The sequence below is a fragment of the Lepidothrix coronata genome, unplaced genomic scaffold, assembly GCF_001604755.1.
Source record: "Lepidothrix coronata isolate B3197 unplaced genomic scaffold, Lepidothrix_coronata-1.0 Scaffold5, whole genome shotgun sequence".
Lineage (NCBI taxonomy): Eukaryota > Metazoa > Chordata > Aves > Passeriformes > Pipridae > Lepidothrix > Lepidothrix coronata.
In genome coordinates, this window is record NW_016690185.1 from 11084717 (window position 1) to 11155842 (window position 71126).

General features: G+C 38.4%; 1 protein-coding gene across 1 annotated transcript; it reads right to left on the reverse strand.

Annotated features, from left to right (window-relative positions):
• Positions 1–306: 306 nt before the first annotated feature.
• Positions 307–38228, reverse strand: SAMD3 (sterile alpha motif domain containing 3). Its single transcript, XM_017829772.1, has 11 exons — positions 38089–38228; positions 37311–37416; positions 36397–36586; positions 33490–33600; positions 24184–24369; positions 23798–23882; positions 16639–16806; positions 3209–3412; positions 2656–2827; positions 877–959; positions 307–624 (listed from the first exon to the last, which is right to left on the reverse strand). Exons 1-11 carry the CDS (start codon positions 38140–38142, stop codon positions 307–309), a joined length of 1677 nt encoding a protein of 558 aa, XP_017685261.1. The 5' UTR covers positions 38143–38228.
• Between the last annotated feature and the right edge of the window lie 32898 nt (positions 38229–71126).

Below are 71126 nucleotides of genomic sequence, written 5' to 3' on the forward strand. Positions count from 1 at the left end.
TGTGCTCACATAGGCTCACAATATGTTTTTTTTAATTCTGACAGTCAAAATATTATCTGAATTTGCCAAATGCTCCGTATAGAAAAATAATACATGACACATGAAGTAATCTAGAAAATTTTATTATCTCTAGACTTCTCTAAAATCTGCATTTTAAATAAAACTGCTGAAGTGTTTTGTTTTTTTAAAGTAACCAGTACAATAAAAAAAAGGGCATTGTTAACATATTTAAATATACATACACTTCCACTAGAAATAATGGCACTGATTTACCTTCACAGCAAGGGGATTTTTTTTGACAAAATATCAAATGCTCCCAAGAGGAGTGCTGTGTGCACCATCAGATATTGGATACTTGGGTGCCTCCAGCCCTGTCTTTACCTGGATGGGCAGGGATGCTGGGTTCCTCACCTCAAAGACCAGGGACTCCAGGAATTTTAGTGTCCTGTGGATCCTCTTTGGGCACGGGATGTCGAATACATGAAATGCAGCTACCAGTGCTGCCAGGGCCATAGTGCAGTCATCGAGCTGGGCCAGCTCTTCCCTTTCCACATACAGTGCAAACTCGCATGAATTCACATTGAAGGGATTCTTTACTTCCAACACTGGTGTCACTGCCTTTACCTAAATTAAAAGAAGGGCATTTCAAGTGAATCCACAGCATTGCTAAAATGAACAGTTCAGAGAATTAAGTAAGCTTGATAACACTGCTTTGAATTTAGCTAGTATTTCTATGAGTATTTGCCTTCTACTCAGAAAACAGGCTAATGTCACCTTTTTCCGGGAACTAAGCTGAGCCACCAAAAGGCCAGGTGATGTGCCCAGGGAGCTGATAGAAGGAAAAGAGACCAAGACTGCTGGTGCTCTGTCTCCTACCTCCTCGTTTACTGCAACAAACAGACTGGAATCATCTCCAAAGACATCTGGCAGGAGTAAACATGCAGCAGTCATTTTCATATCTGTCAAAAGGCAAGGATTTCTACTAAATTACAAATGAAAACATTCTGGCACTGCAGCATCATCCTGGTAAAACAGAACGCAGCCTATGTAATAATTAACAGCTGAGCAGTGGAGCTGTTGTTCAGTCCATTTGGAAGAGTAGTTTGTACCAAAGTGAATATTTGGGTGCCTCAGCTGGTAATGGACATTAGTGTTCAAATAATTCATGGAATTCTGCTACTCAGGATTACAATTCAGTTTCTCTCACAATAAGTTGACCTTTGGTTTGCTTTTAGTGGAGTTTGTGAGCTGAGTAGTCCTCCTGTCCCCACCACGTGTCCCCAGACGCCCCTTTCCCCAGTAAACTGGATGTCTTTGGGGAGTCCTGTTGCCAAAGGACTCTGCTTTGAAGGCTGCAGTACAAGCTGGTGCTGCAGAACCTCCCGAGACCTGGTACCTGCTACCCCTCTGGTTCAGCTATTATTGACTATAACATCTTTTTTGCAGCTCAAGCTTCTAGTGTTGTGTGTTTCACTGAACTGACTTCGTCCAGCATTTATTATCTAGGTGCCATGTCAAGTTGGTTGTGAGAGTAAAACAGAAGAGTGAAGGCCTTGGGACTTTAATAAGGTATGAGTTAAAATCTCTGTGGACATACTGTATAAGAAAAGGGGAAATTACTTACAATATCCATAGTTTTCTAAGGCCAAAGCTATGAGTAAAAAGTCCATGAAGGCTTTCTGGATTAGTCTATACCTTGATACTTTTTAATCTATCATGAGCTATCGAGTACTTGTGTTTTTAAGCTTAACGAAAGAAACTCCCAGTGTTTCAACCAATGCTGCTTGCTTCTTTAAGAAATGACCTGGCAATAAATGGAGTGAAACCGCTATAGGAAATATGTCGTATCGTATGACCTTTGATTTGACATCGTGGCATTAGGCCTGTTTGATAGAAAATGAGTCTAAGGAGCACTTCTTAAAAGAGCTAAGTTTGTGCATAGGCAGCAACAGCTGGGGAAAAATAACCATTTTAAGTAACTGCTTCAAAGGTTTTGTCTTTGCAGCTTCCAGACTTCCCAGACTGAAAGAAGTTGAGTGACAGCAGGTACTTGCTCCCCTGCAGCCAGGGAGCCAAACACTTTGAGGTACATAAACCTCCATGGATGATTCTGGTACCTGCTCACCAGAGGTACCAGTCTGTGCCCTTTTTTCCTGCAATGTGTCTCTGCAGAGGTGAGGTACGTGAAATTGTTAGTGAGAACTACTGCTTTAATTTCACTAGGATAAAGGTTTTAACCACAGAAACAGTACCTTGCTTTCTAAAGGAAATTGTGCCTTTTTTTATGGGACTGTTTCTAGAGCAGAAAATAAGTTTTCTGTGGGTATTTTTAGAAAATAATAAGCACTCTTATGTATCTAGAAATACGTATCTGCTCATCTAGCAATACTTAGTTTAAGAGAGTTACTAACTTTATCAAGCCTACAGTCTTTTATTCAATAGAAAAAAAAAGTTTCAATACTTGACTGACTTAATTTTTCTACTAATTTACTAGTTTTTATTCTTAATGCTTCCCCATCACTATATATTTTCAAAGAAACTGTAACATTTTTAAAATATTTTTGCAGTAAAATTGAAACTAGTTTAGGTACATGAATGAGAACAATTAGCTACAAAAAACCTCTGGTATTCAGAGCATAGGAGATTAGTACTGACATTTCAGAACATCTTCCTCTGTGTGCTGCTTCAGATTTTCTTGTAGCATAATGTTAATTGGATTATTCCTCACGACATACAAAGATAATATATTTTCTGAATAAATCTCCAAAATCCCAACTGTTTTCTTATAAATGTCCATGTGTGTGAGAAGCTGGAACTCCCTAAAAAGCTAAAAGAAAAACAAATATGTGGTATTTCAAAACTCAAAACCAAAACTGTAAACAATGCATGCACTTTGAAGACAGGATAAAACCAGCTCATTTAAAAAAGATTATAAACTAGAGAGGATGGTTTTCATTTCTTTTCAAAGCAGGGAAGAAATACATCAAGTAACACCAAAATACTTCAAATAACCCACTGGTAGTGTGTGTGGCACATTTAACACAGAGTTGGTGAATCTTTCAAAGAGGGATTAGCTGCAAAAATTTGAGTTAAAGAGAACAATGCCAATGGATACTTCACTGGAAACATCCAGTAAAATAACATGCCTACAGTTCTGTCACATCTATAACACAGAATTCAATGTCATTAATAAAAATAGCTCTGTTACCTGATAAGGGCATCTTAAGAAAGGAAATAGCCTAAGAATATCTTTTAAAGGTGCCTTATTGCTGATCATCTTTCTCCGTATTTCTATTGTCACATTCATTTTGTTATCCACTTCTTTCCAGTTCCTCTGAGTTTTCATATATTCTTGCTTAAGCCATTTAATATGTAAATCCATTGTACTGCCTTTAAGATAAGCAGGTTCTTCCTATGAAGAAATGAAGGACAGAATTGTAACAAATCAGCTTTTTTATCTGTTGGGGCTTGTGTCATTTGATGTGACCTCTGTGATTTGAGTGTAGTCAAGCTCAGAAGAAAGTATGTGTAGTGTGGTCTCAGTACCAGCTCTGTGAGCTCATCCTCATATTTTTATAGTTAGATAAAGGTCTGTTTTCATATAAAAGTATGTATCAGCCAAGTTTCCCAAGCTCAAATTAGATATTTGAGGCTACCAGTGAAATTCCTTTGCCTGTGTCTGGTTTGCCTCATTATGGTTTATTAGAAATGAATAGTCAGTTCTAATGATGACCTTGTGTTTAGCAATATTAATTCTGTATTACTAGAATAGATAGTATTTTTCTCATACTCATACAGGTCTCAAAAGCAGGACAACTAACTTTTACATTTATACAACTGAATCATTTACCCCCAGGGAGACCAGCTGAACTAAGAAAACTTATTGGAAATCATTATTTGAGCAATTTGACTGTTAGTGTTTTCAAAAAGTGTTTTTGTACTTGGAGATAGTTAACAATTTTCCTCAAAGTTATTATTAGTGTCCCTGATGTAATTCCAAAGCTAGTAATTACTAAGAAGAAGAGTGGCTATTGACAGCAGTACACCAATGGCAGTAGCCTGGGTCTGTTTAGTTTATCTGTCAGAGGATGCAATGAATTTGCTCATTGAAACAAGCCAAGAACATGTTACCATTCTCAGGCGGCATTGACACTGGCTTTTCCCATCTGTACTGTCACTGTTGCAGCTGTGACAATACATATGGGTGGCCTGTAGGTCAATACCAGAGGGAGTTGAGACACTTCATCCTGTTCCCCAGAACAATTAAGACACGGAACTGTGAAACATACAACATCTCAAACCGCTTCACAGTTCTCTGCAGGTGCAATTAAACTTTCCAGTTTAATTAACATAGTTTTTAAAATTGTGCATGTGGTATTCCAAGAATGGTTGCACAAGGTATACAGTGAAGAAACTGTCTCCCTCCTAGTATATATCCATAGATTTCCATAGCCATTGGCATCACAGAAGAAAATAAGCCCTGCATGCAGTTCAGCTACCTAATGTGACCCCAGCAGGTCACCCTGGCCCTTGCTAAGATGCTGTATTAGCACAGTCTGCATTCTTTCTAATAGAGCATTTTAGTCTTCATTGTATTACAATAGAATCATAGAATCATAGAATCATAGAATCAGCTGGGTTGGAAGGGACCTCCAAGATCATCAAGTCCAACCCTTGATCCACTACCACCATGGTTGCTAGACCATGTCACTAAGGGCCACATCCAGTCTCATCTTAAAAACCTCCAGGGACAGAGAATCCACCACTTCCCTGGGCAGCCCATTCCAATGCCTGATTACCCCTTCTGTAAAGAATTTCTTCCTAATATCTAACCTAAACCTCTCCTGGCACAACTTAAGACCATGCCCTCTTGTCTTGCTGATAGTTGCCTGGGAGAAGAGACCAACCCCCCCCCGGCTACAACCTCCTTTCAGGTAATTGTAGAGTGATGAGGTCTCCCCTGAGCCTCCTCTTCTCCAGGCTGAACAACCCCAGCTCCCTCAGCCTCTCCTCATAGGACTTGTGCTCGAGTCCCTTCACCAGCCTTGTTGCTCTTCTCTGGACCTGCTCCAGCACCTCAATATCCTTCCTGAACTNGTCCCTTCACCAGCCTTGTTGCTCTTCTCTGGACCTGCTCCAGCACCTCAATATCCTTCCTGAACTGAGGGGCCCAGAACTGGACACAGTACTCCAGGTGTGGCCTCACCAGTGCTGAGTACAGGGGAAGAATCACTTCCCTGGACCTGGTGACCACACTGTTCCTGATACAGGCCAGGATGCCACTGGCCCTCTTGGCCACCTGGGCACACTGCTGGCTCATGTTCAGCTTCATGTCAATCCAAACTCTCAGGTCGCTCTCTGCCTGGCTGCTCTCCAGCCACTCTGTCCCCAGCCTGTAGCACTGCAGGGGGTTGTTGTGGCCAAAGTGCAGGACCCGGCGTTTGGCCCTGTTGAACTTCATCCTGTTGGAATCAGCCCAACTCTCCAGCCTGTCCAGGTCCCTCTGCAGAGCCCTCCTGCCTTTCAGCTGATCGACACTCCCCCCCCAGCTTAGTGTCATCTGCAAATTTGCTGATGGTGGACTCAATCCCCCCTCATCTAAATCATCAGTAAAGATATTAAATAGAACTGGGCCCGACACTGATCCCTGGGGGACACCACTAGTAACCAGCTGCTGAATAGTAATGTTTGTTTATGACCGGCTTGAGTAGGCCTTTCTGTCCTCTTCCTCAGTGCACAGAACAGAGGTGGGAAGTCAGACAATTTAGTGTGCTAGGAAGAAGTATAAAGAAGGATTGGTGTGTAGTGGTCCTGATCCCCTGAGTTCTGTCAAGACTCCACTACACCGGGGTTTGTGGACTCCCAAGGGTTATGTCTTTATATTTAATAGCCTTCAGTAGATTTTTCTCTTTCAATTACTTCTCCCAGTCACTTTTCAAACTGTCATAAAATCATACCTGCCACAAAATGCTGCATTAAATTTGGCGGTTTAGCTATGCACTGTCAGAGGAAATGCGTTCTTTTGTTTGTTTTCTCCTGCTGCTTCTGCTGTCTAATTATCATACTGGATTCAAAACCTATTCACCCTCTCCTAGCCACTGTAGTTTTATAGATATGTCATATTCTGTCCTTAGCCATTCCTTTTCTGCCCAAGACTGTCCTAAGCTGTTTAATTATTCCATGTATGAAAGCTGGTCTATACTTTCAATTATCCTTGTTAATATCTTTGCATATTTTCTAATTTCAGTGTAACCTTTATGAAATGGGCATAGGATAACACAGTGTAACGTAAAGTATTTGTTGAGATACTGGGATACCACAGGGGCATACAGTGGAATAATGCATTCCCTTTTCTTTCTTTCTTAAATAATTCTAAGTATTCAACATGCTTTTTTAGACTGATGCTTAGCATTGTGCCAAATATTCTTTGGCCTAGTATAAAAATATCATTTGTGAATGGTACTAATAAGCTGAGAGCCCATCATTATAAATGGTGTTAGGACTGGGTTTTCTCCTTGTGCCTTATTTTTCATTTATCACTGTTGAATTTTATCTGCTGGGGTTTTTTTTGTCCTGAAACTCAGTAGTATGGGGTCCTTCTGGAAGTCTTCAATCTTTGTCTTTAGTATCCTTGGTAGCATCACAAAATGTGGCCTGCCAACTGTTCTCCTTTTTCCATGTCATCTAGAAATATATTGAACTGCTTAAACTAAGCATTAATAATCTTTTCTGCTGTAAAAGCAACTATTTCTGGCTAGCCTTGTTTGGTCTGTCTTTAAACTGCTTATCCATGCAAGGACCTTCCCTTTAGATTACATCCTCTAAGAGCCTTTGAAAGGCATGTGGTAAAATCTCTTCTAAAGTTAAAGTATTATATCAGCTGGATTTCCTGTGTCCTCAGGGTTGTTGAGTACTTCAAAGAACTAATGAATTTATGAAGAATTACTTCTGTTTACTGAAACTGTTGATTCCTTCCTAATGTGTTCATCTCTTGGGTCTCCATTACAGTTCTTGCCAATTTGACCATTAAAGACAGCAAGTTTCTTGGTCACTATGTTCCCTAGCTCTCTCCTGAAACTGTAGAAACTGATATGAAACTAGCTACCTCCAATTGTATAGTGTCATGTTTCGTAAGAGAAATTGCACATCACAATAAAAAATGACCTATTTTATCCTTGGACACAGCTGAAAATTGTGCATGAATACTTGTTCCTGGAAATGTGTTACTGCTCATTTTAGTGTAATATTCTCTAACCCGTTTACTGACATGCTGGTATGAAACAGATGCCCTGATGCTACCTGTGAGGAATGATCCTAGTAATGTGTTCATCTGAACTCCTGAGAATTCTTGCAAAATCTGTCTAGGTCTTCTGGTATGGGTTTGTATTCTGTCAGTCCTCCTGTGCCTATAGAGTGGAGTGCACCTTGAGTGCTCCTGCCCCTTAGCTGCATCAGGCTTCTTGTTTCTCATGTGGTTGAAAAAGCCTTTATAACCAGTGCAGAAAAGGCAGAAAACCACAATGAGAATTTTGTGTAAATCTCCATCGAATCACTCACAGTCATCAGTCTTGTTCTGCTGCTGATGTGTCATCTCTGCAAGCTCCCTGCATCGGCATTTGGTTGTTTCTGGTATGTGACTTGTATCGATTACTGACCTTGAATACCATCCTAGTATTCACACATCCCCAACTGGGCCGTTCAGCTGTTCCTTAACTTCCTAACTTGCCCTAAGTCAGACAGACTGTCTTTTGCTTCAGTATGACCACTGCACAGAACCAAGGGTTGGTCCATTCTTGTCAGTCTCAAGAGGCTCACTCTTTCTCACATGTGCCTAAATGCAAACTTGAACAGTTGTTGGGGTTTTTTTAATTACATTTATGGTTTTTACTCTGCAAGAACTAGCTTGAAGTCTCTGACTCCAAACAGCTCTTTTATTACTGGTTTCTTCTATTGGTCTACTTCCAAGCCTCCTGCCCATAAAGCAGGAGCTTCCTCAGCCAGCCGATGCAGAGCATGGTGGCTCATTCCCAGAGGGCCTGTCACCTTCAGTGCCTTACTTGCGGAGACAAGAAAGCAAAACAAAGTCGACCCAGTGTGCTGTAAGCACAGACTGACTGACTGGGTTGCTTAGAAACGAACACTGAGGAGAAAAAGTTGTGACCTTTACTCTGCCTTATCTCCATCCCTCTTGTCAAGGGAAATGCTGCTTGAGTTGATGGACTTTCTGTGTAGTCATCTCAGTCCTTGAGAGCTAGTTTAGCTAATGACATTATTAATTAGCTAAAAGAGACCATTTGACATTTTCATAAACATCAATAGCAAGTTCCCAATAGAAATACGGCAGTAGCATAAGGAAGAATTGCTGTCATACCTATCTACTAGGGGAAAAAAAAGGGATGGTAGGCCAGATTTTGTAGTGTAAATCATCTATTACCTCTGAGTAACACAAGCAGAAGTCAGTGTTAGAATTGGTTTTCTTGCAGAGTTCATCCTGCTTAGAGCAATCACCATCTGTAATCTTTCCAACTTCTTAGTTTGTGAACAAGTTGGTTTTTAAGGTAAGTGGAAAGGTGAGAGGTGACTTCCTTTTGGGGGAAATAAGTTATCTCAGTGGGACACCATTTTATAAGTATTTGAAATTTGATTGGAGATGATTCCAAGTGTGATTTAAAATCTTTTATAGTTAACATTGCAGTATGAACAGGAAGAATCTGGGTTTGGAGAGCTGGTTACTGAGCTGATCTATCAGCCTATCACATGCGTATTTAGGGAGGACTCTAGATCCTCCCCACTTTAACCATCAAATTGAGAAAGCCAGTTACAGCTCAGCTGTTTGACCTTATCTGATAATAAGGTTAAAGCTCAGTTATTTTGATACTGTGGAAAAGCAATCCTAGCAAACCAAAGCTGAGATCTCTTGTCCCAGTGTCTGAAGAAGCCACAGCTAACTGTTCAGCGTATACGCAGGACAGAACTAAAAAAAAAATAGCCTCATTAAATGAGGAATTCTTAATTTTTGAGGTCACTCAGTGTCCTCTGGTCAGATTTTCAGTTGTGTCACCAGTAACATCCATTTCACTTGCAACGACAAGAATGTTAATTGGTGATGTTTAATTTTTCTTTTGTACAAAATTTTATTTAGTGATGTACATAGTTTATAATATAAAGAATTTCCTTTCCTTTTGAACAATAAAATAAAATTTTGATTTATTAAAAAAATCTTTCCAGAACAAATGAGAATTTACCTCAATCTCTTTAAATAAGAAGCTGCCTTTTTGTCACAAGCTCATGAGAAATACAGCAAAACAGAGAAAAAGGTCAAAAGGATGCAGAAAGGAAGTTAATGAGGTAAGCAGAGGATATCCAGTACTTGTATGTCATTGTGACCTAGCCCTTGCCTGCGGGATGGTCCTGCCAAAGCTCCTGGTCATTCTGTTGGAATCACGTGCAAAGGGTGACAGCAATAGGTAGCCCATCCACAACCACCCTTGACTTCTTGGCATCTGAGGCAGCTTCGACTAAAGACACTAGATCTGGGAGCCACACAGGTTGTTAGGCTCTTTGCCTATGCTCTAGATGACTTTTTCAGTGACCCCCACTCAATAGTCATAGTTCTACTTGGAACCATACACAAGAGGATTGTGTTAGGATGCTCACATTAAAGCAAGGAAACGTACATGCATAAAACAACTAGACTCTAAATTCCTCATTTCTCCCATCTACTGAAGCAAGAGAATAGTTAATCATTTGGTTGGAGATATATTTCTAACTAAAGACCTGATTCCTTAATGTCCTTGTGATGGATCTAGATTCTTCCCACGATACAAGATTGTATTACCACATTACTGTAAAAAAGCCCCAGCTAGCAGGGCACTTCATGAGTCAGTGCCACAGCCAAGGAAGTGAAACTGTTACATCACTTTGTGGGGAGCAAGGGAGCAATTCTTATGCATGATGTGATCTCCAAGGTCTAAGCTTCCAGTTACTGTTGAAAGACAGCATCATAAATCGTAAAAGTCATTAATGTCAACACATAAGTAACATGACTGCCTAATCACAAAGTGATGAAAGCTCCTTTGGTGAGGACAACAGGCACCTCTTGCTCTTTTACAAGGGTGTACACCAGTTCCTGAATGGTAAAAGCAGCCTAACTGTTGCTAACGACAAAGATCAAGATCTCTTTTTTGAAGAATGCCAGCAGGACCTACTGGCTCCTCAGTTTGAGAGAGTGGATTCAAACAGGAGCAATGGAGTTAAAGCAGTGGATATGAGGACACGGTACCACACACTGTTGGTCTGTTCACTGCCAATCATGGATCTAGGTTCCTCGCCTGGCATGCTCTGGGAATATTTTTTTGAGGGAACTCTTTTGAATGGAAACTAACCTGCTTGCTGAAAACAATGTGGTAAAAACAATGTGATGGTAATGAGAACCATCTCCTGGAACAGCAGTGCCATGCAGACAGGTTCGCTGGTGTCAGTACTGAATGGAAGCTCCTTTTACACCATACTTTGAGACTGGGATGAGTAGTAGTGTTGGTACAGCTGTTGTCTTTCATTACTACTGCTCTTGTTAGCTCCCTGCAGCTGCTAATAATGTTCCCTTTGAAAAAACATTTCAAATTTTCCTTGTTAGATGCCAGTGCATATTCCAAGTCATGTTATTGCTAAGAGCATTGATGCTGCTGACACTTCTTGATTGCTGAGTCTACCTGCATCAGAGTTAGCATCAACGCTAACTTAAGGTACTTACACAAGAAAGCCTGACAGTAGCAGTTTCAGTGTCTTCTCTATACCTAAACAAAGGATACGATGCTTGTATGCTCACACTGCAAGTTAGGACCCTTGTTTGGAATGATCTTTTCCATTAATTGGCTTTTATAACTTCTTCAGGGTGAGAAACAGCTTTCATGGTTAGTTAAGTGAGCATAATCTGAATCTCGTGTCTTGATTTTTGAATACTGAAAAGTGGGTCTTGCTATTTTGGAACACATACACAAGGCATCATAAAAACACAGTGTGTTGAACAGTTTTTTATACTGCTGTTGGAAAGGACAGCCCTTTTTCTGTGGTGACATTCAGGTTCATCAGAATGACATTACTATGCTGAACATTGGGGTGTTTTATGTCAGGAGGAATGCTCAAAACAAGTTATGACAATTAGAAAGTGAAGAATTGCTCAAATAAAACCCCCAAAACACCCCAGCCTGATCTGGAACAAATATGAATCTGAAAGGCAGGCAGTAAGCTGGACACTGTGCAAGGCCCAACTTCTTGCCCCAGATGGTGGGAGAGAATTGAGAAGGCATCACAACTGTACCCCACCTCTCATGTTGAAATGCTGAACACAAAGACAAGTGAAACTGTATGGACAGGCTGCTTTTATGCAAAATGAGCATGTAACCTACTGCAGGATCCACACTGACTTGTACTCAAATGAGATGTTTAATTAAAGCAGGCTTTGCTTTAATTACACATAATTGCCCTTTTGAGCCAGGCAGGCAATTTAATAACTAGACTTACATGCTAACCAAAAACTTTCAAAGCCACGTAAGTCAGTCTATTTCTGATCACAACTGCTTTCTGATTTGTAAGCTGCATAAACAAAATGAGTAAAATCTGTTTTCTTCTTCCAAGGGACAACCAGCATTTGACAATTTAACTCACAGAACAATGAAGATACTGAATTACATAAATAAGAAGGTGAAGTGCAAGATGTATACCAGGAATTTGTGTTTAAACCTTTTGCTTTGACTTAAAAGCATTTTAAAATATTAACTAAGTAACACTACACACTCTGTATGCACATCAAAGTTTTAGTGGAAAAATCACATTACAACAGTACAGTACAGCCACTGGATGATCATTATATATGCATCCTCCTATTCTAGCTGTGCAAACATTCAAACACTTAGAGACTTTTAATGTTAAAGGAAAAGGTGCTATCACCCTGTGTCATCTGTGTATGGCATTCACAGTATACATGGCACCTAATGCTGTACCTGCCAATAGTGTCTCAGTCACAAGACTGAGCCAAGAGAGTTTCTGCATCTTGTGCACAAGCTGTTCATATTTTGAGAGTTTGTTCCAGACATTTGGGTTCCTTTTCCCCCTGCTGTTGCCTTGTTTTCTCCTCAGTCTTCCCTTTTTCTCCAGCCATCCCTTTCCAAGTCCTATTCTCTCCGGACTCCTTGAAATCTTGTTTCAAGTTTCTAACTCCTGTGGTGGCATAAGATCGTTGACAATCATGATGTTATTTATCACCTCAAAGAAAGGCATATTCCTAGGAAACGTCTAACTTGCCTAATTTACCTAATCCAAGGTAAAAAAACCTCCAGCTCACAGTGTAGATATCACTTAATCCTGATTCCTTCTTTCATCAGAAAAGACAATTTCCAGATCATGATAAGCATAAAGCCAAGAGGGTAAATTTCACCACTCTTGGACTGCACGATACCACCAAAGCAAGCACATATGGTACTCAGCTTCTACCTGGTTGCTTTATGGGCCAGAGGTCTTCTCTGCTTCTCATCTGGTCCTCTTGGCAGAGGATTTGCACATTCACCATTTTCAACATTCCTGCTTATCTTCCCTGTACACAAATAATATCAGCAGCTGCCCAACTTCATGAGTTTAAGTTTCAGCAGAATCCTTCCACCTGTCCCAGTCTAAGAGAGTCATCAAAACATTTCTTATCTCTGTCCCATAGACACAGAAAGAAGATGGCCTGCTGGTGCCCCCTTTATAGATTGTTTTCATTATGTTATTCTCAGCTCTGCTGAGTGTGGCAAATACGCCCAGTTATCTGCATACATCTACCACTATCTTAACTGAAGTCTTCTCAGAGCCTATTTTTCCTTTTCACACCTAACTCCAAATTTATTTTTGTGAAAGCTGCAGAGAAACCCTGATGACCTCACAAACAGGCTGTCATAGGATGTGAGAAATTGGAGACATTAGAAGAGGGACTGTACTCTCTCCATTTCTGTTTAAGATCATGGACTACTAACAGTCTTCTAGCCTGTTATATTCCCTTACAATTCAGGTAACTTCAGTACCCTTCAGTAGTCCCTTTACTGAGGTATTTTCCCATTTAATGTCTGGGATGGATTGAAGTAGCTTAATCCAGCTGCATAGATGTAGGTATTTAATGATATTTGAGATATCAAACCCCTAGAAGTAGCAGAATATGACACAGGACCTATTGGAAACACATGCCTTTGAGTTGGCAGGTGGAGCCATGCAGGATATCTGCGGCCTTTTTCATGTCTGCATTTAGCTAACTGAATTGGTTGTGTAGTCACACTTTCCATGAACAGCACTGTTCAAGACTGACAAGATTTCCAAGCTTAAAATTCTGAAAGGAACAATTTGCTCTTTGGTCACTGCTGGTGTGATGACTAAGATAGTGTTTGAACTACAAGCTTTCATCATATAGAAGCCAATCATCAGCTCTAACTGTATTTCTCTCTCCATCGCCTCTTGTATTTTGACAATACGCTGGACAAAGATGCACACCAAGAAAGTCCTATCTTTCTACCCCTCTTGGGCTCCCCCAAGTCTAGGGCCCCTCCTATTTCAACTGGCAGGAGGTGGTTTCCCTCATAGCCTGAAGGACCATAAACCAAATAATGCCTTAGGGCAGAGGAAGGGGGATTTGATGCTAAAAAGAGATCAATCAGAACAAGCCACTGGAGGACTGGTTTAGCAGTAATCCCACCCTGGCTACAGCAGGGAGACTGGCTTGCTTTTCTTAGGTATTTTCACGGTGTGATCACCCTTGTCATGCAAAGTACCTTCCATTTGCAGCAGATGAGGGATTACTGCAGCTGCTATGGAAAATGACTGAGGAGGATTCTCACACCATAGTCATAAAATTTGTTACGTATGGAGGCTTTCCTGATAAAATTCTGAATATCCCTCAGACACAGAGGCTCCTATTAATATCTGTCAGGCACAGTCTAAGCTTCTTTCCATGGTGGTGCAACCTGATGAACATTTGTAGGGAGCATAATTTAAATCAAAATCTTCTTCAGTGACAGGCACCGCCAACATGGGTTTATGTGTTTACTTACCATCATCTCATTGCCCTGCACTTGCTCAAGACCTTTCATGTGATGCTAGTCACTCTAAAAAGAGTAGCTACACTTCAGTCTTGTTTGAATATAATGCTCTGTAATGAGGAATACGTCAGCAGATGTTTTAAAGAAACTGAAGGAGAAAGGCAGATGCTGCACCTGGAAGCAATGCCCTGCCATGGGAGGATGAGTAACACTTGAGCTGCTTTTAAAGGAAGAATGCCTTCTGGAAGGTAATGGGCTTGCACAGACTGAGGGGCAGTCAAAAATCACAGGAAGCTTGTCCTGGCAAGCAACTGGATTTTCAAATTATGAAATAGAAAGATTGATTAAGGCTTTTATTAATAATAATAACTTTATTTTTCTTTTTATATAAAAACAAATGCCAGATATAACAGTGAGACATTTCCCATTAGCAATCCAAGATTATACTGACACAAAGTACACTTGACAGAGTTACAACATATGACTGTTCAAAACCTAAAGCTCAATATAGAAGTCAGCTGGGTGATTGGTAAGTAGGTCATCTGTTGGGAACAGATGTGCTCTCTCATCTGCATTGCTTTGCCAGCTTTGATCTATAATGCCCTAAATGTCCTACTCTGCCTATCTAAAGCGAGTGGAGTGACCCAAAGGGATTATTGTCCAGAGGTCTCCTTAACCCGGAATTCATTTCCCACTCTTTTTCCTAATGTGTTGGCTTCTAGTTCACACAAGACTGATTCATTTTTCCAGACTTGGAAAAGGGATGAAGGCAAGGGCATCTAGCTAATTATAATTTGGATATCATTTGGCTTTGCTGGTGGTATTGGCTTCTAGATCAAATATTTATTTTTTGAGGCTAAGACACTTTGTTTAACAGTTTATATTTTTCATAGAGTAATTAGTGCCAAGGATTGGCAGAAAGGTGCCTTTATGTGTATTCTTAAATATACAAAATGAAAAAACCCATGCTGCATTTGTTTAAAATACTAAACATTTGTTCAGTTTTGCACATACGTAGTGACATAATTTAGGATCTCAGAGCCAAACATAGCTAAAAATGTTATGATTCCCTCCGCTTTGTGGGACTCATTCTTTAGCCTTAATAGGCTTCACAAGTGTTGTTCTTGCATTTATATTTGTATTTTATTTATATATATGTGTGTTCAGGAGACATGGAAAATGCGAGAAAGAAAGGAAAATTTGTTTAGGGACACTCAGCATCCTCTTACCTCCTTTCATTTTAACCTTAATTTGCTTACAACATTAAAGGTAGCAAAAAAATGCCTAGGCCTTTAAAAGAGATGTAACATTCTCCTTCCATATCTAAAACAAGCAAGGGATGACCAGTGGTGGCCTCGGGCAGTGCAGTTAAAAAGAGTGGTTATTTCTAGTCTACAGACATACAGCACAGGCAGTTACACCTTCTCTGTAGAAAAATGAAGCTGAGCATGCAGTCCCTACAGGAACTCCTCAAAGCCCTTCTCAACTAGCTCGTAAGACAGGAAAGGTCCGCATTTGCCCTTTCCAAGCTTTAGCAGATAAAGGATGACTCTTAATGTGCACACAAAACCAGGAGCCTATAATTTCTTCTTTACTGCAAGCAAGACTGTTTATTGTTTTGCACCCAAGTTACAGATTTCTTACTTCACACATTCTGCCAACCCTTCAACTGAAGCAGGCAAGGAGGGAAATATTTATTCCTACACACATTAACCCAAAGAGGACAACCAGAAATTAGTAAAACTTCTAAAAAACCCCAAACCAAACATGTATCTGCATCTTGAGTAGGAAACTACAGCTACCTTCAAACATAATGTATTCAGAAATGCATCCAATAAACCACTCTTGCTCCCCTAAATACAGGGTGTGATAAACAGCAAGATAGACGTGGGTAAATTAAAGTCAAATATCTCCTTACAAATCTTCTTTATTGCATTCCTATAATTGTTTAAATTGTAGGAATGTAAGTTAAATGTTTTAATTGCAGCACAAGGAAGTGTGTGGAGCATTGACAAAGCATAGCTGGAACCTTAATGTATTTATGAAAGTGTATAATCTCTAAAGGAATACAAAGCAACTGCATGCATAGATTTGTAAGCATCCTTACATATACCACACATCAACACAAACAGGTTTTATATACCAAAGTGCGATGTGACAGTAGAATATGGCCATTTGCTATCAGCTCAAATACCTCTTTGCATTCTTGTTAGTACAGATGTTTCAGCTCTTAGATATGTCTCTACTGGTTTTCACTCTAATTGGAGGTGTATAAACTAAAGCATAATAGGAATATTGCATTTGAAAAAACCCCAGGACTTTTTGTCCAATTGGCAATAACTTTAAGTGACAACAAATGTTCAAGGCATCTAGTATGAGGTTTGGCTGTGCTGTTGATACTTAGTTTTCCAGAAATGGGAAAAAAAGTCAAGGGTCTGATTCAGGACAAGCTTTATACAAAATGAGTTTAAATAGGATGAGATCACTTCAGCCCTCCCCTTTATTGGCTGGTGGCCTTACTGTCAACAGAGGAGCTGAAAGATGCAGAACTCACTCACACACCAAGAAATCTTACCTCTATCTGCACCTGGACATCATCAAGTTTGTTTTCAGCAAATGCAGATTTTCTGGTCTGCCCTCTCCTGTGCCCAAACTTGCATTTGTTCCTCAGGACTTGCTCATCGTCTTCAATGGGTCTCCGCACATATTTGAAACGATCTTTAAGTGCCCGTTTCCATAGTAACTGCATGGGGGAGAAATATCTGTCATTACCTAAAGCAGGTCACTTTTTTGTATCTAACTCTTCAAAAAAGTGTTTGCCATTAAGCAGAAAAAGACTCATAGGGTGGCATCACCACATTGGTGGCTTCAGGACAGAAGGAAACACAAACACTTGTGGTATATGACTGTGGGAACTAACAGCTGGGGCAATGGCACTGCTGTGACTTGCTATGGATAACAGTTATTGAACCTTAGGGTTTAGATCTCTCCTATATAACAAGGGCTGTCAGTGAAACTGCAGTTTGCTTTCCTTTTCTCAGGTCTTACTTTGGGATCCTCCATTCAAGACATTGGGTCATAAAACTACGTAGGGAAGCAGATCAGCTCATGGACGCCAAAGAAATTGTGCAGTGGGTTTTTTGGGTTTGGGGTTTTTGGTGTTTGGGTTTTTTTTAATTTAGTGCATTATTTTTCCCCTGCCTCTGGCAGCATCTAACTGGTTGCACAGTTGTATGATGATTGTATCTAATAGAAGGGAAAGACAGAGTGGGGCACTGACAGGCTGGGAGCCTACAGGTATACTGGATCAGCTATATTTTTAAACTGAACTCAAAATCACTGAATTAAGAGGATCATTTGAGTAGGTCCTAGTGTTTGTACAAGGTATGTAAATTCAAGATTCCTTGGCAACCAAAGGCAGAGTTTATGTGGTCCCACAGCTTCTGTCACAATTTTGTCTTTCTTTACTCGGGTATTGAAAAGTCACTTCTGAAAATTAGATGGACAGCAACTTCCTTGTGCATCCTTATGGACTGATGGCTGTTTCCATGCAGCCCCCAGCTGGATGTCCCATGGCAGGACCTAGACATGCCAGCTACTGACATGTGGGGAACAAATTACTAAGCAAAGGCTGTTAAACACATCTGCAGGCAAAACCTGCAGTTTTGAATAGTTTTGTCAATCCTCAAAAGCAATTGCTTATTCAAGTTATTGAAGGGTATTCAACAGTCAGAGGGACCAAAAATTGGTCAGAAAAGTGACTGTAAATGCCAGAATGTGGCAAGAGAGATTCAAATAGCTCTTACCTCATTTTCTAAAATTTACTCCAATACTATACTCACATAAGACTATATTTAAGCCTGTACTCACTGACGTGCTAAAACAAAATATAAACAGAAGTATGATTACCCTAAATTTCTTACCAAAATTGTGTCATTTATTAGTCAAGGTCACATGATTTGAAAGGTTGACTTTGATGTAAACCTGAATTCAGTAGAGGTAGATCAAGTAGTACAGTATCTTTCTTTGCAGTGAGTCTGACATGCCTGCCCTTCTCACTCACAGGATACAGCTGACAGGGTCTCTTAAGAGGTGGCGGTGAAGGCAGCGTGACCTTGCATTTCTCCTGCTGAAATTACTGTTCCCACCTCCCTAGGGTACTAGCTGACTTACAGGTCCTCAATCCTAAAAGCAAGACCTCTATTAATGGTGGAAGAGCTATGAGAATATAATCCCCGTGGTGTCTACTTCAGCTGTTCTTGAGCAGACCTGGGCCAGCCAGGGCAGGTATGCCCTTCCTAGGGGCACATGAGCCCTTACTGAAGTATCCTCTCACTGCCAGTCACACTTAAACAACCAAGAACCAGAAAAAAAGACCAAACCCATCTGCATTTCTAGTATGTAGACTTCAGACCTAGGATTCTGCCAGGAGTCATGTCATGACCAACCTAAATATAATGATTAGAAATAGAGTACAACTGCTCACCCAGTGAAGACTGGGCACAAGGCATATTCACAGCCTCCATATCTGCAGGCTTACATATCAGCACCATTTTCAAAAGCAGTAGGGTGACTACATGCCTTGAAAATCCCCCTTATTTTCCAGCTGAATCTTTAAGGTTCCTAAATATACTTACAGTTCTTGCCCTATGCATTTTGATGCAAATACCCCATCATTATAAGCCTAGCAAAATTTATTTGGAAGCTTGCTATTTTAAAGCTGTTAAGAAAGAAGCAAACAAAAACTTTAGCCTAATGCTTCTCTGAAGTGTTGAACAGATGTTATAATATTTTAAAACATGATCATCATGGAATATATTAGCAGCTGACAATTTAAACATCCCCATAGTTGAGCTCTGCACAGTTTCTTTCTTTTGAAAATTTTATTTGGCTAGAAGACTTTTTTTCTTATTATTTCACATGAAAGAATATGCTGACACCTATACAAGGCTTTAAATATCCCTCAAAGTTCAAAACATTCAGCTGTTTCATCCTCCAGTTCCCCAATAAATTAAAAGTTTTAACTAAATCTATTTCTGTAATAGAATTCTCATAAACTTAGCCAAGTCCCTTCTTACATACCTATTTTAAGAATGAGACTGGAAGCACATACATTTATGTGGTTTCCCTAGTGGGTAATGCATCTTCTAAAAACGATGCTTTCCTTACCATTTTCAAACCGATAACTTTTTTTCTATTTATTTCCCTGCCTTCACACCCCTCCAAAAAAAAAAAACATCCCAAGAAGGCTTACCATGCTTGTAAGGGAGTAGAAGGATTAGTCTATCTGACATTGGAGGGAAAGGATTACATGCAGATTAAAAGCAGTAATTTCCTAGCAAATAATCATTTTGTGTGCAGCAGTTACATAAATCAGGCATGTCAGCACTGAGATGCTGGTTTGCACCAGCACTGCTCGACAGCCACGAGCTCAAGGGAACCACTGATGCAAAGCCCCCTGGCAAGTGTTGTGAATGAGAGAGCCCTCTCTTTTCCTTTCTCATGTCATGGTTTTCTTGAAACCATATAATTTTCGACATGCTGAAATTAAATAAGGGAAGTAATTCTTTCCAAATTGTTGGGTTTAAGCCTTGTAAAAGTGACCAATACAGATGGAATAGAAGACAAAGAGAATATCTTGCAAGTTGTCAAGATTGTCATTCCAATTTGCTTTTGGCTGCTGTGTCTATGATGTTGGCTTTTTCTATACAAACTATTTGTAACTTACAAATGTTGCATTGGTTACAATATACATTAGAAATCTAGTAAGCTATTTCATGATTAAATTAAGATTTTTATTTTTTAAATGCTGTATGTTAGATTAGGATAGCATTGTTCTGTAAGTAGAAGGAAACATCACGGGAAAAGTTCCTTAGGTAATCACTTGAAAACTCTTTTCACCAAATGCTAATCTTGGAATTAATTTCATTCCAAGTACTCTATAGACCTCTTAAGTGAGTTTTGTCATTAATATAAAATGATTATTTTTAATATTATTTAGAATTTCAGATAATTCTTTCTTAATCCCTGCTTCTATGGTGATCTCATAAATAAAATTCTTTTTAAATTCATGGTACATGAGCAGTTTATTTGTGACTTTACTTGTAAATTAATTCATTTAGGATCATATTCATTGTCCTGACTATATTGCATTGGATAGCCTTCAAAAAAGGGTGGATGGCACAGAAGCATATTTTTTTTAATACTGCAAAATTAAATGGGAAACCTTTTAACCAAGAAAATAGAATTATGGATAATCTGCTAATAAGTCCTGAAACAACAAATCTTTAATGGCCTCTCATTGCAACAGTATGAGATTGAAAATATCAGACTACGTTTCTACATAACACACGCATTGTTTAAATGATTTGTTTAAAACAATTTGAAATTGTAAATAGGAATTCTCCAGTATTTTAGGAACAAAAACACAACAAAATAAACCTCACAAACAAACTGAAAAAATGGAATGTTCAAAGTTTTGCAAGTAATTCTTTTTCGTGTCATGAAAATACTCGTGCGAATTTCGGTGCTCTTAAGTTTGGTTGTTTTGGTTTTGTTCCTCTATGTTTTCCAGCAGATCTTTCCCCTTCTCAGTTGTTCAAGTCATTTCATTTTAACAAAAATGTTGCAACAAAAGTGCTGACATTTACAGTTCAAAGGTTCTCCACCCATGTACATCAAGAACATCAAGTTCTTTGCCTACTGATTTTCTGCTCTTGGTCAGAAGATTCTGGAATATCAAGACCTTTCATATGATGAGCTTTCCCTTTTCTCATCCAGGAAGCCCAACCGCTTGCCCTGGCCCACCCACACCACGCACAGGCATGCACACTGGCCAGGGAAGATCCCAGAACAGTTTCTGCTGCATCCTTCCAGCAGCCAAGACACATCCATTTCTGGTGAAGGGCTCAAAACTGCAAGACTCACAAGTTAAAATTAAAGTCACACCACTACAGACCTTCTCAGGACATCTCCTTAAGAACTACTGCAGCCTTCTGCAGAGCCCAGCAGATGCTGTGGCTGCTCTTCCACCCCAAAGGGTAAGAAAACCTTTTAAGCATAAATTTAAACTGAAGCTAGGAACTGAGACATGGCACAGCAATAAATGGAGAGCAGTAAATGTCATTAACAGTACATTGGGATAGAGCATTTTGCACAGCAGAAAGGAAAATACTCAACTGCAGAAGTGAGCTCCAGCACACCAGAGTGAATGCAAAACTTGATATGCCAAACTGTGCTGAGCCCTTTTGGTTTTTAAAATACATGCAACAATTAATTTTTCCTGCAACTTTGTCAAGAAATTAAAAGTCCAAATAACGTAAACGGGCTTGTTGGTATTCTAAAAAAACCTGAATAACTTTCTTAATTTACCAGTGCTGAAAATCATTGTTTTCAGAGGCTGGCCCAGCTAAATTGCCGTGTTTGGTGTGTCCCATCCTCCAGCCTTACAAAACAATGAAAGGAGGGTGTTACCTGTCAGACACAGACAGCTGTGCACAGCTGGTCACCCAAGGCTCTCTGGAGTCCACAGAGAAATAAGAACTTACGTAGTGCTATTCCTCTCTTCCCAAGGTAAAAAACAAAACCATATTACATGAGCTGCATCTCCAGAAGTTTATATATAAATGTTATTTAATAAGGAATTTAACTAGGATTTTTGCTTAAAATACTGCTCTATGTCAGTTTTCCTTTTCTCCATTTACCTATCAGTCCCCAAACAAAGACCTTTCTGCTTTACCTCTGAATTTTATTGATGATAGACTTCTTAAATACTTTCAATGTACTATTCAAAAAATTGTAATAATGACAACAAGTTTAAGGTATACAAAGCCTCTCAATAATTAATATTTTACATCTTACATTTTAATACTATTATCAGGAACAGCAAGCAGCAATTATTGTCCCTTGATAGCTGGAGGCAATTTTAAAAGAAGAGCCTACAAAAATTTTGCTTTCTTGAGCTGCTGAAGATCCTTTCTGAGAAAAAAAAAAGAAAGAATGGCAGTTGCCAAATTTTTTTGTTCATTTGTTTCTTAAAGGTATATGAATTCAATTTTACTGCAAGCCTTGTGATAAGTATCTGTACATATGTTGCAGGGTTTGTTTTAAGCCATTGCTGTTGTAACACACAGCTATCTCAGATCAAGAAAAAAATAAGTATTTATAGCCTTTATGATATACATAAGAACATAATGTCTAACACTAAGGCCAATAAAAATAGTAGTTCATTCTCACGTCCTCCTCCAAACTTAAGTATACAGGCATACACCTGCAGTGCATTTTTTCCTGTCTCAACCCAGGCAGTGGAGAGGGGCTGGCCCAGAAAGTGTTAGACTAGCAATATTGCAAACTGCTAATTCCAACTTCCTTGCTTATTTGCGGTGGTTATTGCCAGACATGCTTTCTAGTAAGCGTGATGGAAAGATCAAAAAATAAAGAACAACTTCTCTGAAGTTTCTGCGCCATCACATAATTTCTGCCAGCACCAATTCTGCGATCAACCTGGTAAGTAATACCATTTCCTAAAGAACAGAGTTAAAAGTAGTTTCACCCAGTCTATGGCCCTGCTGCAATTAAAGGCCTTTGAAAACCTAGCTTAAGAACCTCTGTTTAAAAACAATTTTTAAAAGTTAAAGGCTGTAAAATGGTTTTCAGACCTGACTTGAATATCATTCCAGCTCCCCCACATAAAGGGAGCCAGATAAGCCATAACATTACTCAGAACCCCTCCCGAGGACCAACACTGGGGTATTCAGAGAGGTACTCTAATTAAAAAAGGATAGACTGTTGCCATCTGATCCTTTTGCTCCCTCTCTCCTCTTTGAGATGTGCTTTTTTCCTTTAGTCCCTTCCCTTCTACAATGCCTGGGCTCAGGGGAGAATTAGAATAGCCACCACGTAAACCTGAGCTTTTCTGTTTTGTTTTGTTTTCAAAATTATTTTGCTTTCTACAGTAATGGCACATGAGATATATATTTATACATTTTAAAGCTAACAGTCCCCACTGAGGCTCACAAGCCTCACAAGGTACTATAAAAGTATCACATGGCAAAGCAACGATGTGAAGTCAAAAGGTGACCACTGTCCTCAGAGACCACAGAGATATGTGTATGTGTGTATATATATATATACACACACACACACATATATATATTCTGGGTCACAAGAGTGAAAAAAATGCAGTTCAAATTTAAGTCATCTCCTTCCACTGCTTTCAGTTATGTCCCCACTGAGATTACAAAAAGTGGGTTTAAATAATTTTTTTTTTAAATTAGGCCTAGATTCCAGACATACTTAAACCACTGGTATTACTGAATTTTGTAGTTTGATATCTAACACATAAATGATCATAATGCATTGCAAGACCATCAGTCAGATGTTAGTCCTCATACAGACAATTTTCTAAAGAGTTGGGTTTTTTGTTTTAAAAAAAAAAAAAAAGTCACATTTAAATTTATCTTTTGGCATAATAACTCCAGAAAGAAAGCATACCCAACAACCAACCAGGGACTTCATGTACAGGTCTGTGTGATCTCACAGTGGCTTTGAGGTATGGCGATAACTGGACTAATCTTTAATTAATATAATGAAATAAGAATGTGATTTGCCAAATGCAGCCAAGTGAAGCTTACAGCTCCGAATAAAGCCAGTATATAAGAAATTGTTATTGATTTCTTCTGAACTAGGTTATTTTCTTGTGATTGATTATGTGGAAAAAAAGCCACAATACTTACAAAGCCATTCCCATCTTCATCAAGGAATGGGTATGCCTGCAGCAGAGCACTGACAACAACGTTATATTGCTGACTGTTTGGATATCTGTGCAAACAAGATGGAGACGTAAAAGAAATAGTTGTTATTCTGGATAATAATAAACACTAGGGTCTATACTGATCTATATTAAACTGACTATTTCTCAGGCAATCAATTCCTCTTCAAAGAACAAAGGGCACAGCTTTAATGCTTGCATGAAATCTTCCTCTTGTCTTCAACAGATTTCAGACTCAGCCTCCTCTACTTAAACAAGTGTATTAAAGAGAACGGCTTTACATCCTTTTGAAAATTTACTTCTGCACCCAATAGGTAATGGCCCCATATAAATCTACTGATCTTTACTCACAGTGATCCTTCTAGGTATTTTGTCATGTCTGCTTGTAAAAATTCAATAATCCTTATTCTCATACTGTGATCAGGGCATTTTTTTTCTGCTAATACACACTTGACATCATAAGGAAAGTCTGGCAAAGCATAAGAACTTGTCCACTGCAACATCTTGTGTCTTGCAAAAAATGATTTCACATTTTTTCTGTAAAAGAAAAGATTATATCATCACAATCACATCCTTCTTCCATGGAAATGCAGACAAGATGAGAAGAAAAACATAATGAAAAACTCAACATGCAGGAAAGGTACAGCTATAGAAATTCATGGCTTGCTGTCCTTGTTTTTGCATAAAGAATACCTACAAAAGCAGCAATCAATACACACAGAGTTAAACCAGATGTCAAATGTGAAATGTTATAACCAGCAGACACTAGAAGGTGGTTTCTAACTAAAAGTGGAAGGCAGAGCAGAGGTCTGCGGACTTGTACTGTTGCAAAATAACTTTATCTGTCTTCATTTCTAATGTGTTTCCTACCAGTTCTGCTAACTAGAACTAAAGTAAGACAAACAGCTTAATTGAATAAAATACTATACATGACATTACCTAAGACTGTCCTCCCCAGGGGAAGGCAGTGAAGGGATGAGAGCAGTTATCATCAGCACATGTCTGGAAACAAAGCAGACACAGCCCATAAAGTTCTGGTCAAGAACACCCTGACCACTATTTACAGATGTAACACCCCAGCTGGGGTGAAATTGAGGCAGGTTATCACCTCTGGCTACTCAAACCCTAATTCTGAAGGAACACAGGGAAAAGTAGAGATAAATTTGGCTTGAAGTCAGTCAAAAGCCACCTAAAAGATGGAGTGGTTCTGGCAGCCCCGGACAGCTTCCCAGTCATAGTAGTGCAGATTCAATAAAGAAATTTCAAATGAGAGGTGCCAAAGACAACTAGAGAGTCCTGTTATAGATGTGCTATCACTGCAGTTTATGTTTGCTTTAATTTAAATTACAGAGAGCAATTTGAAAACAACTAGCAGACTTTAAAAAAAAATTTCTAAAATAAAATGCTATAATTATAAATGACATATGTAGATGCTCAAATGGTATAAACATACAGATATAGATATCTGAATTAATCATTTTCAGTCTCTTTATTTTCTCCAAGGAGACATAAGCACCACTGAAGTATGACAGAACAACCAGAATACATCTAAATCAGATTGGATGATCCCCCTCATCTATTTCTTTCCACTACTTATGAAGAAAATTAAGATAGCTACTGCAGCTGTTGAGACATATACAGTATAGATTTCAAGTTAAGGATTCCCCACTTGAGGGATGAAGATAAAAGTTTCCACAAAAAGAATTGTGGCTGGATGAGGCATGCTCCATTGTCCCTCCCAAACTTCACTACATTTTGAGTCTATGAAAGTTACAGAAGGAAATACTGTTAGACTTCAGTCCAGTCTCTATGGTAGCCTATAACAAGAGCTAGGTATATAAACAAGACTTGTGAAGAGTTCTAGCAAGGTCTTAATGGGGAGGTTTTTCTATCTAGTCTTTTTCAGACAGGGATGTAAAAAAATAAATAACTGACTCAATGTGAGCCAATATCTTTAGGAGAGCAAAATCAAGTGCAATACCAATGGATGAGCATTTGAAATACCTTAGTTTACACTGCTTTTAAAGACTATTATATACCTGCACAGCAGCTCATTTGGGTCCCTGTAGCCTCAATACCCTCTTGAGTAGATTAGCCTGTAAGTCTCAACCTTGCTGACCTGTTTATGCTGTGACACCATCTTGGCATCTTTTAACGTAGCTTGTAGGCTATCAAAAACTCTACAGCCATGATATAACTGCACCAACCCCAACATTACCACATATGGCAATATAGTGCTGAGAAAAAAAATGTATCATTTGGGTACTGTCATCTGATCTTAGCAGTAGTAGCAGTACTCACAGCACTACCATTTCCCTATGCAAAAGAGGTACAAAATGATCTGAGCTCATCAGATTTCATTAGACACAAATGGTTAACAGCAGATGCAAAGGGCAGTGAACTTCTGTTAGTACTTTGCAGTCTCAAAAGAAGGAAAAGTTGTTCAAGAAGTGACAACATATCCACATAGACACATTCGTGTCCTTTTTTGGTGATAAATTAATACACAAATGGGAAAATAAAATTGAACTCAGATTCTGAAATCACTTGGAAACCCCTCCTGTGAAAATAAAGTGCAGATGTTCAATGTAGCATCAGTGAGCCACTCTGCAGCCTGTAAGTCTGCATCCTGTATTTTGCCAATTTTACTGACAAAAGTGACATAGCAAACAGGCTATTTTCAACATGCTATCATTTAAACTAGCTCAAAAAATGGACAGAAGTTTAAAACTTACAGTCCTTTGTATCTTAGCAGCACTGAAATTCCTTTTGATGGTAACACCAGTGAAGCTGAAAAGCCGCTTCAAAAAGTGGCAAGGTTTAGCTGTTTCAATTCAGGTAAACTGAATTATATTCAGCTACTTGAGAAAATAAAATTTTCTTGCAGTTGGGATGGCTAATAGCCAGAGAGGCATGGTAAGTTTCCCTTCCACCAGTCCCTTCACTCTTGCCACCACAACAACAATACTCCAAATTTCATTTATCTTCAGCCTCATTCAACACAAAATACTTCCTTGTTCAAGATTAAATATTTTACTAGCTCTTGCTGGATTCATCACTGTTGGGCAGTCACACTGAAGATGTGCAGTAATATTTTACGATGAAATACAAGCTTGTTTGAAACAAGACACAACTCCACATAAACTTTATCCTCAGAAATGGTCACATGCAAACATGTTTAATTAAAAGAACAGTTCAGTTCAGCTGTAAAGCTGTTCTCCACAGTCAAGGAAGGCCTTAGCTATATGCATAAATCCCAGTGCATGTACAGGTTGAGATGTAGGTACAAACACATATAGCCCATTTCTAGCCATCCCTCTCTGACCTTCTAGCTAAGCTGAGACAGAAATTAGATCAAAATCTCAAAACTCAAGCTACTATATCTTTTCTTGTCTGTCAGTTCTCGAGACTTTTGATTCTACAGCTAAATCAATCCAATGGCTAGCTCTGGCAAAAGTTCAGTCCCCCTCTTTCTCTGCTGTCACACATCTGACTTACAACTCTTTCTTACTGGTACTGGGAAGCCTCTGGTCCTGCAACAAGTTACAAGGAGCTACGGTGATAAAATTTTTTATTTTTCTTTTTGGTTTAGTTTTTTCACAGTCTAGGTCCCCAAAATGGCTTCCCATGAGGTGAAAAAGGTTGAGCAGAAATTTGCTGACATCAATGGGTTCACATTTTCAGTACATTCACATAAAACTCAGCACATGGGTGGAGTCTCAACAGATTCCCATTTTTCACAGACAAAGGTCTACCCTTTCAAATGTCTACATCACACATTGGCAAGACTCCAGTCTAAAGATTTGTAGGCTGGAAAAAAGTCCACGTCTACAAAGTCAAAGAAGAAACAGAGGAGAAAACATGGAACTGGCAGATGTGAAGGAAAGGAAAAGTCTGCAGCTGTAGAAAATACTCCATTTCCCTAACATATGTATAATATGCTTTCAACTTTATGACATTTAAGATTGTAAAGGCTATTTCCATCAAAAGGAAGAAATTATCACAGAAGATGAAATATCAAAAGAAATTTTTTTCCCTTTCAATAGTTGATAAAAAAGGGCTCTCCTATTCACAGTTATGAGATCTGTGCCTGAAACATCCTCATGCCATTATCTTCAGGCGCTTCACTGTCATTTCCAACTTTTGAACTCAAATGTAGATTTTCCCAGTTATTCCCTAAAGCCTGGGATTTGCAGTCTGCCCAGTGCTTGATGATTGCTTTTATTTTTCAGTTCCCACTATACATAAGGGCAGGCATCCTTTAAACTGAACAAGAAGTTACCTGCAGCAGTGTTAGCCAACAGACTAACACTGGGAGCCGACAGACATCAAAGCTGCCCATTTCCCAGAGCAGCTCCCACTTCAGCTTTTCCTGCAGTAACCTTGCTATAGAAATCATCACATTCAGTATGAGCAACAAGTTACAGACAAAATGAATCCGCTTCCAAAAAAGTTTGAGAGATGCAGACACAACCTTCTTCTAGAAGGAGTCCAGATTTTTTGACAGTTCCCATTTTGAGGAGCTGCATCACATAAGGGAAGGCTCTGCACTTCCACCTCATGTGAGGGCAGCAGCTGTGGCATACAGACAGGGGAAGTAAAAATGCTCCTTGGGGAATCTGACTGACAGAATTGCCAGCTAAGTTGGGCCATTTAAAAAAACCCAGAGTTTATTCATATTCACCTGCGTAAAATGTGCTGTACTCCATCCAAAGAATTTTAAGGGTCTGGGGGTTTTTTGTTGCTGTTGCTTTTATGACTTTGCTAGATCTTAACAAGGCAATATAGTTTGTGTCTCTCACAAGTCACTTGTAAGATTTGGCTCATTTCTGGTTTGGAATAAAGGAGATTTAGCAATTTTTTTTTTCCCTGCGAACTTCTGTGGAAGGCTCACAGTACCATATCAATAAATTCAGCTCTGCTGACCTGAAGTGCTCTAAAATCATGAGTCCAGTTGTCTGGACTTCCAAAACACTGAGGCAACAAGCACAGAGAATTTATTATTATGACTCTTCTTGGTCTTTTAAATTTTAAGTTAGCATTCTTAAACATCCTGCTGCAATGACAGAGACATGAAATGCTGACTTAAAGAAAAAGTGCAGAAATTCTTGCATCCACATAAAATAAAAATGTAAATTTAAAGAATGTCTCCCAAACCCTACACAAATCAAACCCACATATAGAACAGTTTTGTGAAGATAGAATAACAATTGAATTGAAATAATCAGAAATCATAAAAATGGAATTATTTTTCTGTTATGATACGTCATTCGCCAGGAGAATCTACTATTGAAACAATAAATAGCTTCAGAAGTATTGAGACAAATTCATAGCAGAAAGATTCAACCAATCTATCACTGTTAAAATTAATGGACTAGATGCAATTTATGATTTTGGAATCCCTAGGGTATAATCAAATGAAGCATCTGATGACTGTACTTCTGAAAATAGACAGGCAGTACTTCTTTTCTTCTATTATTGACCATTATCAAAGGCTTAACATGTTGGGGGTTTTTATGTTTGCTTCTCATGTCCTTGTGAGTTAACTGAAAAAAGGATCATCACATGTAATTCTGATGATATCCAGAATGAGGTCTTTGCATGGAAACTAAGAAACTCTTAAGCTATACATAAAAAAGCACAGTCCTGCTGAGTCTTCATTGTAGGACTATAGTGTGTATATGTATACGTATAAAAGTAATATTTGTTCTCTTGTATAAATGGAGGAAAATCCAAAGTAGTTGACTAAGTGACAATTTTTCAGGCTACCTGCTCTTTCTCTCTTTTCCTTTTAAAATTTTCTTTTCTTCTTAAAGCACAAGTGTATTTCTGATAAAACATCAAATAGACCAACAATACTTATATATTGGTAATGGGGAAGCAAAGGAAAAAGCTCTATAAAGATCATTAGCAGAATGACATATCAAAACTAAAAGACACTTCAGATGCAGCTACCCAGCAGTGAGGGCACATGCCTGTAGCCTGACTGAAAAAGATGAGACTGCCCTAGTTAAGGAGAATTCCTCCACTGGGGAAATGGATGACCCATGCAGGTCTATCATGGACATGAAGATGGATGCCAAATTTGTTTTCAGATGAATCTTCCAATTCATTGTCCTTGCTACCAGCTCAAATATACGTAGGCACCAGCACCAATATTCTGTCACTGCTGGCAATAGCTTTATTGGTATATGAGTACTTAGCAGGCTGAGGTTCAGTTGAGCACTGACCATATCTTCCAAATTCACAACAAATAGGAAAGTTCAAACCTGTCAAGGCCGGGTGGAAGATCCGTTATCCTGTTTGTGTTCTGAGAAAATTACTCCAAGGCATTCAGGCAGTAAATCTGTTACACAGCACTTAAGAGCTACAGAACACGTTTTTACAGAAGAAATAAATGTACAAATAAATATGTACCAGGACATCCCTCTTGAAGGAAAACAGCTGGGCCATCATATTGGAAACAGTAAAAAAGAGATACATTAGGGATGTCATTTGCTAAGCAAACATGTTGAGGAAAGGCAGACAGAACATATAAACCAACCAATAAAAGGTTACTTTTTCACAGCAGTATCAGGTATTTACAAGTAGTGCAAGCCTCTGTCTTAGCAACAAGATAAACACCAGGCTTCCACAAGCCATAAAACTGCTAGTACTCCAATACAGAAAAGCAGGAATATGGGAAACATATCTATTGAATTGTCCTCTGTAGCTATCTTATTGTCTTCACAGACAAGCGCTATTTCAAGATTAATCTTCTTGGTAGGTTAACAAAAAACTGGCTGTTATTACTTCTGTCATTTCTAGCAAAAAGTTATTTCACTGGAGTAGCTTGCAAACCTCATCTGGTTATATGTATGCACAATTTCTATACAAGAAAAATAAAATTATACAGTGTTTAAACAATCTTCTTTGATATTTTGGTAAGATTTAGTAATATAGAAAAGTGTATTTAACACAGTCGTTAGGACTACCTACACAGGAAACATAAAGAAACTTTGAGCCAATTCAGAGCATTAATAATCCATAAGAGCACCCATGAATTCACTTCAAGCAGTTATTGAAGCTGTAGTTCCACGAATCTTTTGGGAAAATGGAAACAAAACCAAAACCAAACCACAAAAAACCCCAACACCACATAATAATAATAATAATAATAATAATAATAATAATAATAATAATAATAATAATAATAATAATAATAATAATAATAATAATAATAACAATATTATTATTAATAATAATAATAATAATAAAACCCCACAAATTTTAAGTTCTTCTTTTACAGATTGGATTAAATTAATGAGGCTATAAGTATAACCCTAGCCAAATATCAATAATTTAAACTGTACAATGAAACCAATCCCATCACATTAAACTAACCCCCTGGCTGAACAGACTCTAGAAGTGCTTATATTAACTGCTCTACAGTGGATGATGTGGGAACACCCACTAAGTAAAAGTGGAAGTCAACCTTGTTCTTAGCTGCTCTTCCAATTCTGGCCTAGCTGATGAGAAATGGGTCCCTACCCTCCCTAATCAGAATAAGACAGTCCAGAGTGTTTTATTTGCAAAACAACCTCCATATATTACTACAGCTTTCCTTTCCCTGTTAATTAAGATGAGAGACTACAGGAGAGAAACAAATGCACAGACTTAAAAACAGTAGAAACAACACACTAGTTGATCTATCAGAAATATCAACTGACATTATGCCAAAATACAAAAAATAGCCACCATTAATTAAACTGATGTGAAAAACCCTTTTTCACCAGGGCACCTAAATCTGGAACTTGAGTGAAAACCAAACAAACCAACCAGCTCACCCAGCTTTCAAACTAAGTTTATTAGCAGGGAGGTGTGTGTGTGTTACTTTTATGCTCTTGGCTAAGAATCTGTCATTATATTACAGTCAAAGAAACTTTTTCTGTCCTTGTAATAGTTTTTCTAAAACAAACATCTTGTTCAACCCTTCATAACCTGCTTACAGCTTTCATAATTCCCTCAAGCATATGAAACATTAAAATTTTCCATTGGTTGTTGAAAATGCAATAAGTGAATACTGCAGGGAAAGGAAAAGAAAAGGAAAAACAAAAAAACCCCTAAATTCTATCATAAGACATTTACCAGCGTAGGTCAAGTCATAGACATGTCTAAACAGCATTGATCTCTAAAAATAGTATTTAGTTTTGGATGAACCTAGTGCAGCAGTTAATGAATGCAATGGCTGTTTAACTCCATCTGCATTCTTAGATAAAACAGCTGTTTCTGAGAAGGATGTTTGCCAGATTTTCATTTGAACTTTAGAAAGAAGCCCTCATCAAATTTACTCAGGTCTTCAAGACTACAAATCATCACAACTCCACTGACTTCTACAACATCTACTACTTCACTGAGAAGGGGCACTTCATTTACAGCAGCAGACTTCCCCTCTCTTCTCTGCCCTGAGCTGAAGTGGCACTGTTCTTTAGCAGTCTCTTCCCCTTAATAGACCATTACGGGCCTTTGAATGCTTTGTAATGACAATATTTGCTGAGAACATTTCCTAAAGTCAGTGTATTCCTGTTCCTGGTTACCCTGATTCACACAACCCATTTAAAACTCTATACAGCACAAGGCAAATTAGTCATAATTAATTAAAAATAAGCATCCTTTGGAAGCACAGGCTAAAACGCATCATTGCAAGACCGTATTAGTAGTTTATTCTGAGGGTTTAAGTGATTTGGGTTTGTTTCTTCAATAACAATGCTGACGGGATCTTTGGGTTTGGAGTTTTTGGTTTGTTCTTTTAAAGAACAGAAGTAGCAAGACTTTATTTTAAAAGCATTAACTATGTGATTCGCTAAACTCTTTCCTCCGTTCCCAGTCAGTCTTATCACTAACTCCTTGTTAAAGTGATAAAATAGACATTTTTGCAGGAAGATCTCCCCTTATCTCAGAACTGTGAGGCCATCAGTCACATCTATGGGGGAGAATGGCAGAGGGAGACACTATAGCAGGTGGAAATAAAGGGGGATAGATAAGCAAACAAAGCTTTGCAAACAAGAAAATAATTGCCTTGTAAGAGGAACAGGACTCTCTTCCAACACTAACTGCCCATCTCAAAGGAGAAAAGCATGGGTAGGAGGGGAAAAAAAAAAAAACAGAAAGAAAAAACCCTATACTTTGTCTTGCCTCCAGTTTCTAAGGGACGCTCGTTTTGATACCCAAGTAAAACGAGCATCCAAATGGAATCAGCATGCCTACCTTGCCGAATGCTATATTTAAGGTGCCTCAAGCACACAATTTTTTTAATAGCCATACTTCAGTCTGTAACGACTAATTTGTCAGATTGCTGTTGAAAACACATCTGTAAAAGACAATTTTTAAAAATTAGATAAATAAAGACAAACCTGTATCTTGCCCCTCTGCATGAGGTAACATGAAACAGTGAGCAAGGACTGAGGATGGAGGGCAGAAAACACACCATCAGGCTTTTTCATTCAGCCAAATCCTAATAAATTTCTGTTTCTGCTGTTTTCTAAATATAACTGGATATAGCGGAACCTGGCCTCCAGTAATTAAGAACACATTTTGTAAAGTATAAATGAAGCAAAAAGAAGTGTTTACATCATTTTCAAAAGGTAATGAAAATGTAATGAATATATTATAACTCACTTCTGCTTTAGCACCCTGTGATCAATTAGTCCTTTTTCATTTTCACTTGAGCACAGATATTTTTTCTGCTCTACATGACCAGAAGAATTTAACATCTGTCTGTCAGTAGCCCTGAAAGAAAAAAACAAAACCAAAAAATTTACTGTAAGCTGTCTTCTGCAGCTTACAGAAAAGAGGATCTTTAGGGTTCTAAAATACCAGTGGCACAAATAGAAAGGGAGAAAAATTAACATATTGAATAGTCATGATTTTACATGATGCTAATGTCTCCTAATCAATCAGTTCAATTATCAGACTCTGACAAATTAAAAGGAAAAATATATATAGTACTGCCTAGTGATATTCTAATTATTATACAGTTAAAAACCCAAGAAAAATCAACCTTCTCAGAGGATAACTGCTATCCTCACAGCCTGGCATCTCCTAAATCTCTGGGGGTAACTAACCATTACAGCTTGAAAGGTGTAGGCTGAAAGAACTATTTACACAGTATTGCAAGTAAGTTTCTGTTTAACTGGAACCTTGAAAAGTTGTTTTTTCTAGAGGTTAAGCCCAAAGCTTCAAGTCAGCTCCAAATGCCAGCTGGTCTCACAGTCCACTGTTCATGGTTATTTACTTCAACTCTAGCTCGTCACTAACACCAAAAACCCCAGATACAGACTTTGCTATGTGCCAGACCAAACCATTGCTTTCCACTTAATAGTTGTGTCCACTTCTCTTCCTCCTCATATTCCTGTTATTTCTTGTTTTGTTGATAGAAGCCAACATCAACAGTTTTACCCTGTACTGAGGGATAGGCAGAGCTTAGATAGGGGATACTGTTATGCTGCCAAGAATTCATGGCAGTCATCAACCACTTTTTTTTTTCTGAACTTCATCTCTTCAGAACATCCAAACTCTAAAGATGCTTTAGAAACTCTTCCAGCCTCAGCTGCACTCAACACATGAAAGGCTGTTATTGGAAGTGCCATTAGTTTACCAAATTTATAAGGGGAGTTTTCCCTTTCTATGAATCAATATTTTTCATCTATGCAGTTAAAGCAAACAAACAAAAAAACCCCCCCTATTATGTTTTCTGCATGGCTCCTAGAAACAACCGATTGTGAAATTGGAAAGCATCTTAATATTTACCTTGTGAAATTTACTTTTTGAACTCCTCACACACACATAAACACAGTTTCTACTCCATGATTTAGAACATATCCACCTCACCAGTGACAGACACAAGATGCTTATTTCCATGTCCTAAACCAAACTGCTGGAGATGTAAGTCACACTCAGTATCCTTTCAAAAATTTATTACTTCCACACAGAAAGTGTTCACCTATTGTACTCAAAACTCCACGTCCAACCAACTACTTCATTTCTGTTTCTAGCAGCGAGGTGAGTTCAGCACAATTCACACACAGTCAGAAGATGTGCTAAGGACATCAGGATAAAGAGGCTACAGCCAGGAGTGCACCAACAAGCACTGTGGATAGCATTCACCTGAGAAATACAACAGGAAAACACTGCTGAGAGCTCTTGGAAGCTCCACAGTGACTTCAGCTGACTCAGAAGGACACTGTGACGATGCTGCTTTCTCCCCTGCCCTGAGCAATGCCTTCTCAACCCTGTCACTAGTCCTGGCGGTGTGAGCTGGTTCTGGAAACAGGCCTGACTGAGAAATAATTCTCAGGCCTGACTGAGAAAAGGTGGTTGGTTTTCACCTGGGTTCAAGCACCACAGGAGAAGGGCTAGGAACACACACACTCAGTTTTCACCATTGTTTCCCTGCCACTGTGGGACCACACACTCAGCTATGGGTCCTACTAACTGCAAACCCTGCCATGGTGACTTTAATCACTGCAATTCAGCCTAACATTACTAAGCGATGGAGGAAATGTGTGTTCATATATATTGTGGAACTATGAATTTTGAATTTGTTCAAAACAGTGTCTCATGAACTTTAGTCAGGAGTCCTTGAACTAGATCAAGAGAAATTATTCTTACAGGATTTTGTTCAAAATGTAGTAAATAGACAAAATAATTTTATACTACATCACCAAGACAAGCACTGCAGAGTTAAGAAAAAAGTTGCAGCTACCTGCTTATGAGGATACATCTTTTAGTTTTATGACAAAATGCTACTTTTACTAGAGGAGCTTTTCCATCATTTTATACCCCAAACTGGACAGAATATATTGACTTTTTACTCATCCTAAAATCTATGACTGAATGCATCTTAAACGTGCTTGGGCTTTATTCTGTCATTCTTGGTGACACAGAAAAGTTTTCAGAAAGAGAAGCTTATTTACTCAACTTCCCTGTAAACAGAAGGATGCCAGCATCTTATTTTCCAGGAAGGAGGCAAGGTAGGGAAAGATTTTAATGTAAATTATATTCACTAACATTTGATATTTTAAGCTATTAATTTTTTTGGAGTCTGCAGAACTGCACAGCAAAGCTGTGCCCTCATACTACTGTAACTGCAAGATCAAATTCAGAGTTTCCTTTGAGAAACTGAATTTCAATACACCTGTGACACAAATACTATCTCTGGCTAAAGTATTATTTTACTCCAAGATTTGCAAGCATTTAAAAGTAAGTTCTTCAAAAGCTTAATATTGTAAATAGTGAAAATTTTAGCTATAGTGAAAGTTTGATAGTGCTTTGTCCAAATGAAAACTAGGTCCTAGAACCGGATACGAAGAAAAGTTTAAGATAATTAATGGCATTGTTCTGGAATGTTTATACCCTATTTAAAACCACAAGGTGGTATCTAATTTTGCATTTCACGTGTTGTTACAGATACTTAAAATTTAAAAAAGTCACAGCTGAAGAGCTAGTAAATGCCAGTTTTAAAATGCCATGAAAAGAACACAGCTATACCCAGACTGATATATTCTGTGCCATGTACAAACTCACCCACTGATAACTTCTGGAAACTTTTGAGAAGCAGTTTCACAACAGCCTGTAAGGGAATCCAGCCCACTTTTTTGTTGATGGTATTTTTTAATCAGGTCCATCAGCACTGCCTGGTGCCCAATCTTTTTCACCAGCTGTTGCACCATACGATCATTAAGTGCCAGAAGAGCTGCACCACTTACTTCTTCTTCTGCAGATTGAAGGGGATAAAAGACATACTGTAAAATAACTTTACAGTTACAGTTACATTCTATATGCCTAAAAACATGATGGAAGACAGGTCAAAGGTAAAGATGCTTTCTACTGCCAGCTGTCATTTTCAACTGCTACTGTCTTTTCCTAAGCAGTGCCAGGAATCACTGGTCAGATACCTTCCCCTAACAAAAAGCCAAGTCTGAAATATGCAGAGGCAGAGAGGTGACTATTTTAATGCTTTAAATCAGGCCTTGCTTAAACCACAGGAGACTGTCACTTGTTAATGAAGGAAGGCAAGTTTTTTAAGAGAACACACAATAAATAGGCTGTTCACATAACAGTTTCTTGTGCACTCTTTTGCAGAGTGTTTATATGCTCAGACATAAAACGTTTACACACTACAGTTGCATTATTTCAAAAAATTTATACAACATAAAATAGGCCCTGTCAAGACTTCTAAACTGCCACTTCTGATTTGAGGTGTCTCTATTTATATACAGGCTTAATCTCATCCCCCATGATTTCTCAGAAACTTCATAATAAATCTGTACACATACGTTGATTTATCAGATCTATGTCAGTTCTCACCCTAATAAATTCTTATAAAAGTCTGAAATTGGCATATACACACATGCCCCAAAACAAGGTAGGCAGTGCCAATTAAAGGCACAGCAAGAATTACTAAAAAAGCCCCCCCTCCAAACAACAAAAATGCTTACCACGGAACTTAGGAACTAGCTCTCCTAAATTTCTCTGTTTCAACCAGTTGCAGACTTGCTCAACCGACCAATTTTCCATCTTCAGCTGTTGCAGTGCTAAATTTCCCTGTGAAATTAAAAGAGAAGATTATTTTTATGCTGAACTCTAAACTGAACTCCAACATTTCATAGGAAAAAATGCACTTAGCAAATAAATATACATCTACATGTTCTGAATAGAAATAGTGCAAAATAATCCAGCTAATGCCTGTTATAAGTGGCAGTTTCCTTGGATCCCTTTCCTCACCTCCTCTCCCTTCCCTGCTTTTTCTCTGCTCTGAGACAGCCTCATTCCTTTTTAAACACGACTTGCTCCAGTACCATTAACACCCAGATTTCCTCACAGAGAAGAAAAAAGGTGTGAAATTCACCACCACCATAAGGCTTATCAGGAAATGGCTGACGTTTTACAGAAGGAAAAAAGCAAACCATCCCACCATCAGATAAGAGTCTGTCACCTATACGTTTATAGTCAATCAAGCACCTTAACCCTCTCTGCACCACCACCCAGGGCGGGTACCCAGCAAATACTTAACCCTCAATTACCAGCACTTAGGGACAATAAAGATGGATGGGAGGGGACTGCATCTCCTCTTGTTTGCTAGTTCTGTTCCCCAGCCTCCAGTGCTACCTGGGAAGATGCAGCGGGTACCCTTGGAAGGTAGAGGGTGGGCAAGGGGTCTCTGGGAGAGCCGGAATGCGTACATCGACCCTCCGGGTGAATCCGTCCTGCACATACCGAGTGCCTCCAGTCCCAAGGACTGACTTGGATAACGAGAGGGGTACATCGCATACCAAAAACAACAGCAAACTCCCCAGAGGAAGATTGCTGATGAAGACAGCTTGTTCCACGCTGCAAACTTCTCGGCAGCAGCAAACTCTCTCTGAGGGGGATTTTCTTACTAATATGTTTTAGCTCTGCTACGTAAAGGAGCACCAAGTGCTTCATGACCATGCTTGCAATGCACAGCAAACAACACTACAGGACATTGTTCGAGTCAATTTTTCAGATAAGAATACATGTGTCTGGCATCGTTGGCCAAACATTTCCTTCCATACCCTGAGCCTGCAGCAAACTCTAGGCTAACAAGAGGATTCACCCACACAAACCTCATTAGCATCTGCACTCCAAAAAAAAAATAAAAATCTTGGAGTAAAAGCATTTCCATTTTCGTTCTTCAACAGCAGACACCCTCCAAAAGACCTGCCCTTCCTGCTTATGCTCTTATGGCCTTTTAAGTTCAGCAACTTAAAGGGGTTAAGTTTGAGAGGAATGCCTTTCTGTATTACATGAGTGGATTTAATTCGATATGACAACAGTAGCCATACAACTCCTCCCCCAGGCTAAGCAGCAAGAACAAAGTGTGAAAAGTCATTATTTGTTGAGAACTCTGGTGTAAATTAAAAATCACACCTTTCTGTCACACTTCTTACTTCCTTGCAAAGAGTAGGGCAGAAAAAAAGTCTCCAAAAACTTGAAAGATAAAACCAGATGTAGAGCAGAAAGATACTTCCCTTATCTAACAAGCAGTGTAAAAGGAGAGAGATACATTAAAATGTTGGCAAGGTCACTTCTCCCTTGCGAAAGAAGACTAACATTCTAGAGCACTTCTAAAGCATACAGGCAGATACTAAAACTTGAAAAAGTGTCAAGTGAACTATAGCCATGCAAAACAATATGCACATTTAGCTCCAGGTGGCTAATTCTACAGCAAAATGGCCACTCGCACATGGAAATGCAGGCTGCACACTTTATCGAGTGAAGTGATTATACCTTGGAGGCTTTTTTCTAAAAAAAATCAGGTTATATGCATTAAGGGTGGGAAACATAAATACTTTGAAATGCTTCTCACAAGTGATTTCACTTGCCTATGCTATAGATAAAGGAGTCAGAAAAAGAGCACACCGATCTTCTAGCAGCATTTTGGAGACAACAAGAAAGATTGAGCACAGATGCTGATATTTGTCTTCATTAATGATTCTACTTATTACATTAGCATCAAAATACTATCCAGTGAAGGGTTACCTGTGCTCAGTGTGGTGAAATTTGTGAATATTTATATTCTTCAATCAACTCTAAGTCAGAACAACAAAAAAAGCCAACAGCAGCAACATTTTAAAGAGAGCAATTTACAGCATAACTTATTCAAAGCAGTTCTAAGTGTGAGTGATCTCTGCTTGTTAAGAAATACAGCCAACCACTGAGACCCATTTCTTCATACACCTAGGATGAAAATCTATCAATAGGACTTAACTAGCCGTGGTTAATGAAAGTAATGAAATCAATGAAAATTACATTTCCCTAGGATGGGACAGGACAACACTTCTACTTCCTGTAAAATCCTTGAAGACCAAAGGATAAAAATCTTGGGTTTTAATCATATCAAGCTAAAGACCTATCTATGGTACAGATTTCTGGTGGATGTAGTTGGTTACACAGTAGCAAGAGATGGAGTTCCTGACCAGCACACCTGTGCTGGCACATCCATATTGCACATGCACTAATTTATCCTGCAGCTTGCTTCACAAGAAAATACAATAAGCTCCTGTAGTCTTGAATTCTAAATTAATCTATTTATAATCTTCTCAATGAATAAACCTATTCATCAAAACATATTAGACATGAAGAGTGAATTATTGTATTTACTTCACATGTTGACTCGTGAGAGAGTCTATGGCACCACAGAATACAAATAGCACAGCCTTTGACAGGTCTCTCTGTGGATGTCACCGAGATCAGAATTATGGTTAATTTTAGTACATTTTAGTACAAGAGTAAGGAATGTGATACATGCATATCTATACATCACAGCTGTGTGGCACATTTTGTACAGAGCCAGGTCTCAAATTTGCTAGGGTGATGAGTAGGAATTTGTGCATACCGAAGATATCAGCTAAGTATCCCATGTGCATTTCTTACGCTCTGTTTATTTGGTTTTATCTTTGTATGCATTGCAGAGACTTTATTATTTTCTTTCCACTTACTACCAAACTTTTTTTAAAACAATTAAAAATATGTTCAAGCAACTTTATTGCAGCCAGAATATGTCATCTTGGATCCAATACTGAGTTATCATGAAAAGAACGTCAGCTGTCCACAAACCTTTTCAATAACATATAGGGAAAGACTCCAAGGCAGCACTTTTATCACCCTCCCCATTCCCTGAAGAAAATGCCAACGAATTATGGCTGGCATTTGTCAGGCACATGCCAGAATGAACCATTGCACTGAAATGCTCAAAGAGACACCTGGAAGAAAGGGAAAAATATTCCAATATCAAAGCAGGAGCAAATCTTAAGGTCAACATATCAGTTCTCATTTCTATGGTATTGTAGAGTAAGACACACGCAGCTGCAAGATCAGAAGACATGCAAATGTACAGCTGATGCAAGAGAAAACCCATATTGCCTAGAAGTAAGGCTTTATAAGAAGATCTAGGAAGAAAACCTGCACAACCATTAGTCAGCTGTAAATAAAGGGGAACAAGCCAGACAATCCTTCTAAAGTTTGAACAGGATTAAGGGAAGTTTCAAGGGTTCTGAACATGCCTATTTATTGAACTTTTTAAGCAGACCAACTCCTCCGGCAGGAATTAACTCTGAAGAATATTGTAAAAAATCAACTCTTTCTTTAATACCCGTGCTTCTGATTAAATATGCCATTTCTAATATTCAAGTTTTTACTATATAAACTTCAAATATTTTCATCTGTGTTATCTACAGTGCTATTGGAAAAATGATCTGTCCTGCTTCAACAGCAAGATTCAACACAAGTACCAAGTTCTCTCTGTTACAGATGTGCAAGTTATTTGGCAATTTGAAAGGAAAAAAAAAGAAAGTTAATTTGACTGTATTTTAAGGTGATTTAATAGTAACACAGATAAGATTCCATTCTTGGTATTACTGGCAACAGTGCACAAGCCATGAAATAATAGTTAGTCATAAAAGAAAATGTCTTTTTTTTTCTAAGAAAACCTTCTAGAAATGAACCCCTGTAAAATCAAACCCTTTTATATTATCTTTAAGAAAATGGTATCAAATTAAAAAAACAATGTTACTGGATAGTGAGAACAGGAAAAGAATTAAGTAAAGGTTAAAAATTCATGAATCACAAAAATGAAATCTCATATACCACAAAGAAAGCAATCAGACTGAGGATGTTCAGTACAACACAGGGACTGCTTCAGAAGACTATAGAAAAAAAGTCATTTTGTCTTGTAAGTGATATCACACTGACTTTTCTCCCCAAAGCACAAATTTCCCACCAGGACTATCGGTACTGTTGATCATGTCACTGCTGGCTTAGCAGAGAACTCCAGCTCCTGTCACTGGGCAGTGCAGAGACCTCTCACACTATAGCCCTGCAGTGCAATCCACAGTAGCCTAAATCAAAGTAGTCATAATCCAGCCCTCTTCTTTGCAGCCATCCATATGATCATGTAGTCAGTGGTGCAGGCTAAGCTGAAAACATCAATTTTTTCATATGGTGGGCTTTGGATGGATCAGTGTCTTTAACCAACTTCCTGTCCAATTGGGTGAAAATAGATCTTGGAATCATATCTCTAGATTAATCAAAGTGTAGATTCATCTTTGTTTCAATATATTTATCAGGGAAGATTTCTATCTTAATGGCGCATTGGTTTGTAAAGTTAGGCCAGAAACCCAAACTGTGAGCAGTAACTATTTCACATTCAAACAAAATTGAGAGATATACCTATTTCCTTTCCCTCAAATCATTCTCCTTGAATTATACTGTCTCTGCATCTTGCAAGGTTACTCTTCAAGCTTGTCTGATGAATAAGACTAATAATGAGGCTGATCCATTAATTGCTAAGAAGGATGAGTACAAGGTTCTGTTATTTGCTTGCTCCACTCGATTTAGAATCACCAACCAGTTCAGAGAGCTAAACAAGCAGTCAGTCATAACGACCTTACAAAAAATGGTTAAGGGTAATTGAAAACAGCTTACCAAATCTTTTCTGATGCAAAAGACTTGGTGGTAATTTATAAGAGAATCAGTTGGCAGATCCTCAAAGGTGCTAACGTTTGACAAAGTTGCTTCCTGTTGTTCCCCCGGGATGGATACAAAAACCTTTTTAGCCTGAGTAACGTCTAGAAAGTGATGCATATCTTTAAGTGAGTCTACATAGCTGAACTATGACACAAGTTGGGGCTCCCATTGACATAAGTTGCAGCTCCCACGTGGAACCACACGGGTACATGGCATGCACATGTTTTTCCCAGTAAGTGATCTACACAGTTCTTATACCTTTAGCAGATGAGAGTTGTTATAAAATATCACTTGAATTTTGTTCATATGCTGTAATTGCTCTTATTCTGTATTACAATCTGCATTCAAAGTAAGATTTTTTATCCGTGTTTTGTCAATGCAAGATTTTGTCAGGCAGATTCAATCATGCCCGAAGTCAGGATTGTACATTTTGCTGAGAAGGGTCATGGCTAATCTCTGAGAAATATACCATCATCAGGCATGGCCACATGTCTGAGAGCGCCCCACCTCAAAAAGAGCTACAAGCCATATCCAGAAACATTTACCAGGCAGCAGAGAAACAAGAACCACAACAAAGTTTTTGAATTCTCCTGGCATTTATTCAGTAGGATGAATCAGTGAAGTAGAGGAGTGAAAGTTTCTAGGAAGACATAAAAAGAAACCCTGAAAGTGAACAAACTGCCCTTGTAAACACAGGTGCGTGCATAATATTAATTTTGGCCAGCCAGTAAGAACCTATCCAGAGGCCTCTTCTCGTATGGTCACTGGGAAAACTAGAGTTTGCTACACCGTAGGAATAGTTAGTAGGCTGCAGGCAACTCATCAGCATTTTGAAAGAGTAAAGCAAGTGAAAGTGTTTGAAGCACAGGAACGAGGTCTGACTAGCTCAAGCAAAGACACCTTTGGGTTTTGTTTGGCTCGTGCTGAAGACAAACAGCTGTGGGCTGACGGGGGGCGCTGCCGCTCTCTCCCACACTAGCCCTTCCTTCCTTCCTCCTGTAGTGAGCTGGGCAAGACACCCCTGTTCAGGAGGAGTCACGCACCTCCTTGGTAAGAGATACTGGATACTGAATTCTTTTAGGAATCACTGAGTCGTGGAGTGGAGCACTGCTGCTAAGCAGTGCATGCTCCTGCTCACTGCTCCTGGATCGCTGTTTTAGCATGATTGAGAGTTGCTGAATCATATGGTTACTAACCACATACAGCACTCCTCCAGTTTATGCATCACACAAATATGAAGATGATGATGAATAATTAAGTTTTAACACATTTCACAATGCACATTTTTTAGTTTGTTCTATTAGTTAAATAAAGATGGATACAGTCAGTCAGAGATTTTTGTGTTAAGGAATTATGTTGGCGTATGAAACCAGGTGAGGTGGGTGTAATTGAGCTAGATGGTAAAAACAGGCTGTCTCACAGGCCTATTTTATACGCTAGAAGCAACAGTTTAACTGATTTGGCATCCATTGGTGCAAACTCTTTATGTACAAGATGTTCTAAATAGTGAATTAAGTAATGCAATATTAATTCAAAATAGATGTCCCTACAGGGTGAATGCATTTATTTAGTTTGTTGATATTTAGGGCATACACAGCCCATTTCTTACAATATTACCACAGTAACCAGTCATTTCTGCCTGTGTGCTATTGTCTCCTCACCATATCCAGATGAAGAAACTGTGTAAGCACTCCATATTTGATACAGAATGTTAGTTGAAATCACCGATAGTCTCTACCCACGTGATGGATATAGAGGGAACTGGAAAGTTTGAAAATGTACAAATTCATATTTTGTTGTGATACTATAATCATGACATAAGTAAAAGGATTCACAAGCCCACTTCAGAGGACTGCTTCATCCTGCTTTTTGCCACTTTTACAGCTGTCCTAATTTATGATGCCATGGAGAAAACACCACCCCAAACACAAAAGGACCTATACATTTGTTCTGTTGACAAGGGTGTAAGTTTTCTGGTCTAACAATCTACTGTGATTGTATCCTCAAAGAGTGTATCAATTAGTGAGCCCACATTCTAGTTGATTGCTGTAATCTGTGCTTTTCAGGACTTCTGAATTATTTATGTAAAGAGGAACCTTGCAGTTTCACTGTGGAGCCAAGAGTCTCTTGGTTAGTACATAGGAAACATGAAAACTGCTCTTAAATCCCTGCTTCAGATTAGGCAGAGCAGGGATTTGGGACTGTACCTTAAACTTTCAGATTGCCAGCTATTACAGAATAGAGTGGGACTGTCATTTTGAGGGGAGGATATGTCAGAAGTCCTGATCTCAGCTTAAATGCCTTCTGCAGGAGAAGGGTTGGAGTGAGTATCTCAAGGGCAAGTAAACACCTTTCTCCAGGCTGAAGACAGGTGGATATTGTGCATTGAAACCAGCCACATCACGTTCAAGTTATGCTTGTATGATGCATTAATAAAGTTAAACTTCTTTTCCAAAGTAGCTAAAGGAAATCAGCTTTGCAATTCAGTCTCAGGCAGTTACAATGTATTTGGGAAAATGTAAGGTTTACCAATTTAGCTTTGTTTCACTCATTCTGTGGCTCCGAAACCTACGCATTTTATAAATAAATCTTTTCTGACTGTAGGTCTTGCTTACATTGCAGGCAGACTGAAGCAACACAACACCAAAAGAGGTGAGAAATTCTTCTGTGTGGGTCTAAAGTAGAGTGCTAATGTCAAAACATCTTTCACTGTTAAAATGCTAATAACTTTAAGCAAATCCATACCCCAAACATCTACACATATTGTAAGTTATTTGCATTTAGTTATACACACTGGCCAAATACAATAAAAATTTGGTATACATGGTTTATCAGTCAGGATGTGGCAGAGTGGCAGAGAGAAGACTCTCAGATAGGTGTGAGAATTATGACACTGATTATATGGATAATTATTATTAGACTTATTGCTAATACAGTATCTAAATATTGCCTATGCAGTATATAATACAAGCAGGTCTAAAGCATTATAATATACGAAGGTTCAGCTAGAAACATACAAGGTCACAGGCTCTGGCCTTACGCAGTGTACAATTGCAAAGCAACAAAGCACCGATGGAGCTACTTCAGGATTTTATTTCTGTATGTGACTGGATCTTAGTGCTTTCACTCACTGACCCAAAAGTGAGTGTTCCCCATCTTTAGGCTGGAATTGCCCTGCAGGCATCCCTGACGGGGGGAAGAACATGGAAACCCACTCAGAAACTGCCTGCAACCTCAAGAGAACAATTGGCCCAGTCGCCAGCAGCATTTTATACCTTTATGGAGGCCAAAAGCCAATCACAATCATCACAGCTTCCCCATAACTGAAATGCATTCATTATGTGAGCACCCAGACCTATCTGGTATTCTTATCCTAGGACAAATCATTTGCCCATCACACACGGCAACGGGGAGGGGGGTGTGTGTGTGCATGGAGGACACATGCCAAGACCCAACTAACATTCCTCATTATCACACAGGGATAAGCAGTATATACCACGATTTTTTTTTCTTCCCCAGTCAAAGTGGCTGGCTTTAACAAAATCAGGAATGAAGGCACTTTTCCACCCAGAAAATGGCACAGGGGTGTTTCTATGACAGTCAATGTTGCCATATTCTGCATTTCATCTTTCTCTGACAAACAGCAGGAAAAATCTGTTTGGAAAGAATTTTCCTATTCCAAAAATATGTAACAATATTGTTGTATTGGTATTTCCAGTCATTGTTTTTTGGTTTGCATTATCCTTGGGATCATACCAAAAAAAAGCACAAGCAGCTCACTCACACAGAGCCAGTATATACATACTCACACACAGATGTATTAGTAAGCTTTTATGGATGCAGTAGTATAGACATGCACATTCAAATAAGTATTTATGGACGCCATAAAAATCATAGCATTTCTGATCAGGATGCAACAAAACATATTAAAATTACTTTGTTTTCCTTTTTTGAATGAGAGAGCAGAAAAATCACTTCCCCAAACACCCAAGATCTAATTAAAAATACTATATTAACTTTATGTCAGTAAGTAAACTGCTTGGGATTTGTTACTCTTATTTTTCACTGTATCTGTTACTAGGTTTATTACTATTCAGGGGTACATTGGAAGATGTTACTAATGAAGCTGTCAAATACAGCCTAGGTGAATACTTAAAACTGGCCATTTATGAGAAATACTGTGATGTGGAAACCATGCTTAGTACAGAAGCAAAAAACTTTCAGTCCAAAACTTTATCCTAATTCATGTTATAAAAAAAACTAATCTTCTTTCCTTTTTTCAGTTTGATGAAAGAAAAAATTTTGCCCAGTCCATTTGCCTGACAGCTCCCTTTTGGATGCTCTTGTTGCTTCGCTGATGTAAGCACTGGAGATGCTGTCAAGAAAGGAGCAACCACCACTGGAAGAAGCTGTCCCTATCCCCTCTTCTGTCTCATTTTCCTGCCCACACTGCCCCCTTCCCTTCTGCCAGCTCAAATGCTCTCTGGTCATACAAGCCAGATCAGGGGATCAACAGCACTGAAAACTGACACAATGCTGAGTTTTCTCTCACAGCTGGTCCCCATCTGGTTCACTGAACAGTCGTACAAATAGTTGTGCTGATGAACAGGAGGTGCTGGCACAGGTGGCAATGGCCTACCAGGGGTCTATGGGGGAAGGCTTTTTCACTTTGGTAATAGTTTGGCTCAAAATATCTATTGAACTAGTGTCCAACTTAAATAAGGATGTAGAAAAACAGTCATTTTGGAAAGAGCTGTCCTGATGTGAAGCATCACCTCCAGCTGCTTTTTGTTTCTCAGCTGGAAAGCTGTTAAACCCCAGCTGTTTGGGTACTCCTGTACACCAGTTTAGCTATGCAGTAGGTAATCACTGGCACCATAGGCATGATACATTAAATCACCACAGCTGTTTTTCACAATAAGCCTGACGCAAACTTCAGATGCTGAGTGGGTGAGTCTTTATCATCATTAGAGTCACGCTGATCTCTGTATTTGCAGTAATTCTTACAAATCAAATGGGTAGGAACGTCTGGTAAGAGCTGAATGAGGTAAAGTAGGATTTCCTGCAGGTTAGGCTTGCCTCTGGGATCCTCCAGATATTTCATCTCATCCACGTCCTATTGCCCTCGGAGTCATGGGCTGTGAATGGTGTTGTGGTTTCTTTGTTCTTCTGAGGGTGATATTGCTGCTGCTGTCCACTCAGACTCAGTCTTCTGAAAAATGAGTGTTCATCAGATCCAAATTTAGTGCAGAATAGATTCAGTCTTTAGGCTTGATGTGAGTTCTGTGGGGTTCCATTTACATGTTTGCAGCAGAATTGGCTGGGGCAGACTGCAGCTTACTGCTGCTTGGCAGCTTGCTACTCCCTGGTCTCAAACAGTTGATGGAAGAGAATGCATTCATGGTCACTTCAATGTAAAGTCAGGGCTTAAATCCTCCTTGGGAGTTTACCTTAAGTTATTAGATTCTGGTGGGCAGACAGGTTTCATTATCATTTTGATGTGGATGAGATAAATTTCAGCAATAGATAAGGGGTGAAGGGGGAAATCAGCATTACCAGGCAACTTGAATTATTTAAGACTTCTGGCATTTAGAATTTCTCACATTACACTTGCAAATCTTGTCTTCCTTATAAGTGCAGACAGATGTTTCTTTTTTCATATCTTCTTGCCTAAGTATAGTTGGGAGTTTAGAATGTTTAATAACATCTTCCAAATCTCTAGTCCTCCTCTTTCCATGAGGTCTGGAGTGCTGCAGTGCTGGAGCTCAGATGTGCTGTCAGAGCTTGTGCCAGTCCAGCACCATGCAAAGCTGTGTCTAGAGCATAGCACAGCCCAGGGCAGGTTCTCCGTGGCTGTAGAAAGGGTGTGCATGTCTCTCATGGAGGTGGGTTGCTCTTCATTCAGTACAACTGCAGTTCACCCTCCAGCCCTTGTCGCAGGGTTTTTAGGTGAACCTGGGGAGAGCTCCACAGTGCTTTCATCTTGCTGCCTGGTGCAAAGCCAGGAGATGGTGGGGAAAGCACAGCTGCACAAGCAGCCTCGAAAAGCGTCCTGAGAATTATTAGTGTCCCCCCCTTTTTTTTTTTTTATTGAAAAATCTGACCAACTCAGGATTGCTTTGCCCTTCAAAGCAATTGCCTTGTCCTATGTCAAGTAAGGGTTGTCTGTGATCTTAACTTCTACACAGATATTAAGATTAGATACTTGGATGCATCTTTACAGTCTTAAAGTCTATGAAGTATCTAAAACTCAGCTATATCTTAAAGGGCTAAAAATAATCAATACGTACTATTACTACTTATATAATTAAAAATGTAATCAAGGTAATCAAAGGGTAGCACAGTGACTACTAAATGAAGTTCTAAAAGCTCCATACAACAATACTTGTATCACATGATATCATTTTTATAGGTGCTTGTAAAGATACATTTTATCAATTATATTATCAATTATGTTTCACAAAGCTGTCTGCAAATCCAGTTTTACTGAGAGGAAATAATTAGCTATATTCCCAGTTTTGACTCTTAGGATCTCTTGATGTACTAGTTAGGACAGCTGAGACCAGTTCATCATGGTATGGGTATAACCCAAAACTGTGTATTCTATAGCCTTCCATGCCATTACCCAGAAACTGTTGTCAATAGACTATTCACACCCTCTGCCCATAGAGCCTGACTCCTCAGGCTATAAACTAGATGTTAAGAGGCCTGTGAGATAAGAGGATGCTCTTGTCCTCACACCCTTTATGGAAGTCCCCGCTCTGAGCCTTTTATGGAACTCCCCCGCTCTGAGTGAAGGATTGACCATTTCTGCCTGAACTGGGGAATATATAAACCTGGAGTTTCAGAACTTTTGCAACCACTCGTGGGATCCAGAGGAAGACTGCAGTTCATCGCTCTCAACCTCAGCTAGACTGCAATCACCGCTTCTGACCAGACTGCAACAGCTCTCCCACCAGCAGGTTTTTCCCCTCTCCCTTTACTTTGGACTCAAGCGGGGCCCAGGGAACACCACTTTGTTCATGCCCCAGGGTACCGGGTTGTACATGTGGGTTTTGTGGGTTAGGACCAATTGTTTGTTTGTGTGATTGTGCTTGCTGTGTTGTTTTAATAAATTGTTATTCTGACTTGTGGTCTCTCCTTTGAGTTGAGTTCATTTCCCCTGCTGGTTGACTCTTAAACCAGTACACTTGACATTAAAGAATTACACCAAACTGTTTTAAAGGGATTAACAGCTTTTCACGAGTATTTCTGTCACACATGTCCCTGCCAGGGTAGTGAATCAGGAAAGCAAGCCACAGCTAATTCTGGATTACTTTAAAATACTGAGCTATAAACTGGGTTAGTTTAAAAACTGTTTCACAACCACCTCATCCTTTATTGTTCAGATAGCAAATTTCAGAATAGAGACCCTGAGTGTCCCCCCAGCTGCCTGTGTTTGTGTGTTACACAACCTTATATACAATAGGAGTTTTTGGAAATAACTGGCTATTGTTCCCTATTTGGAAGGATAAAGTAAAAGAACTGTATTGTTGGTTTTGATCAAATGAAAGATTGATCAAATTTTATAGAATTTTAGCACAATAAAAAGTATCATAGAACACTGTTGGAGCTAACAGCCTTATTCAACATAAGCAAGTGGTTACAAAACAGGGGGTTTACTGCAGTTTTTATTGACAGTGAATTCTTCTTAGCCATTTTCCTCCAGTTCTGACACTGTATTGTTGAAGGGGGCCTTACGTCTTTTGAAAGAGCCAGCAATAACAAACTGCTGGATTCCATGGACTTTCAAGCAAAAAAATAAACTATATTCTTGTCCCTGTCTGCTGGATCCTCTTCTGGCTGAAAATCAGGCCTTATTTTATAAATATTGTTTAAAATACAGTGTGTAATTGCTCTGGTGAAATTTCCCATGTCGTTGCCACTATCAATTAGCAAAAATGTTTCACATTCAGCTCTTGTTGAAGCAAGCAATGAAGCCATGCTCTGCTGTGCTAGTTTCAGACAAAGCTGTGTTAGGGAAGGGAGCAAAAGGCTGGAAGCATCGTACTAGCCCCTGTATTGCATGTTTGTACTTAATAAAATACTATAATCAGAACCTACTTTTTAATGGACCTGAGCCTTTGGACTCTAGCGTGGCAAGACTGAAGTGAAACTGTGTAGTGTGCATGGCAGAGATAAAGATTATGTCTTCACTGATGTGTTAAGCAAATGCCCGTGACTGTCCATACAACCTTGCCTCATGCACCGTGTGGAACAGCTCTGTATTCTCATGGCTCTGGTGTGGCTCCTCACCTCTCCTGGACTATGGGCTCCTGCAGCCTGACTGCAAGCTCTGTGCCTGTTCAGAAAGGGCAAGGTTGGTTTATGCCTCTTGGTCTGAGCCAGTAGTGATTGAACATTGGAGCTGATGAGGAACAAAATGGCATTGGCCTTGCCTATACATGCAAACTTGGTGTCAAGGCATCTTGTCTGTAGCTCTGATGCTGGTAGTTGCTAAGCAAAATTGATGGCTTCTGCCTTGCAGATATTTGCCTAGGACCCCAAAACACCTCTTAAAAATTTAGATATTGTTGATTTTAGATGTTTGTTGATCTCAAGATCCCCTCATTTTATACCCCAAATGTACAGGGAACCTGGGTACCTCTCTCAAAACTAGGAGTTTTATGTCACAATAATTTTTCTAGGAGTTTAGCGTGCAACACCTTGAAGTGGTGGTACATTGATTTATCTCAGTGAGAAATCGTGGTAGTTGATAATAACATTCCAGTGGGGATAGATTTCTTCTCTTACTTTTGTTTGAAAAGTTCAACCCACACTAAAATAATCTGCATCAGAACAAATCTAATATTTCAGTGGCATAAACTGTATCTGGTGCCCTGAAACTACATTACTAGTAAAGAAAGAAAGAAGATCTAACTTCTAAAGCACAGTTGCTTTAAATATTCCCAGAGAAGAGCTTTCTTTTAAGATATGCTTCTCCAATAAAAGGAGTATAAACTGTTGCTTGAAAGAATGGAGATTAGTTCTATAGTTTTATCAGTAGTTATAGTTTAAACTGTAGTTTTAGTTACACTTACTCTTAATATATATGGGGGTCATGGGAACTGGTCCAGTAGACTGGTAAAAGAAAATGTTAATTAAGCCATCTGTCAACTTGCTAAAGCTTTGATGCAGGACACTTGCCAGTTATGTTTTTGCTGACTGACATTTTCCTGATTACATGCAAAATTATGCGTTAACTGTTTTTGTTATAATCTCAGTGGGGTCTCTTATTAATTAATTTATTTATATGCATACTAAGACATTAACTGCAGTCAAAACTATTTGTTACTAGCTCAGACTTCCTAATCCTCCTGGGTTTTTTCAGCTTTGAGTTGCTAGTTTTACCAGAAAATGTGATATCACATTTAATTAACTTTTCACAAAACTTTTCCAGTAATTCTATATCTGGAAAAAACCCATACACGTATAATGTCTACATCCAAATATTCCTTATGTTAAAATCAGCTGATGAATTGAATTTATTTCAAATTAAAAAGAAAAGAACAACCCAACTTTGTAAAACCCTGTTGGCTATTTCAGAAAATAAACTTGAACCAAAGTCAGAGAGCATTCTGAGTTGCAAGGGACCCACAAGGATTATCAAGTCCAAACAGGGCAACCTAAATGTTAAGCCATATATCTGACAGTGTTTTACAAATGTTTCTTGGACATGGAAAGCTTAGGGCCACAATAATTTCCCTGGGAGGCTTGTTTCAGTGCTTGCAAAGAAGATGACATTAAAATAAGATGATCTGAAATTTGGCAGAGTGGTAGTCTTGGTATTTAAGATGTGCCTTTTCTATCTCACTAATAAAATGCCTGCAAAGTTATGGATTGGCTAAAAATATCTACCTTTAAAAAAAAATTAATTTAGAATTAATTATTAAATTAAAAGTAAAAGTGGTCAGATGATAAGTTGCTTCAAGGCTTGATATTTCAGCTTGCAAACAGTGTACTCCTTCAATCAAAACCCAGATGATATGAAGACACTACAAGGGTTGGTTAATGAAAAGCACCTACCTTCTTTCCTTTGTCTTTGTAAAACAGTTTATTTTGCTGGTGACAACCATAACTACGTCACTTTTACAGACATCTTATTACAAAGAGGTTTATAAATTTACCACTAGTCTTCTAAGCTTTATGACCAGGTTTTGCTGTCTGGAACTCTTGTTCAAACTCTCAAAAATGGTTACAAAATATTAAGCAGTGAAGATGTCCTCTAATCTTGCATCACAGAAGCAATTTGACATAGTACCTACAACATCTGTTTTAGCAAAATAGATGAGGAAAGATCATAAGAGTCTGAGACTTTGTTGTTTGGGTTTTTTTTCTTTTAAATCTGTTTTCATGGTTTAAATAGGCTTTAACTATAAAGTTAAATTCCTCTGGGCAGAGCAGAAGTTAGTGATGTATACTTTTGATCTTGTAGTGTATGATCAACATTGCCATTGGATATGACTCTTGTCAGTGAAAATCATAGCAGATACCAAGATGAAAATCTTTTTGTTAAAAAACAAATTCCAAGCTACTAGATCTTGTGCTTATAGGCTTTCTGATCAGTAGGCCCTTAAAAAGTCTTCTTATATTTTGAAACCTCTAATTTTGTTGCACTGTTTAGTTTAAATGGCTTTTAAATTGTGATTATGATGTTTAAGGGTTGCTCTTCTAACTTGAACTTGTACTTGACCGATTTATGAGGACTAACAGCAATGATTGTAATCCTGTCTTAACTACACTGTACCATTACCGGTCTTGTACAAAATAAAACTGTCCAAAGTAATACATTACAGTGAAAAAAAATCAACGTTCTTTGCAGGACACGTTCACGTGATACTGTTCAAGCCATGGGATCTGTGGTAGCCTAAACTGATCATTGGGTGGATGTTTTTCTACCCATTGTCCCTGCTGATAACACCAACTCAGGGAAGGAAGAACCACAGTAGTCTGCTATTAGATCAGTTTGAATGGATCTGGAACAGTCTCCTTTCTTGCACTGAATGCTGGTTCTGCTCATGCATATGACCCATTTCTGAGCACCTGTATGAAAACACAGACCACTGTGAGCTTTGTCTAAAGGAATACAAAGCACACAGCACATGAAATTCATATGCACTTATGTTCATTTGCAGTGCCTACTGTTTTGGCAGCCTTACATCCTGACATGACTGGCTAGATAGTTTATCCACATGGCCTCTACTGTTCTGGGCCTGACTAAATACCCTCTTCTTCTGCAAAGTTTTCTCTGCAGTTGAAAGAACTCTAAACCTGAGGGTACATCACCTTCAAAATGTGCCACCAATGACCTTCTCTTTTGGGAAGAGGTGATGATCTGTTCTTTTGAGCAAACTTCAGTGCAATGGTCTTTACAAAGCTGTTACTGCAGTGTTTGTTTAACAAAGTTATGTCTGCCCTGAAATGTGGAGTCACTGGAAAAAATGCAACACAGTCTATCGAGAATGAAAAGAAAAAAAGCAGCCCTCCAGCTCTTTGTTTATTATTATATGGGATTGGACAAGGCTTTCTTTGTGTGACTCTTCTGCCTGTGGCTTGGAGAAGAGTACTGAGATGCTGCTGCAGTGTGGAAATGATGCCAGGATCAGTGTGGAGTCTGGTAACAGTCACTTAAAAACAAGAGTCTGCCTGTTATACAAAGCTTTCTGAGAATAATACAGACAAGACTCTTTCATCTATCAGGTTTCTAGATGGGACTCCTTTTTGGGATGGGAATCTGTTCAGGTTTGGGTATTGTTATAAATATTTTGTTTAGCTTTCTCTGATAGACATTGAGTCCTTTTCACTCATAACTAAAATATTGCTTATGTCAAGGAGGGATCATCCATGCCTGTAAATGTAAAGATTTTCTGTACCTAAGCAGGCCACTAGACAGAAACCATATTTGTATTGTTCTGCACTAAGTCTTGCTTAAGGGGAGCTGGATGTATGGTTGTGCTGTACTCACAACAGTGACCCCTTCTTCCTTTTGGCCCTGTGTACGGTGCAGACTTTGAATTATGAGAATCATTGTTTTAACCTCAAAACTTGATCAGTGCTCTTTTAAAACTGCATAGAAGGTTATATGGTATATTGTAAAGCTCTGTGGAATAGTATGGTGAGAGGCCTTTCAGGTTTCATAGCACGAAAGCTTAGTGTTTCAACAGGACAACTGGATGGCTTTGTGTGTACCTGGTGGGGATGGTGTCTCATACAAAATCCACCCATTTCAGTGTTCTGCTTATTGAATGCCTGAGCATGCATAAATAAAAAGCACTGAAAAGGTGCTCAGGTCACCTCACCCTCTAACAACTTCAAAAGCTGTTGTAACTCCGTTCATGTCACTGCAAACTTTGGGCGTGTCTGCAGAGAGTACAGAATGCAACTTTTGTGCATGGAATCACTTGTTGCAGCTCTAGGATCAGAAGGAGAATCACTATGGTTTTGACTTCAGTATAGGTAACCGGCCTTTCAAACTTGAAGGATGTCAAGCGGGACCATTGTGGTGAACGGTGTCAGTGTGTACCTTGCTGTGCACCGTTTAGAACTTTTGAAATAGGCATTTAATCATTTAATCAATGATGTCTCTTTCGACACAAGGTATGAAAATGTGTCTGCCAAATGCTTCTCCCTCTCTCCTTACTGCCTATCCTTTGTGATGATAACATGACTCTCATCAGGCATTCAGCATCTGGCAAATTACAGGAACAGTGTTAAAAGAGGAATATTTGGTAACTTAATAAAAGATGGGATAGCACAGAAGTGGCTGAGGATTCTTAAGGCTAAGGAGGAGAAGAGCAGAGAGGAACCATGACCATGTTGTTGGCAGTGTGCAATGTTCAAGGAGACTGGACAGAAATGTTCACAGTTAGGGAATGAATGAATTTGATTTGTGGAAAGTATAAATATTCTGGGAACCTTCTGGAAAGCATATAATGCTTCCCCATTTTTTTTTCTCTAAAACTGCTTCCCTGCCTTATGTGGCTCCATCTGATGTAGCACTGAACACCTCTTACTCATGTAAGTTTTGCTAGCCACAGATCCTTGGAATTTTCACTTAGATAATGCCACATCTGAGGTGCTACACCAACACTGATTTCTGCCATGTCTTTCAATCTCTCAAGTGTAATCAAACTTGCTATAATAACTCTCTGAGTAGTATGGCCCAAAGACCTTCTCCATCTTCCTTCTTCAGAATAGTATCATTGGACCTATATTACCAGGCACTCCCAGCCAAAGCTGTTTTTAGGGACCTTGGCAGAATTATTAGTAACAGTAACATGGCTTGGATTCAGATTAAATGCTTTCACCAGCAAAGTAGTAGCCTTTTTTTCTGCCTCAGTTTACCTGCCTTTCAGCCTCCTCTGTGCATTTTCAGTATAGAGGGAACTCTGTGAGGTCTGACTGATTCTTTGATCTCATATGATTGACTGTTGTCCCTTTTCATTCCTTTAGAGGTATCTACAGAAATATCACCTAAAGTCCATAATTTGGTAATTATAGGACTGGCACCTTCAGGGTGACATGCATATATCTGTACTGTACAAGAATCTCCATCCAATCCTCAGGGAAACTTTAACACTGCCAATCCAGATGTCTCACCCAGACAGGACTCAGACATCTGACTCAGACAAGAATCACCTGCTCTTGCTGTTGGGCTGCTAAATGTTGCCCAAGTGCTGTTGATTCTGGAAGTGCTCTTGATCCTACTTCTGAAAGATTAAAAAAGACACCAGCTTTATGCAGCAGTGTGGCTTGATAGTGTTAGAACAAGATCAATATATACAACGTATTTCAAGGAAATGGTGATAATGTGGCCAAGTGTACACTAACCTTAGGAGCTATGCACCTGCAGAGCTGCAACTCAGGGATAATATGTGTGTAAGACATTACTGTTAATAAAATAGCATTACTGTGGATGCATTATGAAGTAAATAGTAGTCATTTGAGATATCAGTGGATGTTGTGTATCTGATGCTTTCTGCTTGGGTATTGCTGCTAGTTAATAGCTTTTCAAAGTAGAAAAAAAGTAGTTATAAAAAAGTGGGAAAGGAAAGTCATACTGTATGGGATTATTATAAACCATGTCTTTGGTTCACAGGATGTCCCATAATCCTGCATTTCGGATTACATCTCACATTCTGTACTGATTTACTAGAAATAAAAGCCGATAATTGCCTATTGGAAAGTGTTAGGCCTAGAAAAAGAGCATTATGTATTGAAGGTTCCCAAATGTTTGACAAAATATGTAAGAATTTCTCATTCTCCCGTTTCTACTTTTAGCTACCTTGAATATAAAAGATCAGCCTTTGCTCACAAGAGCCTTTCTTCAATATTGCTTAATACCACAAATACTTTTTAACAGAGAAAAGATGAAAAATAACTCTACTAGTTGATACCTTTATTAGGATAAATTCTAGAATATAATGATTAGTAACAACTCTTATAAAAATGAACTGCAAAGTACTTTAAGGACTACAAGTGCTCAAGACCTTCATTTTACACCTGATCTGGAAAATCAAATGCTCTTTGAAGTGAGATAGAGAAGCATTATCTGGCCATGCCCTGTGCCTCATCACTGCAGCCTGAACTGGCTTCTCATTCTACTCCATTTCTAATTATTTTTGGCTCTCTGTGTGTGGGTATATGTGTGGGCAGGTGGCTGAATCAGTTCAAGTGCCAGCAGCTGGAGCAGGACAGGGCTCTGTATCTGCGTGTCAGCAGAGCAAGTGCCTTGGGACCCAAGGAGGGGATGTGGGAGTTTGTGTCTGTGAGATAAACAGGGAGAGAGCAATGATTTGGGTGCATGACTCACCAGCTGAGCTCACTTACTGGAGGCATCCACAATGAATGTATCTGCTGGTGTGTGTGTGTGTGTGCTGGGGGCTGTGCACACTCGTGTGTGTTAAAGGGGGTCCCATGCACAGGTGCCACCAACTGGGGAGACTGAGAATCTGAGGCGTGAACTGTGCCCAAGTCCAGCAACCAGAGGGATTCCCACTGCATGAGTACATATGCATTTCTCACTAGCAGAACTACATACAGGTGAGCTAGAGAGGGGAACAGGACATGAATGTTGTGATTTCTGTGTTGATCTGTGCAGCTGGCAGAGGATGTATGTATATCTGTGTTGTGTACATGTGTGTGTTCACCTATTGAGTATGCCTGTGCCTACTGGGGATGCCTGCTGCTGGTCAGCCCTGGGACACAGAGCTGCAGCAGCCTCACTGCTGTCAGGCTGTTGGATTTGGTGACTGTGAACATGTGCTTTTGCAGCTGATGATACCACTGAGCTGCAGGACTACTATGTTCAACACAAAGCAAGGCTGACCCTTTAGCTTAACTCCTGCTATCACTGCTGCCAGCAAAATATTTAGACCTTTTAGCACTCAAAATACTCTGCTTCCCTAAAAATCTGGCCCTAATGAAAGTTTTAAGCAGTCAGAGTTGGGTCCCGTATGGCTATCTGTGTATAAGGCAGCCTAAAGAGTAAAAAACTTCTCTGATTATATGGAAGCACTTAGATTAGTATGGTGATAATTTATTTAGGAAGTGAAACAGAAATGTTGAAAAGTATTGGATCAATCTAAATTTCATATAAACTCGAATCTCACTCAGAATTCAGACTGTTAAATCTCAGGCTGGGTTACACTCCCCTGTTCCTGAGTGCTAACTTATTATAGACATGCTTAAAATCAGTCCTACAAACTTATAGATGATAAACGTATCACCAATGTGAAATATTTTTATTGTGAGCCACAGATGTGTCTATGCTGGCGTGTGCTTTAATGAAACCTGGACTGGGGAGTTACAGAGGTTCTGTCTGTCTGTCTGTCTGTCTGTCTGTCTGTCTGTCTGTCTGTCTGTCTGTCTGTCTGTCTGTCTATCTATCTATCTATCTATCTATCTATCTATCTATCTATCTTAGGATTGGTTTCAGTCAAGTAGGATCAAACCCAGGATGGTTGTAAAATGGTGATGTTTAAACTGTTAGAGAGAACACAAATATTGAAAACAGGTGCTTACATGTACAGCAGCCTTAGACTTCAGGGTTATGATTTCTTTTATTTCTGTAGCATGATCCTACAGGACAAGGTTATTTAATGATTAACAACAGAGTCCAAGCTCAAAGCATAGCATTTTACAGTAGTTTTACCTGGCTCTTTTAAACAAAATTGTAATGCATTTTATACATTTCTAGCCTGTTATATTATTGAAACAGTTCTTAAAACAAAGCTTTTTCTGCATCCAAAAAAAGGAGTTAAATCTCTTTATAAACAAAAGTATTATCAGAGACAGCACAGATTCACTAGGTGGCAGCATAGTTAGTAATTTTCCGAAAAATCCACCTCATGTTCCATATATGTTTTAGATATTTTTTGGCCAAGCTGAATATGAAAACCGATAGAAAAATCATCTATTAGAAAGCCAATATTAATAAAATAAAATGATTGTAATTATTCATTCTTTCAGAACGTGTATTAACTTAAGGCTACACTCTCTATATAAATGACATACATATATTATGGTGTGGTAAACATCCAAAATAAAACAGAAAAACCTGAAATTCTTTAAAAAGGTTTCAACCACAGCTTTTAATCAAGTCTATAGAAGATGAAATATGAATTGCAGCTTTAGAATGCTTAAAAAATAAAAGGTAATACGCAGCTGTTAAAAGGTATTAGAAGTAATTTGAGTTGGCCCTGAACAAGGGACAAATTTAGCAAAAATTGCATCTCAGGAGGTATAACCACTGCCGATGCTCTCCAGAACCAATAGGTACAGGGCAAGCAGTGTGGTGCCAAACAAAGTGAGCAGAGAAAGAAGCTTACTTCTGTGTCTGGCCATTTTCCAAGCTATGCTGATGCTGTGAACTTTTAGCTAAAGTTGCTTGGTTTGGTTGCAAGATTCTCTCTGATTTCATAGTCATACTGTAAATGACAGCTTTTTTCCCTTCTCTTTAGAGCTAAAAAACAGGTTAAAACATTCTCAGCAGAGAAAATGGACATTTTTTAAATGGACTGAAATAATTCAGTCTTCTTAACTTCAAAGATTCAGATGAACCAATTGACCCTTCTTGCCTCTGTACACATTGTACAATCAACATTCACAAAATCAGAATGATAATTTACTGAAACCTTCTGTAAGCAAGCTCTTTCCTGATGCAGATCCAATCTAATTATCCAATAAACTCTGTTCTGCAATGCTGCTCTCAGGCAGTAATGCTTAATGTGTGATTGCAAGAGCACTGCTGCTAACTCATGGGGAACCCAGCCATGAGTACTCAAGCAACCTTTTCTTTGTCTGTCTAATTTCCCCTCATTAATGACTGTGAGATCGGTTACATTATATTCCAACCTTTAGGACTAGACCCTTCCCTACTAAATTGAATATGTTTTCTTACTAGTTTCTCCAGGGTAGCTTTGCAGTGTAGTTTGGGGCTGTTTCTTGTGCCTTTGACAACTTACTTTCCCCTATGAAATGGACAAGAGTGGTGGATGACAGTGACACAGTCCTGAGCTAAATCCCAGTCCTGGTATTTAATCACAAGGATTGGCTGCTATTCACAAACTGCTTGAGCTGTACACTTGCGGTTTAGGATGCTGGCATTATCCCCTGATGAAATTACAGTTGTGTCCAATCAGTACTGATGCATGCTTTTAGACTTTTGGCAAGTAGAAGACCTGTGTCTCAGAAATTACATGTGATATGTTGTAGATATTGTTGTTTGTAATTAAATGGATCACATTTTCTATTTTGATAGTGCTTGCATATATTTCAGAGGATAGGAGTAACAGAAAAAAGTGTATTTAGAGAAACTCTAGTAACTTTAATTTAAATTAAGCATAACACAGACAACTAACTAGAATCGTTATTTCTGAACACCAGTAGAACAAAGATAAAACATAACACTTAAATATGTGCATTTATTTTTAGAAACTGTACATGTTGGTGTGTGATATATAAACCTATGTTCATTTGTTCTAATCCATTTTCTTGAAGAAAACTGATACTATCTTCAACCTTTCTTTTCCTGAGAATTGGCTAGTGGATCAGCTGCCAAAATTTCAAGCCTTGATGGTACTCTCACTGAAGAACCTGAAAGTCTTGGTGCTGCTGCTGGACTAGCATGAAGTTTCTCTGGCTTCTTTGAGGGACCCTGAGATTAGCTCAGTTGGTTAGAGCATGGTGCTAATGACACCAAGGTTGTGGGTACGACCTGTAAGGGCCATTCACTTAAGAGCTGGACTTGATGATCCTTGTGGGTCCCTTCAATTCTGAATATTCTGTGACTCTTTGAGTCTCTTCTCAGTCATCAGGACTTAGACACAATCTTGTCTTCTGCATCTCACAAGCTGATGGCTAGGTCTTTGGCCTCGGAGAAGGGAGAGGCAAAGAAACATGATTCCTGTATCAGCTCTTGTGAAAGCAGAATGATGAGATGCACTCCACCTTGCAAAATGCTTGCAAAGTGTATAGCTCTAAAACTGTATAAACAATTTGGATTAAGGGACATTAAACACATTCACACTTGCTTTCAAGCTCTGAATCTGTAGCTCTGAAAAACATCATCTGTTTGAAGGAGGACTTTTTCTTTCAGTAAATATCTGCTTGGAAATTATAATCTTATTTTTGTGCTATTAACTTTCCTGTCACCTTAACCCATTTATTGTCCTTTTATTTGAAATAGACATCACTAAATACCACTGCACAATAGCCATAAATAATGATATTATTTCCTTCTTTGCCATCTCTTTTTGGCCTTTAAGCTGAAGGTTTTTCAAATAATTCTGCATACAATCACTGAGCTTTAAAATACAAACAAACTGGAAACCAACAACAGCCTGCTCTCAAGTATTGAAAGCTGGAAAACGTATTATTCTTCTTTATTGTTAAATACATGAAACTTTGAGGTTCACTGGAAAGTAGTCAAACTCAAAATGTGACCTATGCTGAGTATTTCCAATTAACTTCAATTGATATAAAAATGTGTGTTTGCCAGACTGTTCAAGAACAGATCAAAATCAAGTTCAATTTACCTTCAATGTTTTTCTGTAGCTATTGCAAAGGATAAAACTCTGGCCTGATAACTAGAGAGGAAAGATGTTAGCTAATATCTAAGATAAGAAAATCATCAGACTTATTCTGTAATGTGGACAAAATTTAGTTCTATCTTCCCCCATCTGATAAATCCTCCTGCAATGAGCAAACTAAAATTTTCTAAAAGTCATAGCTATAGAATCACAGAATAGTTGAGGTTGGAAGGGACCTCCAGAGATCATCTGGTCCAACCTCCTTTCTCAAGCAGGGCTACCTAGAGCCATTGGCCCAAGACAATGGCTTTTGAGTTTCTCCAAGGATGGAGACTCCACAACTTGCCCAGGCAACCTGTGCCAGTGCTCATGGTAAAACAGTGTTTCCTGATGTTCAGAGGGACCCTCCTGTGTTTCACTTTGTGCCCCTTGCCTCCTGTCCTCTCACTGGGCACCACTGAAATCAATATATGGGACAATATCAATAAAAGATACAATTAGTAAGGGATACTGCAATCAACGTACATTTCGAAGTAGCTCTACATATTGATACACTACAGCGAAGTCAAAATATCCTTCCTTTAGAAGAGGATTAAGCATTCAGCTGAATAAACAAATCCAAATAAATGTATCTATGTGCAGACTATGTAAAACAGCAAATGAAGTTTAAATTTATGCCCCACCTTGTTTCACAACAGCTTTTCTATGCACATGTGCTCTGAAACTGGATTCTTGGAGACTTATTCTCATGTTATGAAGATAAGATTTCATAATTCTCCACAGGCCAACAAAACAGAGCTGTTTGAAAGGAATCCAATGTTTTAAAAGTCTTTCAGAATGTTTTTCACTGAATGGCTTTCCTATTTCTAGAATTCACATAACTGTAGACTTCATAGGCATCATCACAGGACTAAAGGTAGGTACTTTGCCAGCATTCCTAACACCTACTTTTGACCCATCATGGCCTGAAAGAGACATCTGTAAAGAATAGCTTTGTCATTTTCTCTAAATTTTTTTTATCAGAAACATTGCTTATAAGAACAGGGGCAAACTGGAATGGCACAGGTGTTAGAGAATAAAGCTGAGGGTCATAGTGCATCAAACTTCTGTTGCCTGTGACATTATTCTGCACAGACTGCTGAGCTATTCTTCTATGGAGCTTGTGCTCCCATGAATCCCTTTTCTGTATTGCACAGCCATTTCTTCTCTGAAATTTGCACCGAGAATGTCATGGGAGGCTTATTGCCCTGAAATAAATGAGTTCTTAAATTTACATAGTAATTTTTTACTCCAATGCACTTTCAAAATACTTCATAAAATTGGGATACTTCCTATGCCGGCAAATTTCTAACAACCCTTGTTGCTCTCTGTTATGCAACTGATGGCTACTCTATACAAGTGGGGGCAAATGTCATTCAGCTGCACCTGGTGCCATTGCAATTGTAATGTTTTTATGCTTTGTACCTGTGTTTTTGAGCATTGCCTTTTCGTTATTTCTTTTCTGAAAAGTTCATTTTCAACCCAAACCCATCTAATTAATAGTATGCATGAAGAACTTACACTTGGACTAACAAACTCCTACATTTTAATAATGAAAGTTCATTACTCCACATGGTCCTAAACCAGCATGTTTGAACCCCTCTTCTGTCATGAGACTGCATGTGCTAAGGTAGGGAAACAAAGACTCTGACAATAAACATGAAAGCATGCTCCTGAAATCACACTCTATCATGTTCTTCCATCCTTGACAGTTCCTGTCTCCAGAGGGAAAAACACCATATTAGGAAACTATATGAAACATGCCTGGTTAGCATGCCTGGCATTGATCTCAGCATTGTCAAATGCTTTTAATGACATCACATCATAGCTAAGGGGATTTTACTTGAATTAAACTTGTTACCAGCAAAATTAGTAAAAAATACATTTTAAAATTTATTGCAAATCAGAAGTATTTTTCCCCCTAAAGATATGGATTTAAGGTTCCCTTGATGGAAATATTAAGATGCTTCAGATCCCATGGTAAATAAACTGTAGAGTCAAAATACAGCTGATGACTAAATGAAAAATGGAAGCTCTCATATAGTGTACAGACATGTTATTTAATAGCTCTACTGAGAACAGGAGTGCTGTGACAATTGGAAACTGTGAAGGGAATTTAACTTAAAAAAAAAAAAAAGGTAAATATTCATGCTGGTACATAATTGAGAGACCAAAGTTAATATCATTACCCTGTCATCTACATGATGGCTTTCATTAACAGATTAAATGGAAGTAAGTACTAGGTAGTACCTTCCTCTGCCATGCAGGGCACTATATTTACATTAAAGTCAATGATAATTTGAGTCTGGTCATGTATAAATAACTGTAACAGAACTGCTCTCCTGAGGAAGACATTATCCAGCTTTGGTCAAAATGTGAAGGAAATAGATATTTTCAGAANTAAAATAAACAAACAGACAATGACAAAGTTTCTTGTGCTTAATTTCAACATGAAGAATGAATTGTTATTTTGGAACCTCAACAGAGGCTCCAGCCAGCCTGCTATATGCTCATCTGCAGATGTGCTGAAACAATTAGCAGTATGCTCAGGCAGTCAAGTACAGCATTTTGTTCCAGAGTATTTCCTTTAATTTAAGTAAGTTTGGGAAAATTGCTTAAAAGTATCTTTAAAAGAAAGTTCTTTTGATGCATTTCCCCCCTGTTATCAGGTTAATATGTTTTGACGTGATCTCTTTCCATCTTTTGCACTTCAGTGAATGTATCAATACTTCTCTGAAGAGAATTGCTCTGTGCTTAGGATTTTGATACAATAAATCCTGGGAGACATATGGAAATAATGAATAACAGGCTCCCCTTTATCATGCTTCTGTATTAATTACCATTTAAACAAATCTAATTTTCACAAATAACTATCCAGTTATAACCCATTCATAAATGAGATTTGAGACAATATTGTGATAAAACATGCTGAATTGTATATTGATATGATTGTCCTAGAATAATTAATAATGGAAATTTCAAAACATTAATGAATGGCTTCACTATTATTTTTTCTTGCCCTCTTAAGCATTTTATGTTGATAATTTACTGGAAATAGGCAACAGATTACATGTTCATATCTAAATCATCCCTTACAGGCATTTATAATTCTTTAAACAGAACACTAAGCACATAAATAACTTCCTTCAATGGTATCTTTGTACAGAGGTTTTCCCTATCCCCCAATTTTCCATTTTATGTTTTAGCATAGTAGCTACCTCCACAGTCTCTTCCGAGACAGTTTCCTTATATAAACCATGCTGAGAATCCGCTATATTCTGGGTTACTGGTTCAGAAATGAAAGTATCGTTTACAGGCTTCTCACTCATGACTACAAAAATGATAGACAGTGGAAAACAGTTTTAAACTGGGCTAAAAATGTCAAGAATTTCTTCCCATTTATTTATTTTTTTTTGCCTAGGACATATCTTTCAGTTTGATTTCCTTTATTATACAATCGTCTAAAAGTAATGTACCTTCCAGCATGTCTTGCTTGATTCTTGTGGGAAAACTTAAATCCCTAAGCATTGCAATATTTCTGAGGAAGAAGAGAAACCTGCACTTTCTAAAGCCATAATTATAATATTTTTATATGTATGTATGCACGTATGTATATATGTACACATTAAAACCTGACTATTTATAAGTACAAGTTCCATATTAGAAAAAAAAACCCTCAAAACATTTTCTAAGGAGATGGGAAAAAAACGTAAGTTATTGCAACACATTATCATGCATGTGTTGATGGGGCATATGAGTGCAGAATCTCTCTCATGCAGACCCAAATGAACAAGGCATGAACATGCCTTGAAGAACATACTTCTTTCCTTCAGGGCCTAGAAAATATCTCCACTGTTTCAGATCACTTCCTGAGGTGGACAAGCAGAATATCTGAAGATCTCACTGCCGAGCTAAACTGAACTCTGAAAATTACAAAATAGTAATTTTTATCTAATAGTCATATTTTAGTAGAACTCTAATAATAATTGACTCCAACCTTATTATTTTTATAGCACAAAGACCCAAAAGTCATGACTGAGTCAGTCTAGCAGGACATTGAGAACACTGTCCAACAGCATGTCTTTTTCAGTTGTTTAAACATGTTTATTCATGTTTAAAGTTAAGTATGTCTTGAAATGTTTACATTTATTTACGCAATTTATTCCATATATATGGCTTTTTTTCTCTGTAAATACACAACAGAGGAATAATTCCCTTAATGATGCATTTTGATAGGGATATAAGTTTTCAAATGAGAGTTATTAATTCACATTTCCTAGTGCTTCATAGTTTTTTCCCCCACAATGACAGTGAGAAAAATTTGAGAAGGCATGAAGACTGAATTCACTATCACCACAACTGAAATGATCACAGATAACTACTACATGACATATAAAATGCTTTAGTGACACCATTCAAAGTTGTGAAGCAATTATATTTTCTCCATTATTTAGATTTTCATTCAGAAGAGCAATACTTTCCTCAAAGATGGTCCTGCTTCACTTGCTTCTGATTCCCTGTAAGTCCCCTGTGGAATTTTATCCGGAGATAGTATGACTGCTGCTCACAACAGCACTTGCATGGGGAGCTTGTTATGGAACTAGTAAGTTGCACAGTATGTTGCTTTCTGTTATCTTCCTAGAAATATATGATGAAAAGATGGCATTTCGGTAAGCCATCTTATCTTTTGCTGGAACTACTGCTGGCATTTAAAATGCAGAGACAAATCCTTATGCAAACAAGCAAATACTCTACCTCTGGTCCCAGCATCCCACCTACCTGCCTTGAAACACCCCAAACAAAAAGAGCTGTAGTTTTGATTCATGATGCAGTATCAGGAAACCTTACATCCAGAGAAGAAAAACCATCTGCAAACAATTCAGTAACCTGAAAAAAGATATATTTTCTGCATATTTGTTCATTAAAAAAAAATTTATTCCACTACTACTTTATTTATTGAGGGCTTCTGCTATAATGGACATAAAACCTACATACTACTTTACATCTTCCTTTCAAGATGGTGCTGATATTTAAAGATGGCATCTCAAGAAAGTCTCTCAGACATAGGCTGAAGCTCTTAAAGTGCACTGACTTTAATAATAAACTGAAAAGAAAGAAACACCTTTTAGGAAAATTTTTTTCCACACTATCCTATATACTAAACAAAAGTTCCAGTTCATAGGTATTTAACTTTTTTTATTAAGTGTATTGTTCAATCTCTTAATTTACATGTGCGTAATAAGTAATGGTTCTATTTCTTTGGTTTTTATTAGATACCCATGTTATACATTCTAATATATCCATATTATTCATAATATATAATAATGCATTCTTTAGATGAACATTTCCAATAAAGGCAAAATAAATTATTATGCCAGTGGAACACATTTAAGAAAACCTGATTTCTTAAACCCTTCAAGACAGATTAAAACCTACTCAACTCAAACACTTTGTTTCATACCTTGGTTGTTAACAAGAGAATAGATATTCCAGCAAACTCTTTATTACATACAAAAAGCCATATATATTCTCAATGCTGGCAGAGAGAAAAATTTGACTTTCTATTTATGGAAACTACCAACACGTGATATTCAAAGGTTTATTTTTAATATATATACATTTTCACCATACTTAGTGAGCTAAGTATCTATTCCTTTTTAAAAAGTTAGGCTGTAGGAAAGTATGAAAGGAAGTTAAATCAGCATTTTAAGTATTGTTGACAGCTCACAAAGCATTTGGAAGCAGATACTTCTGTCTGTATTCTCACTAGTTTCAGAAACTGTTGGAGGTAAAGCTCAAGCCAATAAATGGTAAATTACATCGTATTCCATGCTGTGTAACTATTGTTAAGACAAATAGTGACATATGCCAAGATTCTTTTGTATGATTCTGACATTTTTTTGGCCCTGTGTTTTCTTGGTTTTTATTGCTGTTACCAAATATTTGCACCATAATTCTGCTAAACAGGATCTCACTGATTTCTTTGAGTGACTTACAGCTGCAAACCAGAGAGATGCTATCTGCCATGAAAGGCTTCCAGCCAAGTAAAATCAGTGTGTAACAGATAAGTACCAGGAAGTGAACTGGTCAGCTTGAGAATCAGTGGCTTTGCCATTGCAGCAGCCTAGTAATTTTTCAAGATTTTTCTAGGCAATATAGAAATGAATTTCACAATGGTGTTAGAAGGACACCAGTGAAGTAGCTCTGCTCATATTTATGTTGAATTCCTGAAAAAAAAGAGAATTAATTACCTATTAAACATCTTGTCATTTGGTCATAGACACTAGCATAAGGGAGTAGCAGATAACTTGTCAGTATAGCATGGGATAAGAAAAAGAGGTAAAGACGCCTTTTCTAAACCTCTGATGGTGAGGAAACATGGATTTTGTTTGAAGAGAGACAGTAGGAGGCACTGATAGAGTCAGAAGTTGAAACAACAGTCTTTGTGGCATCATTTCTCTCTAATAATACTTCCACTGTCTCAGTTCAAGGGAAAATACAGCAAAGCATATAAGGCCATTTTGTGTGCTCTAGAATTATAGGACAGAAATATTTACGCTATTAATTCCATTTCTTGCTGGAAAACATTGGGATTTTTCAGATTGTTTATGACCAAATTTTGGTTACTAGCTTGTACCTCCTGTGATTTAATACTAAGACACTATTTAGGTCTTTGGTTGCTTAAGCGTTTTCTCATGTACAGATTAAAGATCTCAGATTTTGTACTTTTTGAGGCAGAAACCAGTCATTAAGGCAGAGATCTAGACATATTTTTCAGTTATGTGTTTATTACTTTTTGACTAACAAATAATGCATGATCACCAAGGAACTTGATACCCTTATTCACTGCTTATAGATTCTCACCAATTACACTGTAAAAAAAAATTCAATATGAACAAATCAGTATGAATAAATGACAGATTGAAGATTTATTTTCTGTCTTAAACTGTTATTTCTGATTAAAGGATAACAGATATAGGCTAATTTTTTTAGTTTAATATAATGTGAGAAATAAGGTATGTTAAGATGACAGATTCACAGTACAATTCACAGCAAGTCTTAGCAAAAAAACCAGCTTATAGTGTCATTTATTCTCACTATAATGGTTCAGACTTTATTACAGCTCTTCACCTCTAATGGGGATTCTTTCAACCTTCAATTTCATTCGTGTTCCAAATTCAAGATATTTCACATTTACCTCATTATCACATAGGATAGTTAACCATCACAAATTTTATCCAAAGTTGAAGTAGAAATGAGCCTGGATCTTAGAGAGAGATTCTGTCCAAAGGCAAGAACTAAAAGAATGCCAGCTTTCTCTTTAATTGAATTAAAATTAAAGAAGATACACCTGAAGTTTAATCCACTCACTGCCTTGCTTATTACATAGACTTTTCATGCTATGAACTGAAAGGTGTAGGCTGGAAGGGAAACTAGTATAATACTGCTAACATCCCAAATTTCAAATAAAAGTCTTTAAGGAATGGAAGAGTCTCACTCATGAAGTTAAACTACTGATTTTTGCTATAACCTCAGAAGCAACGACCGTTCATAATTAATGCATTAAAACGTTTGGTTTTTTCCGAGCATTAGCAATATCAGTGTTGATATTTAAAGCCTGAAATATTGGTCTTGACATTGTTTGACTCTCCAGAGATGTGCAGATGACAGACCTGAAAAGCCTCAGGGCCTTATTCTCTTCTTTCTTTTCTTCTGGAGATCGGGAACAAATTCCTTAAATCAATGGTCTTAAGGTCAGTATAAAACTGTTTGAAGTAGTAAAAAGAGCAGATACCTCTCTTTTAAAATGCATCCATAGAGTTTTAGAAGACTCCAGGCAACACAGGTAAGTAGCAAAGCTAAATGTCATCTAGTTGGAAGACACATCTCCAAAATGTCTGTCACTAGGATAGGCAGCTCTTGTACTATAATCCACAGCAATCTCCCACAAAAAGTGTTGCCCAAAATAATTTAAATTAATTATCGTATTTTTCTACATATATCTTATGGATCACGTGTAAAAACAACAATCCTGTGGTTCAGTGTCAGTGTGGATTTGCACATACAGCAAACGCAAGAGGAGGTCTATACTAGAGATGCTTCTCACCTAGTAACACTACTGAAATTAGTCCTCTAACCTATTCACTCTGCCCCCAAAACCACACTGATTCTTACTGTCACCTGCCCATTTTTTTCTGGGGAGGGCTGTTTGGGAATATAAATTATCTGATGATTTATGAGGATGGTTTCTTCATAGCAGCTAGTATGCAGTTATGTTTGGGATTTGTGCTGGAAACAGTGTTGATAATTCAGCAATATTTTAGTTACTGCTAAGCAAGACTTGCACAAGAGTCAAGGCCTTTTCTGCTTCTCCCTCCAATCCACCAGTGAGAAGGCTGGGAGTACACAAGGAGCTGGGAGGGAACACAGCCACGATAGCTGACCCCAACTGACCACGGGGGCATTCCATACCGTATGGTATCATCCTTAGCATATAAAACTGGGAGAAGAAGGAAGTGGGGGATGTTTGGAGTGATGGCATTTGTCTTCCCAAGTCACTGTTAGGCATGATGGAGCCCTGCTTTCCTGGAGATACTTGAACACCGGCCTGCTCATGGAAAAGGGTGAATGAATTCCGTGTTTTGCTTTGCTTGAGTATATGGCTTTTGCTTTACCTGTTAAACAGTCTTCATTTCAACCCATGACATTTCTCACTTTTACTCTTCAGATTCTCTCCAACCTCCCCCAGGGGAAGAGTAAGTAAGTGGCTGTGTGCTGTTTACTTACCAACTGGGGTTAAACCACGACAAGAAGAAAGGTATGGTGACATTCTACCTACTCCAATGTTTGCGAGGAAACAGAGGTCATGAGCAAGAACTGAACAAATACTTTTCCTTGTAGATTTACAAGCCCCAGCCTTTCCAGAGACAATACAAGAGCAGCGGTGAAACCAGTGCTGGTTCATGTCACACCCCTGGTCCACATTTCATCATCTACTGACAGGACAGGCAAGTGAAGTTTCCATATCTCTTCCACAGCAACACTTTCCATAAATTCTTAAGAAAATTTCTGATTTTCTGCTTGTGGAGACATTGCATCTACTTGGGATTTGGTGGGCATATATAATCCTTTCATCCATTGCCTCTGTGATACACAGCTGCATCTCACAGATTTTGACATCTTTGAAGTACACATCTGTCTGCAGACCTGTTCTCTCACTAGTTGACATGGAATACATGTTACATCATACACAAACCAAATTACAGATCCAGTAATAGCTGAATGAACAGTTAGAAATCACTTGAAAGTGATTCTTCACTTCTTGAATCAAAACAAGCTGAACAGCTGGAAATGAAATGTTTCAAACTTCTGAGGAATGTTACCTTTCTCTTTGCTAGTCCAGAATTGCTAGCAGGTGGTCTCCTTGCTAGAATAAGGTGATAATGGAGGATGTATCTAATACAGAAGCCACTGGAGCCATCAGGAGTATAATCATTATAAAGCATACACTGAGAACTGACAACACACTGTACAACCATAAAGAAACTATATCTTCTTAGGATTTGAAGTACTATTGCAGGATGGATGGTAGCTCCTCCCTGTCTTGAGGAAAGCACTTCCCAAGAAAAATTTAGATATACCAAGTTCAGTATCATT

Coding starts and splice junctions, on each gene's coding strand:
- SAMD3 (XM_017829772.1), bottom strand. CDS start 38,142: ATGCGATGTACCCCTCTCGTTATCCAAGTCAGTCCTTGGGACTGGAGG. Junction 37,417..38,088: donor CTTGGGACTGGAGGCACTCG/GTATGTGCAGGA, acceptor TTAATTTCACAG/GGAAATTTAGCACTGCAACA. Junction 3,413..16,638: donor ATGTCCAGGTGCAGATAGAG/GTAAGATTTCTT, acceptor ATTTCTTCATAG/GAAGAACCTGCTTATCTTAA.